Source organism: Bacillus rossius, assembly GCF_032445375.1.
Source record: "Bacillus rossius redtenbacheri isolate Brsri chromosome 9 unlocalized genomic scaffold, Brsri_v3 Brsri_v3_scf9_2, whole genome shotgun sequence".
Classification (NCBI taxonomy): domain Eukaryota; kingdom Metazoa; phylum Arthropoda; class Insecta; order Phasmatodea; family Bacillidae; genus Bacillus; species Bacillus rossius.
In genome coordinates, this window is record NW_026962013.1 from 157205 (window position 1) to 208857 (window position 51653).

The 51653-nt window shown below is 41.3% G+C and overlaps 3 protein-coding genes across 4 annotated transcripts; 1 reads left to right on the top strand and 2 right to left on the bottom strand.

Moving 5' to 3' along the window:
* Positions 1-387: 387 nt before the first annotated feature.
* On the bottom strand, positions 388-22304 carry LOC134543210 (uncharacterized). Its single transcript, XM_063388111.1, has 10 exons — positions 22166-22304; positions 19728-19867; positions 19277-19576; positions 14818-14939; positions 10194-10367; positions 8244-8309; positions 7907-8142; positions 5820-6031; positions 2199-2467; positions 388-704 (listed from the first exon to the last, which is right to left on the bottom strand). Exons 1-10 carry the CDS (start codon positions 22302-22304, stop codon positions 491-493), a joined length of 1872 nt encoding a protein of 623 aa, XP_063244181.1. The 3' UTR covers positions 388-490.
* A 9408-nt stretch (positions 22305-31712) lies between these two features.
* LOC134542831 (U-scoloptoxin(05)-Sm1a) lies at positions 31713-36973 on the top strand. Its single transcript, XM_063387394.1, has 3 exons — positions 31713-31916; positions 36050-36205; positions 36568-36973. The coding sequence occupies exons 1-3, from the start codon at positions 31859-31861 to the stop codon at positions 36768-36770; spliced, it is 417 nt and encodes a 138-aa protein (XP_063243464.1). The 5' UTR covers positions 31713-31858; the 3' UTR covers positions 36771-36973.
* Positions 36974-37304: 331 nt separating this feature from the next.
* LOC134542830 (DNA helicase MCM8) lies at positions 37305-48340 on the bottom strand. Of its 2 annotated transcripts, none has more exons than XM_063387393.1 (2): positions 48236-48340; positions 37305-43006 (listed from the first exon to the last, which is right to left on the bottom strand). In XM_063387393.1, the coding sequence occupies exon 2, from the start codon at positions 42993-42995 to the stop codon at positions 40581-40583; it is 2415 nt and encodes an 804-aa protein (XP_063243463.1). In that variant the 5' UTR covers positions 42996-43006; positions 48236-48340; the 3' UTR covers positions 37305-40580. The 2 variants fall into 2 exon arrangements, with proteins under 2 accessions (XP_063243463.1, XP_063243461.1); XM_063387391.1 differs by having other exon boundaries at positions 48116-48301.
* Between the last annotated feature and the right edge of the window lie 3313 nt (positions 48341-51653).

Here is a 51653-nt window from a genome sequence, read left to right on the forward strand (position 1 = left end):
TCATTACGACACCCCTGTATCCCACCCCCACCAAGGCAGTGGACATCAGTCAGGTACAGCCAGAAGAAATTAAAATGTAGAACACCTAAAGAAAATATCTGCAAGGGTAGACATAATATAAATTAAATCAATTTATTATGTTATAGCAGTTTTGTATAGTAATTCACACACAAAAAAGTAAAAAAAAAGTAAAAGATTTGCCATCATTATAGTTAACAGCTTGTTTTTGTTCGGGTTTTGTGACTTATGCCCTTTTTGCTGGTCGTTTTGTGACTTATGCCCTTTTTGCTGGTCGTTTTGGCAGTGTTCAGGATGGCGCCGATGTGTGAATACTGTTCGTTTGTGTCGGAAGTTTCTATTGTGCGTAGTTTTATCCACCCTGTAAATTCTTGTTTCCAAAATGATCTTCCATAATAAAATCATTGAAACAAAGAACAGTCTCTGTTGCAACACAGTGAAACCCTATGGGCAGCCGGGGCACGGCGGGCGACTAGCGGAGGGCCAGCGGGGGGCCGCGGGCGAGCTCCGCCAGCAACAGGAGCAGGCCGGCCGCGCACCCCGCCGCCACCAGGCCGAAGGCGGGAGCGAGGGAGGCCAGGTCCACGCTGGCCACCTGGGCGCCCTGGGACGGGCAGCCAGGGCGCGGCGGGCGACTCCGGGTGTTCTCGTGGTCCCACAGCCCCGCCTCCACCACGCGGCGCATCCTGCAGCACACTCGCCGTATCACTGTGGCGGCTCAGAGCCATCATGCACATGAGTCGGGGTGAATAGAAACAGTCCCTTCAGAGAATATTGGAAAACTAATCATTCCATACATAAGCACTCATAATAATAATAATTTTTTTAAATAACTAACATAATATAACACTTTGAAATTTTTGATTTTTTACATAAAATGTTTTTCAGCAGATTGTTTTATGGTACTATTTATTTTAAAGTCTTAAAGTATTGTTATATCAGATGTATATTTTATTATATTTTAAAAAAAAATTTCACTATACCACATTCATATGAGGGGGTTCGGAACATAATTGTGAAAATCAAAGATTTTGCAGTCTTGAGTTAGCTACATATATTTCACCTTTGAAGCATGCAAATTATTGATTGGTAGGGTAAAATTAAATCTGCTACATTTCATGCCTTACATCATGTTTAAACTTAATGTGGTTTGAAGCACATTCAAGTTGATGTCAAATATCATGGAAGTGTAGGGTTTAAATTGTTGTTCTCTTAAGACCACATCCAGTGGTGATCTTTCTCTAGCACTATCACATTACCTGATCAGCCTATACAAACAATATTGCATTTATTTGACTTCATCAAAAGTGCTCTCTTCATTCGCACAGGCAGTTATGTCACCTAATTGCCTCACTGGGGTGTGTGTGCGACTGCACGAGTATAATGCAGCGCAGGTGCTGTGCAGTGTAGCGCTACGAACGACAGCCGCCACCGATATATCAATTGTCGATCGATTGGCAATCGATCAGGGCATAACTGTCTATGTAATATTGTTAATTCACGTAATCAGTGTCAAGCAGACAGTGTGCAGTCAGATTTAATTGTTTAATAAATAATGACAACTTCCTAGAAATGCAAAAGGTGGAAAGCACGGCATGGGCTATTCTTTGCACACGCGGGAATCGAGCCAAGGCCCTTGAGGATTTCATAACCGTGTCCATTAGTAATTAGCAGTTACATGGACATACCATTACAACCAGAACTTCATTATTCTCAAAGTAAAATACCTACCAAAAGACATGCTGCATGTAACTCGTGTATTGCTGCTTGGAATAGACCTACCATGTTTATCGGGCACAAGAGAAATTCTAAATTCTGTCTCATTTTACCTCCATCGCCCAGTAAGAAAGCTTGTTTTCAAATTCTGCATGGCAGTAAAGTTCTACAGACCCGTGGTTTAACATACCTAATAAATACACTAATTTTGTGCAACTAAAAAAAATTGTTTCTGGGAGGGACCTGTGCCCTAGTTACACCATTGGATATTAAATTATGTATTTATTAGTCATTAAATAATCTTATTAACTATGAAATTAAGATGTGCTGAAAACTAGCCTTATAATCATAGTGGAATTGAATGTTGAATGATAGGAAATATAAACCAGGGGAGCATTCAGGGAAAAGAGAGTGGTGGTGTTATGAAGTTGCGGCGCAGAGTAAGTGCGATCGGACTGACGCACCCGTAGGTGAAGGCCTCCTTGAAGGCGGAGCCGAAAGGGTAGACGTAGTAGCCCATCTCGCCCGGAAACAGCTCCACCTCGCGCAGGTCGCACTTGAGCTCGTCGGGGAAGGTGCTCTGTATGGCCCAGTAGGCACGCACGTCCTCCATGTGGAAGGCGAACCCCTGCGTCATGACTCGCCGCAGTCCCTCCTCCATGCTGACGTAGTGGTCTCCGTGCGGCGCCATCTTGCGCGTGTACAGCTCCCGGATCAGCGAGTTGTTGGTGATCTGCGATCCGTGCACAATGCTCTCGCTTTCACATGCCACCTTTCATTGCAGTTCTTTAAGGGTGTTTACCATCAATTTAACACATTAGCTCTCCTGCGCCGTCCAAAATTTTGCCAACATAGATTTACCAAGTTTATCTACTAGCAAAAAAATTATCATTTAGTTGAAGTTTTGGGCCAAACCTCAAAAAGGTTATTATATGTATGATGAGAAAAGTTGTGGCCAAATAACAAATGCTAAAGCGCTATCGAAATAATTCCATTATTAATAGCACTGACAAGAGGTAACTGAATAACCAATAATGTGTGCGACGAGCCTTGGTAGAGTCTACAAGATTGGTAACAGGTAGTTTGGAGGCCACAGTAATACTAGGTTCCTTCACCATGAGCCTCTGTGCATAACAGAGTGACATAAAACCAAATTAAATAATCATACCCTCGCCGTTGCGTGTTCTGATCGCAAACAATCTCAGGAAAGAGTGTGAAGTGGGAAGGAGAGGGGGTAGACTAATGTTGGAAACAGCTAAACCTTGCCTTATGCTCATGAGGTCATCTATGGTCGAATTCGAATTGCTTACAATTTTTTTTCCATTCCAACACATAATATTTTCTATGTAAAGTAATACAGTAGAGCACCCCTCAACCGTAATTCCCACAAACGGAACTCCCGATATCCGTTACTAATTTTCAAAAAAAAAAATTAAAACATTACAAAACATCTCCAAAACATTTCCGCACTGGAATGAGGCGTTTTTGCTTTTGCCTGACTGTACATGTATTGTAGGCGCGCGCGCGCACGTCTGTCAGAGAGCTAATTATAGCCAGTCTTTCTCGCGGAATGCGTAAATACACCGCTGGTTTTCGCGTCGGACGTGAATTACTATAAAGATGTTTATGCTATAAGTAGTTTTATTGTTTCACTATGTCAAGTAAATGGAAAATTCCGGCCGGCCCGAGAGTATTTACACGACTCCCACTATACACGCTGACACACGTGATAGAGAGTAACATTTACTTCCAACGTGTGATGCTTTCAGTTTATAGACAATAATTAATTTAGTGTACAAATATGTATTATGTACATATTTATACGTTAACCAGCTGACCCGGCAGACTTCGTACTGCCTAATTAAATTGCAATAAAGTCCTGTCAAAATGATTTGTAATGTGACATTGTTTTGTTCCTACATATTTTATAGTCGGGGCAAAAAATTCTCCTGAACATAACCGTCACCCTGGTAATAGGGTGTTGTGAATAAGAAATATAATTAAATAAAACATATAAATAAAAAGATAAATAAAAAATAAGTAATCTCTTTATTGTTAATCATGTGAAACATAATAATTTATATTTTCATTGTAGTGCATGATTAGATCGGTAATTAGCTTGGTTTGTAGCATTTCGGGTTCTTCTACCTAAATTGATTCGTCTAATAGGAGGCATATCTATATTATAGATTATTTTGTCACATGCAATAATTAGCGATCATAGGTAAATAAACACTGCACAAAACACTATATAGGTAAGAATTTGTTTCGTGTATAAGTTGACAAAAGCAAACTCATTAGGGTAGGTAACCTAAAATCCAAGAAAAAAACACACTGACATTGACAGTTTGTTGTTGTTTGAACTTTTTTTTTTTTTAATTTGATATGACTTGGAGTCAAATCCTTCAAGCCGTATTTAAAATAGGGAAATGAAATAATAAAAAATTAAACTTATGAAATACTTTTGGTAACGCTGGTTTTGTTTGACTGATGTAATGACTTGAAAACTGATGCATTTTAAAGTAAAACAAATGAAATAATATCGTGAAGCCGACCAAATTGAACTATTCGATTTCGGTTTATTTATTTATTTTTTTGTTTATCTGTGCTCCAACGCACACTGTGTTGATAGATATGATTGAACTTTGTACAGAGGTAATAAAGTGCAAATTGACTCTTAGACGTTAGGAACATACCTACATTGTTTAAACAACAATGAGTGCTCGTTTTAATTAGAAAACTTATGTATGGGAAAAAGAAAAGGGCTGGTTTTAGGGTTTTTCCGGCAATTATTCGATTTTTTCTCGCCGTAAAAACCATCTTTGAACTTCAACGAACAAAAAAAAAAAATTGGCCAAATTGGTCCAGGCGTTGTTGAGTTATGCGCTTACCAACACATTTTGCGATTCATTTTTATATTATAGATATATGGTTAAACTTTCTACATTCACCTGAATTTCTCTATCTCTGTGATTTTTAACGAGATGCTTGAAGTGTTATTCTTGTGTATGTGAAATGTAAACTGTGCGTGGCAGTGACTATACACTCTCCAGTAAGTGTGAATCACTAGCACGTCAACACAGCAGTAACACAACACTGCACTACCTCCCCCGAACCCTGTTCTTCATCTTCTTCGCTCACGCACGCACCCACCCACAGAGATAAGAAACACTCGCTTGCCAGCTTGCTAGAATGAAGGTAATTCAACCAGCCCGGAATTTTACAACCCGGCACTTTTTGAAAACGTTACGTATGTAGATCTACATATTTTTTTATTGTATGGTTTTATAACTCTGGAAAATATTTACAGTACAACTTTGGCTATACTTATAAGTTTATATGTGCAGCATTTAATGGCATTTTTTTTTTTTTACCTCCCTACTGCAACTCCCCTTACCGGGAATTTTCCCATAACCGGAATAAACCTCCCCCCCAATGATTCCGGTTGAGGGGTGCTCTACTGTAAAAAAAACCGAATAAATATTTGCATTTGTAATGTAGTTAATAAATATAAAATCCCAACCACTGATTGCATTACTCAGCTATTCTAAGTTTTACACGATCTTATAACCTACAGTACTAACCCAATTTGCGTAAGTTTCTGGAGCGAAACCCCAACGCGGTATCTCCCCCAATGGAAAGTTTGGGGGCTAAGCATCCCTAGGTCAAGTTCGGAGGCAAATTTGAAGGCAAAGACTCCAACTGAGGGGAAGCCTCCATTGCGGAAGACGTTTTACAGCAAATTCTCAATGCCTATAAGTTTGATGGAGTGGTACTTCCTAGGGGATTTTTGTGGGCAAAGCCCCCAAGGAATGAAGTGTGTGTGTGTATATATGTATATATATACCATCGACCCCTATATAAATAGCACAAACCTTTATGTTATATTGTAGTTCAATGCAAATTTCTTGCTGCTGTGGTTTTTAACATCAATGTTTAAAAATAGTCACTTCATGATGGCATTTTTAACATCTTCCCTAACAAGTTTCTTATACACACACACACACACAAACACTGGTACAGCATTGGCCTTTATGCATTTTGCTGGCCACCTGCTAACGAGAGTGACTCGCCACTGCGGCTACCTGGAAGTAAGAGCGGCTGTAGACGACGTCCTCGGCCGCGAACCGCAGCGCACTGTCCACGAGGTCATGGGCTGTACGGATGGTGTAGGGCGCCTGGTTGAGCAGTGTGGACACCACGTTGGCAGCGTAGTATGTGTTGAGCAACACGGTGAGCAGTAGCATGATGAGCAGCACGAGGCGCCACGCCAGCCAGCGCGAGTCCAGCCACGTCCCTGAGCATCAGGCAGGCAACTCACGACTGCACACATATCAAGGGGGGTAGCCCCTCCTATGGGACCACCACTGGATGTCGGGGAACACTCTGCCAGAACCCTCTCAACATCTGCCTGGAGACCACAAGAACCAACATCAAGGTGGCAGAGCCATCTGCAATACGAGTCTGATTTGCCCAATATTAAAAACATCTGAAAAAAATTCTGCCAAAAAATCTTTAAAAAAATTTTAAAATAAAGAACATTTTCCCTATTTCAAAGGAAAACTTCCCGTTTCGATGGAAAATTACCTGTTTTAGAACTCAAAAATGCCAACAGCTTTAAAATTCCTAAAAGTGGCTTAAGCGCCATATGGCAAGCCGCCATAAGCAGCCGAGGTCATGACCTCGACTATTAGGATGCCATAGCCACCATTTTGGATTATTCCATAACTGTTGCAATTTTCATTAAGGCCACTTCTTGAAAATCAGTATTTTTTATGGTAGGAAATCATAAAAAAATTTATAACAAAATAATTAACAAATTTAAATAAAAAACATTCCACCATCTTAAATTATGACTTTGTGGCCACCATATTGAAATTTCTAATATCAGATTTTAAAGGGAAAAGATTAAATATTATTAAAAAATGTAATTAATAATATTTTAATAAAATTTAAATAATAAAGCAATTAAATCATGGAGTTCTCAGTTCGAACCCGGCGAAGTCATTAAAAAAAATGACAGATACTTCTTTTCTTCCACGGAAGCCAACGAGCATACAAGCATCCTCCCACCACCAATGCCAAGGTGTAGTATGTATATATCGACAGCTTGTATGACATCATGTCCACCATCTTGTTTTCGTATGCTAGATTGTACTGCTGCCATGTTAGTTTAATTTTCAACCGATAGAATGCAGTGCTCAAATGTCAAGATACCAAGGTGTTACAGTAATGAATGATTACTGCACTCTAGCTGGTAAAAATTAAACTAACATGGTGGTAGCGCACTCTAGCAAACAAAATCAAGTGGCCTCCAGCAGATGAAAAAAAAAATGGCGGACATGGCATCATACATTAGCATTGGTGGTGGAAGGTCAGTCTGCTGTTGGTTTCCGTGGAGGAAGGATTCGTCACCATTTTAATCGAATAACCATGCCAGGTTCTAACTGAAGACACCCTAATGTAAGTGTGTTATTTAATTAAAATTTAAATAAATTTTTTATAAATTTTATAATTTTTCCGAATTTTTTGAATTACGGATCTTCAATATGGCGGCCATGGCATCATAATCCAAGATAAAGAAATGTTTTTATTTAAATTTTTATTAATTGATTTTTTTTTTACATTTGAATATTTTTCCCGATTTCCTAGCATAAATATACAGATTTATGAGATGGTGGCCATAGTGAAAAATGCAATGGTTGTGCAACAATTCAAAATGGCGGCTATGGCATCCTAATGGTCGAGGTCATGACCTCGGTGGCCTATGGTGATTTGCTTTTAGGACTCTTAAGCCGCTTTTAGTAATTTTGAAGCCGTTTGCAATTTTTGAGGTCTAAAACGGGTAATTTTTCACCAAAACGGGAATTTTTTCCTTCAAAATAGGAATTCTTTTTTTTATTAATTTTTTTTTTGAGATTTTTTGGCGCTTGGCATTCCATAATCCAATGTTTGCCACGTTCGTAGGAAAAGAATCTGCATCCATAGAAACTCTGCTGTTCTGACTTGTTTGAGTTTAAATTACTAAAATTGCCTGTCATATTTCGATGCATGCTGTAGTTACAGAATGAACCTGTGACATAAAAGTAGCGCGGGAACGAGCCGCTCAATGCTCTGCAATGCGCAGCACGAGCATCCTGTCTACCTGATCGCCAGAGCATGGTCGCAGTACCTTGCTCGCCCACAATGCCGACGACAAGCAGGAAGAGGTCGCTGCTGGAGGGGATGTCATCCTGGGTCTCTCCCGTCACGTGGACGTAGCGTGGTTGGAGCCAGGCCACGAACCGCAGCACTCCTGCGATCAGCAGCCACAGCGCAAACATGGCAAGCCACAGCGTGCCCGAGAAGGGTCTCACCAGCGCATCGGTGCCGCCAGACACGGGTGGGTGCCGGAACACGGCGCACATCCTGCACATGACCATCGCCACCTGACACCACCTGGTCCTCCCAGCTTAACCTGGCTCAACCCGTCTCCACCTTCCTGGCTCCATCTAGCTCCATCTGGTCACACATGGAACCACCTGCAACCACCTGTCTCTGCCTTCACCGCTCCTCGCAGTTCCACCTGGCACCACCTGACGACACCCGGAGACACCTTGAGTTACCTGGCTGCACCTAGTTCCATCTAGCTCCAGATGTCTCCACCTGGCTAAACCTGTCTCCACCTGCCTTCATATTGCTACACCTGGCTCCAACTGACTCTACAGGAAGCTGACAAGAAATAATGATGTGAATATTTTATGAAAGACAGCTGGAATGCTTCTCATAAGGAGAGAGACATACCTACACTATATTTACTGATATCAGGAGAATAATTAAGTATAAATGACTAACATTTTATCACTACAGCTCCCAAAACCTATACAGCCATTGAAATTTCAAGAATAAACTGTATCTATAAGGGCAAGTTGAATCATTTCTTTGTTATGTATACAATGAAGATGATAATGCAATGCATGTGTTGAATATTTTACTAACATGGAGGATATTCTGTGTATATTTATATAACAGCTTACTTAATTTGAATATAATATATGACAATATGCACAAAGTTGTTCAAGACAAAATATAGAAGAATATAGGTAACTCATGAACATGGAAGTAGGTTGGAGGAATTTGACTCCTGGGACAATGCCCGCAACAATGAAGCCGAAGAAGAATATGGGTCAGAAGATTGAAGAATTATAAGTAAAGCCCGATGCCAACCACCGGTCCTCCCTCTAGTCACACAGGCCGTTTACTACACTGTCACCTCAACAGAGCGTTTGTAGTCAGAGCAGGGCCGCGCACCTCACCGAACAATAGCCAGGGCAGATCAGTGCAACGCGACGAGTGCAGCTGTCACCGCCGGAACTATTTTCTGTATTCATTATGTATCATAGGAAACATTTAAAGGGGGCAACAAGCCCTCCGACTATGTAATCAATTTACGAAGTAATGTAAAGGGTTTATTTGTTTACGCAAACGTGACTTAGGCCCGGTCTCAGATTTATGTGCATCTCCTGTTCGGGAAAAGTAGTTCCGACTTAGCCACCACAGGGCGTGGACAGGCCTGGGGCATCGCTGGGCCACCAACTTCTGCAATCAACATCCACTAGCATTCATAGTAAGTTTCTCTCTTGTTCATCGTTTATCAGCCCCACGGCCCACCCACATATGTGGGTCGCATTACTTATTAATAATGTGCAGGATCACAAACTATGTGATTGTGCGCGGGGCACGATGTTGTCCGCGACTTCATTGAAATGGACTTGATCACTCTGGGCTATTCTCAGCTTCACTCGTACAGGGCCGCATTGTTTTGTGAGGAATACACTTAGGTATTATCGACGCCTGCATTCTAGTAGCCTTGTTTGAAATTTTTGCACAGACGGCACATTGCTTAAGTCAGCTTCAGTTCATATGGCTTAATGTGCACCCACACCTAAGGGTGTTTAACATAATTTGTTTCGGTAATATGTTAGTGTAATTTACCTCAATATGCTTTGTGTTATGTGCATCACTGTACTCTCCAAGTCAAGTAAGGATTTTTTCCTGTTTGCTTCCATTTGTTAGACTGTATGATTAGAACTTAAGTCTTTTTTTGCATCTAATACTGCCTTTCAAAGACAAAGGATGCATCAGAGACTAAAAGAAAATAAAAGATTTAATCTAAAACATGTGACAAAAAGGCTATAGGGGTTAACAGGTAAAAAGTTTGGTAAAACTTAAGAGAACTATAAAAAAAATTAACAATTTTTTTTTACTCCTAGAGCTTTTTTGCTCAATATGTTCCTTGCAGCATCTGTCCGAAAAGTCTGAAATCTTGAATAGAGTGGTGTACCACCATTAAAGTCTTAAAACCACAATATTTACCTATGAAATAGGTTGTCTTTAATTATATTACCTCACTGAAACTATGTACATTTTTGTAATGTTACAATAGGGTGTTTGAAATGGGTATTGATGCCAGCACTCGCCTGAAGCGCCAGCTGTAGGCGCTGCTGTAGTCGATGTACTTCATGCGGTCACGCACAAACACAAAAGTGGAGATGGCCGTGTCAATGGTGCCCTCATGTAGCATCTGCACAACTCCCTCATAGGGCCCACCCTCTACCACGATGCCGAACTTATCTGCCACCAGCATGTCCAGCCTGCAACAGGAAAAGACAGGGGTGTCCCGGTGGTCAGCACAGACACAAACTTGTGGTCCCAACATTGGGACCACGCTTCACAGGGCTTACCCTCTACCACGATGTAGAACGTATCTGCCACCAACATGTCCAGCCTGCAACAGAAGCAGACACTGGTGCCTACTGTGGTCAGCATAGACACTAACTTATGATACTTTGAAGCCATTACAAATAGTACTTTTCAAGTACTAGGTTATGGTTTCAACCATATTTTCACATGCCTCGGCAAGTAGCTGGAATGCCACCTGATGCTTCTGCAAGCTTGCAACTCTCGCGCGCGGGTTCAATGTTCATGTGCAGGGGGCAGTAGATGTGCCTCATCCGGGCATCCTCTGTCTCTAGACTTGAGAATTTTTTAAAAATCTTTGTGGTTAACGAGCTTGAATTTAGATACTGTGACTAGTCGTAATTGAATACTTCCATCTTCACATGTGTTGGAAGTATTTTTTCTATGCAATACAAGAAAAAATTTACAGTTGGAGGGTGGGTATCGATCACATGGTCCTTACCACATGGGTGACTGGCACTTGGTGTGTGCTAACTCCTCTGACCTGCTGTTTCATGTGGTTTTGATGTTTTTTTAGTTATTTTATCCCAGACCATAGACTGATTATTATATAATTAATGCATTTAATTAACTCTGCACTGCCTGGAATGAAACCACGGACAGGAATGAATCATTATTTTAACACGTGATTTTTGAAGATTTTTGGAATTTTTTCCCTAATTTCTAGCTTAATAATTACAGAATTTCAAGATGGCAGCCAAGACTGTCAACAATATGGTAGGCATCCTGGCACTGAATAATTACTGCACTTTAGTGAGTACAAATTAAACTAATATGGTGACAGTGCCATCTAGCAAATAAAAACAAGATGGTGAACCAAAGATTGGAGCCCTAACAGAAGGAAACAAGATAGCCACCATGGCATCATAGTGACTGACATAAAATCTGTCTTGGCATTAGTGTTGGGGAGGTCAGTCTGTCAGTGGCTTTTGTGGAGAAAGGATCCATCGCCATTTTTGATCTATTGCCCTCGCCGCATTCGAACCCAGTACCTTTTTTTATAAATTCTAGTATCAAAATGTAATTAAATGAATTTTTATACATTTTAAAAATGTTCCTGTTAAAATCGGATAATAATTACAAATTAACAATATGGCGATAAATTTCAAAATGGCAAAGGTTTGTATATTAAAATTTTATTACTTAATTTTTTATAATTGTATAATGATTCCCATTAAAATCTGATAATAGTTATAGATTTTCAATATGATGGACAATTTTCAAAATGGTGGAGGTTTTTATATTAACATTTTATTACTTAATTTTTTTAATAAATTAATTTTTTCCCCGTTAAAAATTGGATAATGATTACAGATTTTCAATATGGCAGCTGTGACAAAAAGTGCAAAGTGACATCATAATTTTTGTTGATGGCGGCCATAACTAAAAGTGGATCTTTTCTAGAATACAATATGATGACCATAACAAAAATTGCAATGTCTCTAGACTCTAAAATGGTACTGTAACAAAAAGTGCAGCTTTTATAGAATCCAAGATGGTGACCATAACGAAAATTGTAATGATGACATAATTAAAAATTGTGGAAAAATTTAGAATCCAAGAAGCGGCCTGGGTCAAGGGCAAGGTCATCCAAGATGGCCGCCGTGACATACCAATACAATATGGCGACCATAACGAAAAGTGCAACGGTGACATAAACCAATATAGTAGTCGGCTCCAGCTGCACAATTTGCACCATGTGCCAGTACCTACTATAATATACTATGGAGCTCATCAAACACACACACAGTCAATGCCGGTACTAACATCGTCACAGCTTACGCACAGGTTTGAATCCAAAGCTCAAGACCAGTCGCTCGCTGGACGAGTGCCCGTCTGCAAGCGAGTACTAGGAGGCGCCATGATCGGCGAGGAGCAACATGACAACCCGAGGAATAGATTTTGAGTCAATCAGTCACGAGTGGCTTCTCATAGCATAAGTATTGTGTCTCCGGACCAGAGACACCGGGAGGACTATCCGGACGGTTGGAGCAGCCAGCGAGGTCATTGGCTGTATGACTGGGTAAATGAACGTTATAGTACAACGAGCGTTTCATAGTGACGACACCTTAACAATAAATGATTTTCAATCCATCCACGCGTCGACCCTATAACAGGTGGAAAAAAAGAACCATGCACGCCTTGTAGGATGTGCCGACTAAATATAATAAAATGATTCTCGCTAAGAAATCAACCAATGGAAAAGCAAACTGTGGTAGAGCAAACACAAGGCTTGGAATTTTAGCCTGATGCCAAATATATTCGCGAAATTTCCGGGTCTCTAGTGGTATTGCCAGTGATTGGTCATTTATTTGGTTGGATTCTCTCACTGGCCCATAGTTCTCCACGTCCACAATAACTGTGATCCTTTGCCGAATCTTGCCTAAAGTAGATGTGTCCGAATTTCAGTTTATTCCGAAATGAAATATCAATTTTTCGATCTCAGTTGTTTGGAAGCTCGCACCACGGAGTCGGGGCTGTACTTGACTCGAGCAAGCGGTGAGCTATGGGCCTCTGGCGGGGTGGATGGGGGGGGGGGGATATGTCCCCTCCAAAAATTCCTTGTGGAGGGGACACAGGGACGGGATACAGGGACAAATTTATATGCTGTTTCGATTCATTACAAGTTTTTATTCTGTTTGAGGTAAACTTTGAACACTGCATCACAATAAATAAGTACCTACCTAACAGAAGCGACAAGGCATGGTTTTTATCTAACTGGTTTTTCTTTGGAATTTCATGGTTTCGTGGATGTTTACCGTACTCTCTAGCGAAGGGATCAGTACTATAAATATATACCCATTGTTATGTCAACACAAACTAGGTGCCGCTGCCGCAAATTCTGTAGCATCGTGTTTCTTGTTGACTAAACTCGCTAAAGCAATGCACAGAATTAGATTTCTTCTAACAAATGATATGTGGAAACTGGAAACTTTTATTTCTTTTTAAAGACTATTAAAACAATACAATGCAGTTACTGTGTTAAAACTTCAAGAAAGGAAAAAAAAAAATAAGTAAATAAATGGTAAGTGATCCATAAGGCAAAGTAAAACGGAATAGTTCATATGAGACCATAGAGTAAGTAAGGTTATCAAGAGCAGTTTATCCCTATACCGTGACCGCCTGGATCTACAGAGCTTAGGCCAGTATTCCAAAACACAAAAATAAGGGTTAAGGTGTTGAATTGCTACACCTTTACCCTAACCATATTCCTAGTTGAAGATAGGACACGGCCAATCCATTGTTTATAGGCAACCGATTTTGGTGTCCTATCTGTTGCAGTTTCGTTGCCAAAATCACGTGCATGCGCAGAGCTCACTTTTTCGTTGATTTCTCCCAGATGGCTGAATCGCATCTGGCGCCATTAACTCATATATAGTCATTTTAATTATAATCGGGGGATGTATAATGCGTTATAGTGTGTAAAATAAAACTTTATAATAGCAAAAACTATTCTGGAATATATTTGAATATTTTGAATACTACTTTTATGGTCATAAAAAGTTCAAGTGAAGATATTGTTGTATATTATTTATATAGGCCCTACGCCCTATTGTTAACTTTAAAACTAATACACGTGAAGGATAATTATTTTAGTGCTCAACCTGTTTGAAAGATAAATTTATTTATTAAAGATTAAACATTTGTAATAGGATTACAGATATACTTTGCCAAGTAAGTATATTTATTTCTGTTTGAAAATGTAATTTAAAATTAATATTGTAATGATATGTGACTTTATTTTCAGCTATTGTGCGATATTATTGAAACCTAAATTAATACTGATATGTTTTGACCTAATTGTATGCCCCCATACTGAAATTTGAATATTTATGATAGTTTATTATAATATAATTTTTGCATTATCTATGTTTACTGTTGTAAACATAAGAAGTGAGAGTGATATTCAGCAGAATAGCACTCAATGGTTTTTTTTTTTTTTTTTTAATTTTTCTTATTTTCAAGTTTCTATGGTTCTCAGAATAAATATATTTCATTAAAGAAATGTTTTGTTTCTGTCTCTTAGAATTAAGTGTATTTTGTGTGCTATTTTCCCAAGTGTGAATTCTCTCGTCCCAAAGCATTCTACACAATTCTTCATTCAACATTACATTATTATCATTACATTACATACAATACATTCTATTTGGATATTTTTACTTCTATTCGCCAAATATATTTACAGCCCACGTCCCCCCCCCCCCCCCCTAAAATTACTTACCAGAGAGGTCCATGGGTGAGGCAATAGTTTCTCAAGCGGCGTGTACTCGTTTGCTCGAGTGTAGTGAAGCCAGAACAGTAGTGCACTGCTCAGGACCGAGAGCGGGAAGTGGCGCAACTCACGTGAAGTTGAAGAGGCTCCTCAGCAGCAGGAAGATGTGGTAGTTGTATGCCGCCATGGCATCAACGAGCCGGGTCTCCGGCCTCAGGAGGTCGCGCTGCGGGTCGTGTAGCGCCGTGTTGGGCTGTCGACACACGCACACCTCCATTGCAGCTCGCGCCATACCTCCTGCTCCGTCATTCTACAAGTGCTGCTGCTCGTGTCATTACTTCAGGTATGTAACTCTTTCCTAGGTTGCTTGCTTTTTGGATAAAAACATATCAAAATCATCAGTTCACTTATCACTGCAGTACTGTAGGAATATAAATAAGAGAAATTTACATATTTCAGCACTGAACCTTTGAAGTTTAAAATTTTAAAGTCATTGCTGGGCTATTTCAAATAAATTATTTATTCATATGGCTATGCATTTTATTGCGAAAATATTTTTAGACCAGCTGTGAGTTAAAACATTGTAGCATTGTCTGTGTTGGTTGGCTGGTTTTATTTCAGGTACATATCTACTGTCAATCATAAGCATGGGTGGTCGGGAGGGTAGCAGTTGGTGTCGAATTTCACCATGAATGCAGGATCGGCTTTAAGTATGAATAGAAGTCAGCAGTGTGGATCTCATAATAAAACTGTCTGTATCCACATAGGCTAGCTAAATGTTTTCTTGGTATCAGGGTTTCGTAGTAGTTTAATGAAAGTTATACATGAGCATCTTTGAAAGATCAAGTATTGTGAGCCCTGCATAAATAGGCTTGTCAAAAACGATGTTATGGACAAGAGACAAATTTGGTTCGTACACTGTACGGTCCTTGAAGGATGGACGGCACACCAGTCTGAGCACACCAGTCGACCTGAGGGCACGTCATTACAAAAACCATCCAAGACTGTTTAAAACAGTGGAGCCAGCAGGAGATACATCTGGGGTTTAAGCCCAGTGTATCAGCGCAGAGGTAGCTGTTAGCTTCACCCGTTCGGGATTGCTCCCTACTAAGGTTACTGGTGGCAGGAACCACGCAGAGGTCGCTACTTGCTAACCACACCACTTGCTAACCACACCACTTGCTAACCACTTCAACCACTTCTCGGAGCACACTATAAATACATTTTGTGGCTACATCTCTTATTCTCCCAATTTTCCCGAAGGTGTAGTTAACTGCGAGCTTAAAGTACTCATTTTAAAATTCGTTTGATGCTACCGGTGCTTGGTGCTCCAATCACACTGGCTACTCACACTGGAGGACTCGGTGTATTTTAGTAACTCTTAACCCATGTTATATTGCTTGCTGGAGGTTTATGTAGTGCACAAGTGCAGGGGTGCCCACAAGGGAAGGGGGGGGGGGGTAACGACGCAGACTGCGTCATTAAAATTTCAGGGGGGGAGGGTTGGTTAAAAGACGAGAAAAATGTATATTTTATTTACATAATTATAGCTTCTAATGTTAAAATACGTTTCTGGTGCTTTGATAATTGAAAGGGATCTTGTAAATCAAATTGGCAACCCCGCACTTTCCCCAACAAAAGCAGTTTGGCATCTGTCGGTTCAGGATGGAAATATTACCTGATATGACCAAAATTATTATTATAAAATCAGTTTTAATTAATGCAAAATGTGATAAAATATAATACTAAAAAAGTATAATATTATAAAATAATTGGGTAAATCATTGAGAAAATGGCATAAAAAATTTCGGGGGTGGGTGGGGGGCGTATCATTAGGTTAGGGGGGGGGTGAGTCATAGTGTTTGGGGGGGGGGGGGGCACCTCTGCAAGTGATTGTCTTTATTGTTCAGTGTAGTCATTAATTTTGATTGATGGGAAGAAACTGAAGGTCTTTTGCGACTTTTGTGGATCTCTGGAGGGTAATCCACATTACATTCCAAAATTTAGTTTGTGGGGGAAATGTTTTGAACAGACATGGTGTTAATATTTTCATCGACACACTGAAAATTACGAATAGGGAGCGACAGCTTCATAGTCCACCCATACAGTGGCGTAGCCAGGATTTGTGTATGGGGGGTGTTAAGAAGCATGCCCCCCCCCCCGTATTAAAGCGGGGGGTCCGGGGGTCCTCCCCCGGGAAAATTTGGATTTTAAGGTGTAAAATAGTGCTATTTTAGCACTTTTCGGTTCTTAAATTTAAATATTGTAATGGTAAAATTATTATTTATTTTAATATGAAATTTGTTTGAGTGATGAATAAGAAATTAATTAAAGATTTGGTGCTAAGGGGGGGGGGGGTTGAACCCCTAAACCCCCCCCCCCCTGGCTACGCCCCTGCACCCATACAACATGTTTTCATCACTTACTCCAGAAATGTGGATAAATTAGATGCATTGTATGTCTCTGGGACATAAGTGACACAATTTTGCTTGATGCTTCGTGCTACTCCACCCTGAATACCTGTTTCCACAAACATATACATATCATAATCAGTCAGAATCTCAGTTTTACAGAAGTGGTACGAAGCATAGTATCTAAAGAGAACTCAGGATAAGAACTGTTGTGCGAGGGGGCTAGACTGTATGTGTCCAAGCACAGTAGACTGCGAACATTTTCAAACACATCTGCCAGAACATCTGTTTTCAGGTACAAGTCAACAATCTCCTAAAGAAGTACACCGAACCATGCCCTAGACCTTTTGGGCATTAGCATATTCTGCCTTGGAATCCTAGAATCTGTCTAAATGTTGTAGAACTTATCAACGGATATAATACTAGTTTCACCTAATCCAGAAAAAGAATCAAATAAATCTAAGGGGAAGACTCATATGAGTGTAACCCACTCTAACTCATCAGGTGCGAAAAATTCAGCAACACTTATAAACTTGTCTGCAGGTAAAAACTCGGCGAGTAAACTGAGACCATGACTCATGAAGCAGAACATATCAACAAACTGGATACTGAACTCATTACATAACTTCATGGAAGCTTCGTCAGCTTCTGCAGAGTTAGGAATTATGAATATATCTTTATTGTCATATGTCAGTTTCCTGCTCATAAAGTTCTGATCATATGCCTGGTTATGGAAAAATACAATCAACTTCGTACTGTGTCTGTAAAGATTGCAATCATTACATGCGGCCCCCATATATTCGCCGGCGAAGTGATTGTAATCACAAACTTTCTTTGCAATCCTCCAAACTTGCCACCACAGTAACAACACCTCACTGCTTGCAGAAAACAAGTGTTATGTGCATGTGACAGTCGAAACATTGTAACAGACATAGAAAATATACCTGTACATCGTGTCCAATTTAGATAATGCGTGAAATAAACCTGTCCTCTGTATCGTAACCTCTATACACTTCAGGCTGTGGTGGAAGTGATGAAGTAGGTTTGCAGGAATTATGGTGTTATTAGCTTTCACATATATGCTGTAGCTGTTAGCCTTGTGTTTTTGGTACTCTAACATGTATGGCGCATCTGGATTCGGTTGACATGTATGGATATTCTAAAACAATATCTTCAAAATCACAAAAAAAAAAAACACAATATGCAACTTAATAGCATAGTGGAAAACTTTGAACTGAATAACAGATGGCTGGCCATTTTTAATAAGCTGTGGCATTTCCATTCAAACAGCAGCATGTTGTTTGCAGTGCTTGTGGTTATTTTTAATCACTGAAGACCAGTGAGCCTGCCAACCCTTTCATGATCATCTGCTAGAAGCATCATTTTGTATTCACGAATACCGTCATAATGTATAGTGAGTTGAGAGCGCACCAAGGCGGAAAAATGATTGACAATGGTAAAATGGATCAAATTTACATAGGTCAAGATCAGAAGATCAAAATGATGTAATTTTCCTTTTGGAGCGATTCGTGCTGGTTCTCGTCTATGCTTTATATGTTAACAGAGACTCTGGGATTCTATTTCTCTAACTGAAGGAACTGACGAAGTGGAGTAGGAAACTCGATGTTGGTGAAGTAGAACTTCCTTTTCAAGCCATTGTAGCGTTTATTAAATCGCTCAAGATTTCATGGTCCATTAACATGTTTTATTATAATAGTTCATGTTTTTAAATTCTTTTTCTAATATTAAGTTAATTTTTTTGAAATTATTCAATCTAAAATTTATTTATCTATTTAATTATTTTTGCTTTTCTGTCGATCTTTTTTTGCTTTAAATTCATAGTTTAGATTCCTGTTTGTAAAATTTTCACTTAGAACAAGTAAATGTACTACTTTATTTGAACATAAAATTGATAATGACAGCATTTTCTTTAAATTCTGAGATAATAATCCTAAACTATCACTTTTATTTCAACGCCTTACTTGCCGCAGTTAATGTTGTAATCCTAAATGGCTGTCAGAAATGATGTAATCCAAGATGGCCGCAAGAAATGTCATTATCCAATATGGCCACTGTGGATCCCTGGATCTCATAACCTTACCCCCGGTCCCAGGAGGAATAAACTATACCAACTAACACAGTTTCTGCTAGGTGTCTCTATGCGACGAGGAAGACTGACCACAATGGCGGCTCGCACGCGCTGCCCCAGCATGTCCCGGCGGCGCAGGTACTTGTAGCCGGACAGCAGGTAGTGCAGGCCGTGTTCGGTGCTCCAGTTGCCAGCGGGCGACTCCAGCACGCGCCCGCCCTCGCCCGTCGAGTACAGCTCCAGAAGCAGTAGCAATCCAGGTGAGGCCCTCCAGGCCCACGTTACATCGCTGTCCAGCCGCAGCCTCCAGTGCACGTCGTGGCGTGAGTCGGCGTCCTCGGCCCAAACCAGCCAGAAGTGGCTGCCGTTCAGCAGGCCGCGATTCGCATTCTGTGGCACACGCCCGGTACCTGCTCCAGAACTCTATCACACACCCGGTACCTGCACCAGCATCAGCACACACACAGTAACAGCACAAGCATTAACACTCACACACAGGCCCGGCTGACGGTCTGCGGGGCAGGGGGCGAGTCTCGCTCACCTGCTGAAGCAGGAGTCTGTTGCGGGGACAGCTGTGGTCCAGCAGCACAGCCTGGCTGAGGGGCTGCTGGGGTTGGCGCGGGTCCATGTCGTGAGGGGCCAGCACCCAGCCGGGGGCGGAGCGCATCAGGTGATGTGTGTCTGCCCCAGCCAATCACCGCTCCTTCGTATCTACTACTGATTGCAACACTCTCACCCATGAATCCTGCTCATATGTTGGCGATGTGCAAATCAAATACACAAACATTATGAAAACTATTGAACTGCCCTTCGGGGCTATATCGGCGCTACACGATGAGAACCACGGTCTCAGGGGCGACTCCCCCAGAACACAGCCAACCATCGCCCGGGCCATGTCTGTCTCAGCCACACGTATCTCTGTTCCACTCTCGCCACACTTCAAGTGCTTTAATAGTCTTTACCACCGACATGCACTAACTAAAAACTATAATATATTCCAGATATATATTTAATATACTACCAACTTACTATTAATTTATTTTCCCTTGAAGTATAAATACAAGTCTAGACAATTCTAGTATGTTCTACAGTCTTTCGGTGTTGCCAACATACGACATTCTTCGGCTAACCTCAAAAAATACCAACACTTAAAAGGGTAAAAAATAAAAAAAAAAATATTAAATACAACTGAATAAAATTTAACTCAAACTCAGGATACCGAAATAAATACAATACAAACATCTCTCGTCTGTCACCAGGGGTAACTCTATTTCCTGATTGTCCTTTGCAATGCTCTCTGCGACTTTTAACCGTAACTGCTCCTGAGGTATTTCATAATTTGCATGTTTGGAAAGTTATTTTTAATTTAGCTACTCATTCCTGTGATATGGCCTCAAGGGAGGTTTACCCCAGTTGAGGTAGGTGTGAAACCAGCATGCAGTGAACTGCCAGTTTTGTGGTTTACCTGAGTACATTTTCCCTCATTCTTACTTCGCTCTCTCTCGCTCTATGGCTATCTATGTGTCTCTGTCTCTCCTTCTGCCTTTATCTGTTTCCCTGTGTGTTTCTGTGTGTCTGTATCTTTGTCTGGCTGTGTGTCTCTGTCTGCCTCTCTCTGGTCCTGACAGACATACATGTGCAGTTTTGTGTGCGTGCCCGAGTGACTCGAGGACCGCTCCAAGCCGTGGCCTGCATTACACACTCCAGGTTTACACGCGTGCTTTGACGCCGTCTCAGTGGCACATTTTAATGCACCGAAGGAACGTTCGTGTGTACAGGCAGGCTATTCGCCAGTCGTCAACGGCAGTCACCCTTAACCGCGGTTCGCGGTCACTTGTGATGGAACAGCCGGACACAAGTGCCGGAGAACATGTTTATTGGATGCATTTTTAACTGATGTAAAACATCACACCAAAGTGTAAAAATAGAAATAGAGAAAAAAAATTTAATTCGTTACTCTTGAAAAAAGATTATGTCCTCCTAAACATGAATTATGGTGTCAAAGTTAAAATTTGATACATTATTTTACGATACTGTGGTGTTATATAACTGTGTATCACAACTTGTTTCCAAAAATTGGTTTATAAACTTTAATAAGAAGGTATTAGCTGGCAGATATTTAGTACAGTCATTGTAATGGTGATGTCAAGTGAGGCCCGCACCACTAAAGCTGAGATAAAATTGACATTTGATTTTTAAAAAAGGTTTAATACCTTGGTCTAAAGACTGAGGTGGTAAATACACATTAAATAAATATAATTTTTAAAAAGGTTCCACAGTTTTAAACAGGTACAACAATGCTATAATGGGTACAGTCTATTCATAGTGTGGAAGGTAAGCGAGCCATGAAGCCGCGCGCCACTACTGGTACAAGGGGAGCAGCTCATCTCTGTTTCTAGTTGTGTCAAACAAACACCGCCGAAGCCAACACATGTGGACGCCGTCGCCGTTCTCATTGCCACCGAGGGCATGCGATCTCAACGCAACTCATCGGCAATAGCTTCAACTATTTGCTCCGATCAGGTGTCTTGCTTACACAAAGGTTCATTAGATGCCAGGAGTTTCCAACCCAAGGCTCCTTACTTACCGGACTCTGTCCCTTAAACATTCAATTCCCCCACGAATGAGTTTCATTTCAATGTCACAATACAAAAAGACGAAATTAATTAAAAACCAGTAAATATATTTTTTCTAAAAAAAAAATCTTCATTCTGTAGAAGTGCGTAACTTGTATACCTTTGAGATTAGTGGTCACTTCTCCTGGCTACGATCCAAAGGTTCCCGGTTTCTGCCCGGCTGGATCAGGGATTTTCTCTAATGAAAAACTTCCTCTGGATTCAGAGCTGAGTGTTGTCTTGCATATTCAACTTAATACTACCTGTGCGAGGCAATGTAGAACCTCGCCTGAACCGCCGAGGTTACGTGCTTCAGGACAGTGTTCACAGGACCCGAGGACCATCCCAGACTGGCGAGACTCACCCTGCACGCGGCAGGCGAACACGGAGATAAGCCGTGCGCCCTTCAGGGCGAAGTACTGCAGCGCCATCGACGACACGTCTGCCTGCAGCGCCGCCGTGGCGGGACCAGGTACTAGCAGCGCCAGTAGCAATGGCAGCATGGCCTCTGGCACGGACAGTGAGGTCTACATCATGCTGGTGACATGTTGGTCAGCAAGTACAGATCAAGTGTTCATTTGCTACTGCTACAGTTCACCATCTCTCAGGGCTGCAAGGTGTTGTTAGTGTGTTTGACACAACCCTTAATAGCGTCTCAAATGAACCGTGGTCCTTTCAGAAGGGTCACTCAAGTGCAAGTGCGTGGAACATTCCAGAACTTGTCTGGAATTGTTGCGTGAAACAACTGAAAGCAGACGTCAGGACAATCGGACCGGGAATGCAACTACGCCGCATCAATACATTAACAAGTTATTTTTCTTTTTTTCCCCCAAAGATAATCTAAGATTAAAAAAAAAATGTGTCGATGCCTGATAACACCTCTTATTGAAAACACTCACATTTTTTTCTCTCAGTAAACTTACAACAGAGTCTTGCATGTTACATTTTTATCAAGAATTTTGTTAGTTTCCCTCCCAACCAGAGAGTTTTTCTCTATGTCTACAGTTTAAGAGGAATGTGAGTGCATAAATTAGATACATACAAAAATTTTATTTTCTCAGTGATGCAAATTTCATTGTGACTAAAGCATAAACGGAAGGAAACTGCACTCACCTGAAACAGTGAGGTATCGTGGCGGTGTGGACTCGCTGAGGCCAGAAGGATGCTACTGCACACGGTGACCAGTCCTTATAACCCTCCCGCTGTCTATGCTCTCCCCTCCAAGCTGTCGTCAATAATGCACGGGAGTTCTGACCACAGCGCGGCCAGTCCTCAAGCTGCTAACCCACACAAAAGAGAACTATTTCCGACATTGGTGTCTGCTACTGACCACATCACGGACTGTCATTAAAGCCTTTGTTGCTTTATGTTGCAGTGGATTTCCGTCGTTACATAATTTTGTCACATTAATTTCTTTTCGACAAAAATGAGTATATTATGTTATCCGCATTAGACGTCTTAGACACAAAATATTTTTCTTCCACATATCTCCTGTACAACACTAATATATATGTGTACATTCTCATACATACGGTTACGAATGGGGAAGGAAACGGGTTCGTAAGGATAACCCAACTAATTTTTATGAAGTTTTATTATTTACTAATAACTACACTTTAAATTTAATCAAGAACTCTCTCAGTCCAATTTCTGTCTGTAAAATCAGATCACACATCAGCCTGCAAACTGGAGCTCGGACGACAGTGGCTCGCTCCTCTGCCCGTCTCTATCCACACACCTCAGTCCTCGACGACTCACCCACGCCGCGTCGCACCACCAGTACAGACTGTCGCTACTACCGAAGAGGCTGTCGAGATTCCCCGGTAGCCAGGCCTTCAGCCGTCCAACAGCCGCTCCGATGCCGCCGCGTGGGTGTCGCTGGTAGGTGAAGGCTCTCTCCACTCGTGCTCAGAGGCGGGGCTCTTTTATACCTGCAGAGGCCGGTAGGTGGAGGCTCTCTCCACTTCACTACCCTCCTCTCGTGCTCAGAGGCGGGGCCCTTTTATACCTGCGGAGGTCGGTAGGTGGAGGCTCTCTCCACTTCACTACCCTCCTCTCGTGCTCAGAGGCGGGGCCCTTTTATACCTGCGGAGGTCGGTAGGTGGAGGCTCTCTCCACTTCACTACCCTCCTCTCGTGCTCAGAGGCGGGGCCCTTTTATACCTGCAGAGGTCGGTAGGTGGAGGCTCTCTCCACTTCACTACCCTCCTCTCGTGCTCAGAGGCGGGGCCCTTTTATACCTGCGGAGGTCGGTAGGTGGAGGCTCTCTCCACTTCACTACCCTCCTCTCGTGCTCAGAGGCGGGGCCCTTTTATACCTGCAGAGGTCGGTAGGTGGAGGCTCTCTCCACTTCACTACCCTCCTCTCGTGCTCAGAGGCGGGGCCCTTTTATACCTGCAGAGGTCGGTAGGTGGAGGCTCTCTCCACTTCACTACCCTCCTCTCGTGCTCAGAGGCGGGGCCCTTTTATACCTGCAGAGGTCGGTAGGTGGAGGCTCTCTCCACTTCACTACCCTCCTCTCGTGCTCAGAGGCGGGGCCCTTTTATACCTGCGGAGGTCGGTAGGTGGAGGCTCTCTCCACTTCACTACCCTCCTCTCGTGCTCAGAGGCGGGGCCCTTTTATACCTGCGGAGGTCGGTAGGTGGAGGCTCTCTCCACTTCACTACCCTCCTCTCGTGCTCAGAGGCGGGGCCCTTTTATACCTGCAGAGGTCGGTAGGTGGAGGCTCTCTCCACTTCACTACCCTCCTCTCGTGCTCAGAGGCGGGGCCCTTTTATACCTGCGGAGGTCGGTAGGTGGAGGCTCTCTCCACTTCACTACCCTCCTCTCGTGCTCAGAGGCGGGGCCCTTTTATACCTGCAGAGGTCGGTAGGTGGAGGCTCTCTCCACTTCACTACCCTCCTCTCGTGCTCAGAGGCGGGGCCCTTTTATACCTGCAGAGGTCGGTAGGTGGAGGCTCTCTCCACTTCACTACCCTCCTCTCGTGCTCAGAGGCGGGGCCCTTTTATACCTGCGGAGGTCGGTAGGTGGAGGCTCTCTCCACTTCACTACCCTCCTCTCGTGCTCAGAGGCGGGGCCCTTTTATACCTGCAGAGGTCGGTAGGTGGAGGCTCTCTCCACTTCACTACCCTCCTCTCGTGCTCAGAGGCGGGGCCCTTTTATACCTGCAGAGGTCGGTAGGTGGAGGCTCTCTCCACTTCACTACCCTCCTCTCGTGCTCAGTGGCGGGGCTCTTTTATACCTGCAGAGGCCGGTAGGTGGAGGCTCTCTCCACTTCACTACCCTCCTCTCGTGCTCAGAGGCGGGGCCCTTTTATACCTGCAGAGGTCGGTAGGTGGAGGCTCTCTCCACTTCACTACCCTCCTCTCGTGCTCAGAGGCGGGGCCCTTTTATACCTGCAGAGGTCGGTAGGTGGAGGCTCTCTCCACTTCACTACCCTCCTCTCGTGCTCAGAGGCGGGGCCCTTTTATACCTGCAGAGGTCGGTAGGTGGAGGCTCTCTCCACTTCACTACCCTCCTCTCGTGCTCAGAGGCGGGGCCCTTTTATACCTGCAGAGGTCGGTAGGTGGAGGCTCTCTCCACTTCACTACCCTCCTCTCGTGCTCAGAGGCGGGGCTCTTTTATACCTGCAGAGGCCGGTAGGTGGAGGCTCTCTCCACTTCACTACCCTCCTCTCGTGCTCAGAGGCGGGGCCCTTTTATACCTGCGGAGGTCGGTAGGTGGAGGCTCTCTCCACTTCACTACCCTCCTCTCGTGCTCAGAGGCGGGGCCCTTTTATACCTGCAGAGGTCGGTAGGTGGAGGCTCTCTCCACTTCACTACCCTCCTCTCGTGCTCAGAGGCGGGGCCCTTTTATACCTGCAGAGGTCGGTAGGTGGAGGCTCTCTCCACTTCACTACCCTCCTCTCGTGCTCAGAGGCGGGGCCCTTTTATACCTGCAGAGGTCGGTAGGTGGAGGCTCTCTCCACTTCACTACCCTCCTCTCGTGCTCAGAGGCGGGGCCCTTTTATACCTGCAGAGGTCGGTAGGTGGAGGCTCTCTCCACTTCACTACCCTCCTCTCGTGCTCAGAGGCGGGGCCCTTTTATACCTGCGGAGGTCGGTAGGTGGAGGCTCTCTCCACTTCACTACCCTCCTCTCGTGCTCAGAGGCGGGGCCCTTTTATACCTGCAGAGGTCGGTAGGTGGAGGCTCTCTCCACTTCACTACCCTCCTCTCGTGCTCAGAGGCGGGGCCCTTTTATACCTGCGGAGGTCGGTAGGTGGAGGCTCTCTCCACTTCACTACCCTCCTCTCGTGCTCAGAGGCGGGGCCCTTTTATACCTGCAGAGGTCGGTAGGTGGAGGCTCTCTCCACTTCACTACCCTCCTCTCGTGCTCAGAGGCGGGGCCCTTTTATACCTGCAGAGGTCGGTAGGTGGAGGCTCTCTCCACTTCACTACCCTCCTCTCGTGCTCAGAGGCGGGGCCCTTTTATACCTGCAGAGGTCGGTAGGTGGAGGCTCTCTCCACTTCACTACCCTCCTCTCGTGCTCAGAGGCGGGGCCCTTTTATACCTGCGGAGGCCGGGCGTGGAAGCGCCCAGAAGCCGCGTTTGACATCCCAAGTGTCCCTGACCCGATGGCACACGCCTCGCTCATTCCCCGAGGCGACGACCCCAGAATTCTCCAGACCTCTCGGCGTCCAGGCGGGGAAGGCTGTGACTGAAAGGCCGCTATTGGCCAGCGACACACCCCTCCCTCAGTTGGGTGAGGGGGGGGGGGGGGGCGAAGTGTCCATGGCCTCCCGAACTCCGTGGCAGCCGGCGGCCAGTGTAAGAATGTGTATATATTTTCGTAGTAGAACTAAATCAACAGAAGTAATTATTAATATTAGTTTGCATATTGACCAATAACCGACGTTGCATGAAGTAGGTAACAACAAGGGATAAATGCTGAAAGGAAAGTGCACATTGTCAGATTCCAGGTATCTGTTATAATATTCAGCTCAGTTTATTTCATTGATCGGCCTATTATTATTTATTAAAGCAAAAAAAAATCCTATGTATGATGGCTAGCAAGAAAAATACTAGGTACTTATAATAATTATTTATTGTGGGAAAGGGGGATGGGGTGGTGTTTGAGGGCGGTGGCATAGGCGGAGCGATGACTTGATGAGGTGTACGGGGGAAACATACGGCGTCTTCCTCTCGCGAACACCCAGATATCCTGGTCAATGTCAGGTTCACGCTGTACTCTGGCACATAGTCATGTCGCCATGTGTTGCCTTGATAATTATTAGAATCATTCAAGGTACGATAACTTTCAGTCTAGGCTGTGTATCACTTGTGTTTGCTGTTTACGTAATTCTAATTAAATAATAAATTTAATTCTCAGTAAATAATCAAAATTCTCTTTGAATGGTACATTATATTCTCATCAAATCCGTCCTTAGATAGGCTTTTACTTTTTGATGTGTAAACATTTTAGCTATCTGAATACAGCATTTGGTAGAAGTAATTTCGAGAATGGAATGGAAGTCTTTTGGAACGGAAGTATGTAAACACGATGCTGCATCTGTGGAAGTCTCAGAAATCTCGAAACTATCGTGGACCCGCGTGATTCATCCGAATAAATTAACTTTCGCGAACATCGGGGAATGTGCTGTTGGTGTACCAAAATAAAACTTATAGAACAATTATCCTTTAATACATTATGTTTAATTTATACTCATAGAATTAAATAATTACAACTTAAAAAACACACATTACATTTTGACAATCGTTAGTTAACATTGAAATTTAAAGATAGCGCAGCGTTCGTCATACTGTAGAGGCACAAGTAACATTTAGCCTACATAGATATTCTACGCCATGAAAAACAAAAGACTTCCGGGATGAAATCTGTAATGGTTAATCTTAAATGTAGAGTCAGCTCAATAAGTTTAAAGTTGGTTTGTAAGAAGTATTTACAGATTTATCTATGTCATTTAGAAGAAAAAAAAACAATTATACTTGGTGTTTTAAAATGTTTTAGGTTAATTTTGTTTTAATTTACCTATCTATTGGACTGCAATTTTAGTTTGAAAAAAATATTTAAAATATAGTACCGCATTCGTAATGTTTTAGAGAACCGACAAAATGTTAAATATCTTTGATGCCATGTTTGTTTCTGGCCAATAAAGTATATGTATTTTTAAGTTACAATTCTAACTTATGACTATTCAGTTTACAAATTGTATTCTAGGATTTTTACTACCATAAAGTTTACTTTGGCACACCAATACACTTAATACATTCCCTGATGTTCGCGAAAGTTAATATACACAGATGCATGTTGCCACACGTGGGTCCGCCATCTTTATGACTTCGGCTTGTGACTTTAGCAGTTTCTGCATGCATGCACATTGGACTTTCAACCTGTTACATTTCAATTGTGTAATGCGCGCTTGATAATTTTCTTTTCTGGTGCATACTAAAATTTCACCCTAAACGCACCTAAAAAAAAAGTATAACCTCAAAAACGCAGGCGATGATAATTCTGGTCTTGGGGGATATGTCACAGGTTCAGTGTTGAGGCATTTACATTCGACGCGTTTGGTACTCCTTTTTTCGGCTCTCTCTGAGGAATCAGTAGTTAGTATAATATTGTTAAACAGAATTACAATTTGGTTTTAAAAAAGAGAGAAATATTTAAAAATTTTCTTAAAAGGAATGATATTCTTATATTTTTCACACTCGGCATTATTCTAAAGAATTCTACGTTAAATTTCATGTCAATGTTTCTTATTATAAGTTTATTTGCAACGTGACAACACATGCATTTGCTCGTTACCGAGGTCCTTGGCGAGTCTGCAAGACTCGCTCAATTTTTTTTTTTAATATTCTGTATTTTATTAAAAACAAGAAAACTGGTTAAGTTTTTTGTAAGATTGTGAAACTTTCGAGCATTTCACAAGGTTTTCAGCTCTTTGTGTAAATGTTGTTTGCATATTTTTGTAACTTCTATTTTAAGAACATTTTCTTCCATTGAGAAGTGCATTGTGCTACTGACTATTCAGAATTACACCATGGGTGTAATTTCCCTGAAATTATACTTAAAACGTATACGTGCGCTGTGAGAACGCTTTTTTCCCCCCTCAATTTATCAGACTAACTTTGTGAATGGACTGTATCATGTCTCCTCATGTAAACGAATCGAAATGTGACGTGTTTTTTACAGCCTATTTTCACGAAGATATTATCCCATTTGGCACTTTCACTAATTATTGTTTTCGCCCGTTTTAGCGCAAATGCGATGCCTCCTAGGGCGACATGACCTCTAGTGTCGGCTGGCCTACCGCCGCAGTCTGTTTGGAGATCCTGCGGTCTGCTGTGGGAACAGAGACACGACACACCGCAGCGTGTTTCTTGTTCCCACCGCATTCTCTGCGGTTTTCATAAGCAACGCATGAGTGTATTTCTGTACTCGCCTTTGAACATGGAGTTAGGAATTATCAGGAGACGTAGTTGAAGTCACTTTCTTTTAACTTCACCACCGCCATATCGCAACATCGAAATAGATAATTTTTTTTTTTTATTTTTTTTGGCTGATTTATTTTAAAAAAATAGAATTGACGAATTTTTGTAGCAATAGGTAGTTTTTCTTAGAAATCTACAAAAAATAACAAAATCTCCATTGCCTCCCTCCCTCCTCTTACTACTCTCTAGACGGCCCTGCCCAAAGGCGAGCAGTCTTCTCGCGAGAAGCACACAGGAATATGAAAGGTGTTTGAAAGTAGCCTACTCCACTACTACTGACAAGAACATCCTAGGAAGGTCATTCTCCAATTACAACCTGAAGTGGTGTCAGATAATCCAAGAACAGTACAAAGTGTCAGCCTGTGTGGCCAGAAACAAGAGTATCACTTATCGAAACCATTCGTTTCGTTTTGTACTCTCTTGAACAGCGCCTGTCTTGAAATGGGCCTTGTATGTGTTGGCTAGAAGTAGTTGTAGCTGCTTCGGTGTGGACAAACTGTCAGCCTTGGTAGGAAAACAACAGATATTTTACTGTAAGATAAAATATGCATACTTAACATTCTCGTTATAAAAAACCCTAAAATTCAAAGTTTTACACTATCTTAACCAGGAATCATATCAGAAATGTTTTAAATTTATTAGGTTCATTGAATAACTATCCCATCGCTTTTAGTTATGACGTGACATAAATATAATAATAGTTGTACTATTATCAAGTTCTATTTTTATACCTATTCGAATTTATGGACGTAATTTACCATTAAACGTAATCAATTTAATAAAAAAAGTATATACTTAGGCCTTCCTAGTATGAAATAATCAAGCCAATCGACTGAGCTATGTAATAATATATTTGCTTAAAGAATAATTTGTATTGTTCAGTAATTTTTTATTTAGAAAAGTAAAAAAAAAAAGTATTTTTCCAGTAACGATTTGAAACACGTACAAAATTCCCCGTTGGGCTTTTCAACCGCGTTTTCTACCACTGAGCTATCGAGACCATCGAGTCTATCGAGAATATCTGAATTTGGGAAGGAAACTATGCATTATCAACTGTGTACTGCCAGTTTTCTTAAGTATTTATAACTTGAGACTACTTTTTACTATGATATTATATATTTTTTATGATATTTTTAATTCACCAAATATATTCCAAAGTAGTTTCACTATCATAAAGTTTGATTTGGAACACTAATACGTTTGGTATGGACCCTAATGTTTACGAAAGTGACTATATACGGGTTTACGTTGCTACACATGGGTCCGCCATCTTTGTGTCATATTTCTGTTCCGACTTTCGTGAAATTTTCATGAAATTACTCCAACCAAATACCGTGTACCGATAGCTAAGATATTTACACATTAAAAATATACATTTTTGTTTTATGTACATTAAATTTAAAAATAAGCTTAAATATAAGTTACATTTGAAATTTTATTTTGAAGTTCAGATGTTATGCAAATATTACTTATTCGTCAAAAATGTCCCTTTGCTGAACGTAAATATTTTGTAAACAAATGAGTCATATATCATGATCTAGATAACAAAATGACTATTTTGAAAGTTCTAAATGTTATAAATGGACTCACTAACTCCAACAATGTACTGAAACTTTCGTAGTCCATTCGCAGAAAATTCCGGTAATCATCAGAATCAAGTTCATTTAGTAACAAAATATGACTAAATTTGTTTCGATTCACTAACCATTTCTTTGCCCACGTTTTCCTTTTCTTCCTCGGAATAGTCAATGTCACTGCAAGACTGCAAGCACAATCCCAACCTTTTGGTGCTTCGATAAAACAGGTGCCATGGTACGTGTGTTCTCATTCAGAGACCAGTCAACTGACCACATCAGGCGCACGTTAGATCATCTGGATGCAATACCTGATCTGGTCACGTCGACTGTCGGGTCGACACCGTCCGATCCTCTGTAGGGCCCTTTAGTATTTACATTTGGATGTAAGTTGAGTGTACAGCCTCGCCGAGAAAAGCGAAACTGGCGCGTGAGATCACGTGGCATGGGCAGGAGGCTCGTGGTTGGTCGAGCACCTGCCGACGCGACGCCGCCCATTGGCCGACTGCGTGTTGTGGATCGGCCGCTGGTCAGTACAGTGTCCACAATTAGTACTTTCGTACTAGATCTAGTACTTTTATAACTTTTTTAGTGGTTTAGTACAGATCTAGTACATTTTTATTTAATATAATAATATTATTGTAACTCCAAATTGTTTTATTATTAAGAGTAGTTATTTTTAAAAAAAACTATGGAATGTATGTGTGTGTGGTGTGATATTTAAGTTCGAGCATTGCAATGTCATAATAACTTCTTAGATTGTTAAAAACCATAACAAATTATAATTTAGTACTTTTTTCTCGCCTAAGTTGGTAGGAAACATTTTTTCCTTGTGGACACCCTGGTCGTCAGTGCCGCAGTCAGCCATAGCTCGCGAGGGAGGTCGCTCAGGTCGTGTGGCTTCGCTGTGCCGTGTGCACGTAATGGAGCCGCGTTGTTTGTAGCGTGTGTTGTCTCTTCGTGTGTGAACAGGCCCGTGTGTAGCGAGAGACATGAAGAGCCGACCCGCATTGCTGGTCGCGTGCTGCGCGGTGGTGATGTTTGATCCAGGTGTGTCCGCTCCCGTCCATACCTTTGTTTACATACCTGCGTACCACACCTACGTGCCAACGTTGCGCCCTCGAAATGCTATTAAATAACGGCATCGTTTTTAAGTTTCAAATTAGTTTTAACAGTCGGCAAGCTAGTAACAGACAAAGTAACACAAATGATTTCGTTAATATTCCGTAATTGGTGTCACGTTTTTTGAGGTACTTTTATGACAACACTGCAGTGGCGGATCCAGGATTTTGGTTTGGGAGGGGCTTGACCCAGCTGAGGCTAGGCTTTATCAAGGCAAACACTAAAACAATAGAGGACCCAGATGCTTTTGGAGGGGGCTTGAGCCCCTTAGCCCCCCCCCCCCCCCCCCCCCTCTGGATCCGCTACTGCAACACTGCCGTTTGTTCTTTTTTAAAATAGAAAAATTGACGGGATTAAAATTTTTGACATGAACCGAGGAGAAATATATTTACTGAAGTGCAGGGCTGAAACAGATGATAATATAGTCTCATTTCCTTCTGAGGTCACTCGTACAATTAGGGTGAGCCTCAGTGTTGCCAAATTCTCAGCGTAAAAAGTCACTAAAATGCCCCAATATACCTCATACAGATATATTAGAATTTAACTACTCATATTGCTCAGTAGAAGATGTGCCGGTTTTTTTTTTTATGTTACAATACATTTTCTTTGCATGCTGATTCTTGTAAAAAAAAGCCACATAAAGTAGACATCCCGGGGTTGAAATTCATTTCAAATGACCCCAAATGTGCGTCAATCGGGCCAGATTACAATTAAATGTGAAAATAAAGGTTATTCTTTTCTCCCTCCCTAACTTACAAACCTATACTATCTTCCTGAAAGCCATGCAGGTAACAGATGTGGATAATATAATTGAAATGAAATTGGCACATCAGTAAAACCCACACCAGTGAAATGAAAATCCACATGTAGTTTCCTGTGGCAGGACCTAAATGATTGGATTTTAAAAAAGAACATTAAGACAGAAAATATTAGTTTTTCTGTCTCAGAAACCACTTTCTCTAACTCTATAATTTTTATGTAGAGGCTTATTTCCATTTGCTTTTCTTAAATTAACCTAACATACTTAAACTATCATAACCTAACAGAGATTGTGCTTTCAAATACAATATTATCATTGAAAGACATGGTTGTGCGTCTTAAATTGTAATCTTCTTATGTCAAAGTAATTTTTGTTTCATTTTATGTAATTCTGTAACCAGGTAAAGTTGACTTTTTTTTTTATGTAGTTGTCATAATTACGATTACGACTACGATTCCCAACATCACACTCAAAATTCAAATCAACATCTATCAGACAACTGGGAAGAGATGTCTTGCAACACTTAAAAAAACAAATATAACCAAATTCTAGTTAATTTTAGTACCAACAAATCCAACATTACACAACACGTTTTGTCAGGACTCGGTTAGCCAACCTGTAACTAAATATGAGTCCTAAAACACCACTCGTTCTTTAATGGAGGTTAGCTTAACTGGAAGTTTGGTAATCTCACAGATTTAACAGAAGGTGATAAAAACTGGACCTCAGAGGAATCCCCGTTATCAGAGTATTACAAGGCGCTTATCCAGTCTAGATAACATCTCTGGGACCTCAGAAACCCCAGATAGCCTTTGGGGCCAGATCACAGGCGCTCTGGTTTAAATTGAACCAGTAGAAGCAACTTCAAAATATTGGTTTCTTAGTTGTGTGCAATTGGACCGTAGGCAATTCGACACGCCCCTCATGACATTGAGCTGATAGAAAACATTTAGCACCGGAGCTGCCGCATTCGTAACCGACTTTGACAGTGCGTGAAATGTGTGACACGTGCTTGTCAGACACTTAACCCAATCACTGCACTAACTAGGGACACTCGCCGCTCCAAGCTCGCTGTGGGTAGTTCTCCTTGAGGAAGACATGAAGAGAGAGTACTGTCAGTCTGGCGATGTGAACACGTCGGGTCTGGCTAGAGTGGGTGCCATTGACTTTGTGCGGAAGGAGGGGGGGGGGGGGGGGGGTATTTGTCCCGTCTCCACCCATTACCACAATTTCCCCCCCCCCCCCCCCCCCCCCACCCCAATTCTCCTCTGGGTTTCACTGCACAGCGATGTCGACGACCAACATTTTCAAACTTCAGAAAACTAACTTCCTTGGAGTTCTTTTGTATAGGTCTTCCCAGGAATTTCAGGCAACAGATTTGCAATATTTTATTTATCTGTCTATCTTTTGATTAAATATTAATAATTGCAGCATATGATAATTTTGATAATTCTGCCACGGATGAACTACGAGCTACCATGTGTAATCGGGGGGTGGGGGGTAAGAGCAGAAGCAGCTAGCTTCCTCACATTTTCGAAGTGGAAAATTTGTTCGCTTTCTTCTGTTATTGTGTTTCTAAACATCGCTAATAAGCTTTATGTGTAAATACAGTTTTTTTTGGAAATAAATGATGTTCTTCCTTTGTTATAGTTAATTATTGTTGGGCATGGTAGTAACGTGAGACATGTTTACGCCCGCCAAGAGGCATGATGACACAGCCAGCAGCATGGCAAACACTATCTCGCGAGGCCTTGCGGTCAGCTAGTGTACAGTTATCACATACCTACTTTCTAAGAACATTTTGTAAGCAGTATTCTGTCCGCTCTAGTCGAGAGGCCGAGTGCTAAGCGAGCAGTGTCCTCATATTCCCAAATTTTTTATTTCGTGAACACAACAAACATTATGTAAATTCCAAGTAAACATGTGGTGAAACACATATAAATAAGTCAAAATTAGCTAAGTTTGAAAGCAACAAAATAAACATTGGAAACCACCTTAACTTATATTAAAATTAACGAGACAAATACAACATTGCTGACAAGAGGCAAACAGCTCTGGACGATACGACGAAGACAGCAGGGTTCTTACGTCGAAACATTTGCAGAATAATGAATCCAAAAAACTATTAAATTAAGAATATGTTACCTTGTAATTTTGCTGCTGTCAAGATATACGAAGAAAAAAAAGTTAAATGATAGTAGCAAAATGATGAGTGTTAAATGTCTTTATTTACTTGGATGGTGGTATGGCATAAATTATTTTTCGTGCTGAAACAAATAAATATGATGATTTATTTCCCCCATACCAAACTAAAACTAAGTGTATTTGTACGAGGGGCCCGGTTAGGGAGGGACAGAGGTGCTTCCAGTGTCGCGGCCTTGTCAGTCCTCCACACAGCCAAGCGTCACCGAGAACATGGTCGCGCCACTTCCTTGTAGCTGCTCTTCCATGGTCGCTTCACTGTTCACCATCTTTCTGAATATAAAGGATTTTGAGTGCAAATTTATTCAGATTAAAACATATTAACAGTAAGAACTTTCTTTTAAAGACAGCCTATAACATTACCTAATTTTCAGAGGCTCTGACCTAACTAGATGCCAACTTTCAATCGAAAGTAGCGCTAAGGCAATTTGTTCCGTGGGGATCTAGGTTGGGGATTTAGAATGAACTTAAACTCTTACCCTTGCCAAATCATAACAATGAAATGGGAATGATAAAGCCACCCCCTCCCTTCCCTGGGGAATCCTACAGATTTTCGTCCCTGGCTATACTTTATTTGTATTCACACATCAGTCTTTAGAATCTTTAGTTTTTTTATGTGTAAACATCTTAGCTCTCGGTATATGGCATTTGGTAGCAGCAATTTAGTGAAAATGGAAACTCTATCATAATGTAGAACCATCACAACTTAGAACTGTCGTAATTTAGAAACACGTCGCTAAAACACACAACTTACAAACATAACTTAGAAATGTTATAACTTAGAAAATTCTGCCACATGTTTCTAATTTATGACAGCAACCAATCAGGAAAAAAGATGTGCAAAATACCTATTTTACGATGGGTTGAGAAAAAATTAAGACAAACATTAATTGCTACATTGTAACTATCAAAAAGTGGGAAGAGGAAATAAAAAAAATAATTCAATAGAACAGTCTATTTAAGTTATTGTATGAAGTGTTGTGAAGTGCAATGCCGAAACAACAGAATGTCATACTTGTATGTTTCAGTGCTGTCACTGGGTTTATGAGCTCTGGGGACATAGCAAGTGTTGACGATTGTAGTGTTGCCTGTCCTGTAGTCGGCGCCATCGACTGCTACCAGTGCTCGAGCACGGACCAGGACAACCCGTTCCAGTGCAACGAGTTCCTCACAAGCGACATCAGCATCCAGGCAGAGCCATGCAGCGCCGTGTACGGCGCCCGCTATTGCGTCAAGCATACCGGCCGTTTCGAAGGTTGGCGCCCCCTGCTCGCTTGCTTTTTGGTGGAGGGTTGCTGCGGGCTGTTGTCAAACTCACTGCACTCAGTTGTGGATTATTTTCATTACATTTGTCTGTCGACAGGGTGTTCAGGATGGATAAAAATTTTCACCTTAAATTTACGAAGAACGCTGGTTACAAAATACTGTGTTACTCATGTTTATAATCAGAACCCGGATAACTCCCTTCGTCTTGGCTGCTATTGGCGGTAACCTTAAAATTGCAGGCTGTAAAGTGTATTTTTTTCAGATTTAGTGACTAACATGAACAATTCAGTGTGTGTCTCCAGAAGTGTTCCAGTCGAGAGGCAAGCGTGACCGGAGCGGGCGTGTGCGCAGGTGGGCTGGGCACCAAGCGCTACTGCTCCTCGCGGGACCTGGGCAACTACTGCAACTACCACAACCAGCCGGGCGACCAGCTCGAGTACCGCTCCTGCGTCTTCACCTGCTCCTCGGACGGCTGCAACCCCGCGGGCGTGCGGGCCGTCAGCGGCGCGCTGCTGCTGGCTGCCGTGCTGGCCGCGCTGACCGTGCTGCTGTGAACCACTGGCCCCCCTCCCCCCTTCACAGCAAACATCACGGCAGACTCTCGCCAAGTTTATATTTTTATATTGATTGTAACATGCGTGAATCCTGTGCTGAACGTGACCAGATTGTTTGATGAAATGTAAAATTTAAATGTGTTTGTAATACAACAACAACAACCTCATTTTTAGTATGGTCAATAAAATAAAATGACAAACTATTTAACAGGAAAATTGAATGAAGAGCTAAATTAGCTACAGCAAGTGCTATCACTGTCGTGCTTGGGTTTCCAGTTTCCACAGACCTGTACACATCAAAGTTGACATCCAAACGTGCTGTTGCACCATGTCAATCAGCTAATAAGTTTTTAAAGTATTTTTTAATGTGTTATTCTATAGTTTGGCTTTGTATTTTTAAATGTCAAAACTACAAGACTGTCTTTTTTTTTTAAATATAACTAGTACAACTGCTAGTCATGTTCCTTGCAAACAGGCAAGCACATGACTGCCTACTTTAATACTTCACATGAAGCAAGTTCTAGCTAGGTATTCACGTAACTGTAACATAACACTACCTGTAGTCTCTTAGTCTTACATGTAGTTAATGCAAGGTTTTTATTTTAATGTTTTAAGATGAATTTGTGTTTATTATGTTACAATTCTGCAGTATGATTAAGGGTTGCTGTCTAGGGCAGTCCATCAAATAAAATAAAGTAGATTTTGTATCCACACATTTTACTACACAGAACTTTAATTTAGCCAACGTAAGTTCTGCGATGTAAATATTTCCAAGAAATTAACCAACCAAACATAAACAATTTTTAATAATATAAATATTTATGGCTCCATATAGGTAACAGCTGTACTATAGGCTAAATCCTATGTGTTACCATAATTAACATATTGGCATTTTACATAGTAAATTGCGAATAACATATATGACACTATTCAGGTCCCACACTATTAACAAATTTCCCTGATTTTCCAGATTTTTCCTGTATGTGGGAATTCTGTATATTGACATAAATCTACCGTAACCTCAGGGATATTGCAGTATGTTATGCATGTTACATACATAAGCTCAGGGAAAGCTAAAAATACTTCAGAGCAATGTGCTGTGAAATTTTAACTTTATTTAGGGAACTGATTATGTATCATGCAATAGTGGTATTTAAACACATTTTTAGGAACATGCACAAAAATCAAAAATTTTTAAGGCTATAATAATGATCTGGCTTTAACAGATGTGTAAAATAAAGTCTTAAATAATTTTATAGAGAGAAAAAACATTATAAATTGCTATAGAAATTAAATTTGTTGTATTTTTGTCATGGAAAAAATAATCTGGGTGAACACTTGTGTGAATAGGACTTACAATCTGTGGGTTCCATTCTATTCTTAATAGGTGGCCTTCAATATTTAATAGGAAGAATTCTTTAAGTTTTTTAAAAATAGAATTTTCTTGTTGTACAGGACTTGAATATAAAATGTTGTGTTATCAAAGTGGTTCTTATTATTAAGCTGGTTAGTAGAAAATTAACAGGAACAGTCTGAACTAACAACTTAGACCATTACATTAATACTTATCTAAAATAGAACATAGATATATATGTTATATTAAACAAGCTCTGTACAAAACTGATATCCTTACGGAAACAAATTCAAACACTCCATTGACATTTATAAAATACTAAAACATCCTACAAAATGTCAAACCATTTTTATTTAAGGGTCAAAACAATGCATAGTGAGTGGAAGCTTTAACTTTATAATTTATACAGTTTGCAAATTGCCAGAAAAATTTGATGTATAGATGCAGACTCAGGCACAATCACACCACCACATTCAGACAGAAAACAGCAATCTGAGGAACGTAGCTACAAAACTTAAATGCTTGATTAAAAAACATTGGAGTAAAAATAGTCTCTCTAATGCCTTATTGGCAGAAATCTCACTTTGTATATTCAGCTTTAAATGTTATAGAAATTAGTTCTGCACATGAACTAATGTTGAGTCAATGTATTACATAGATGCCACAGCAATCATAAATCCAGAAACAAATGGTTTGGGAATTGTCATAATTATGATTAGAACCAAAGCTTTTGAATGTTTCATTATCAATAAATGTTAAACTGGGGTTGCACTGCATTAGTCTTACGGTAAAAACCAACTATAATCATGGTTGCTACAGGACTAGAAAACCGGGAAATGTCAGGGAAATCAGAATGGTCAGGGAATTCCGGGAAATTTCTACGAATTCTGGAAATTTTAAAGTTGCTTATAATTCAAACAAAGCTTTGTTTTGATGCACTCGTACCGCTACCGAACGACTCCGCTAAAAGGCTGCTGCTTAAGGCACACGGCAACTGCAACTGTTTTTTTACTTGGTCTACGATTGTCCGTTGCAATAGGCTGTTACAACCACCCACCATAACTTCTGGCCAATCCAGGCACTCGTTTGTTCACTAGCGAACCCGGCCTTCATTTGTTCGTGCTTTGATCCTTTTTAATTTGCCCTTGAGACTTTGTGTTTTGTTCCGTTCCATGCAGTGAACTACAGAACGGGCATGGTGTCGTTTATCTTTTGAAGGCTATTTTCACGTGGAATAAGATGAGTACAAAGCTTATTACGTGAATTTAAAGTCGTTGTTTCAGGTGAAGTTAGTTTTTGATGCGATCATAAGAAAATAAAGTGCATTTTGATAAATAAGCAATACCAATTCTCATTTTGAAAACTACCAAGCTGATACGAAAACACGTGGCTTTTGTGTGCTGTTATGTTTTTGCATTTTTTCTAACTATTTTTTTTAATTACTTTTTTTTTCAACCGTTATAATCCGCGAGTTCTGTTGTGTGACACTTACATTGTGTATAAAAAAATATGCATAACTGAAAATGTTTTTCCCCAGGATCGTTAGTTAACATTGTAAGAATGTAAGAGTACGCCCTATTGCATGTTGTAATGCTGCTATTGTAATTCTCTAAGTAGGCCCGTTATATTGCTATGTGTGAATTTGTAATAGTTTTTGTATTTGTGTAATAATATTTTTTTAAGAATTCATAAACAATAATTTTTTAACCTAACCTGAACATATTAATATGTACTTTTTTTTAGCTTAGAGATGTCAAAGAAAACTACTTTTAAGGAGAATTGGCTCAAGGAGTCACAGTTTCAGCATATCAAACCCTCTGCAAAAAACATAAATTCTGCGTACTGCACTTTTTGCTACAAAAGTATTCACAGCAATATGTACCGAAGAGCTCTCACCAGACATGTCGAAGAAAAAAAAAAAAAACAATCCTTCGCAATTCTGCCATCAAAATAACACAATAAAAAAACCTTATTTTACCTCATGTTGTAATTTTTATATTACATTTAATCATATGCACGTTAATATTTATGGTATGTACTTCATTAGAAAGTCAGGGAATTTTTCTCATAAATTTCTGGAAAACAGGGAAAAGTCAGGGAATTCTAAGATTCTATTTCTGTAGCAACCATGAAATATTATAATTACATAAGCTATACATATTAATTCTTGTTTTTGCATTACCATACTCACAAACATTTAAAAAAAACCTAACAGTGCAAGGAATGGAAATTCACGAAATAATCCACAATTTGAGGATCAAAAACAAAAATTATAAACTAATTTTTTTAAGAAAATACATTTGTTATAAAGTTTAATTCTTAATTACTAAATAGGTACTTCATAAAACTTTTCTTGGGACACTAAACTGGAACGGATTCACAATTGTAAATGTTGTCTCCGAACTTGTATCAGCAGTGCCTTCAGTCATGACGAGCGGCTTGCTTCGTGAGAGGTGCTAGTAGTCGACACTCAGCAGCTGGTACAGCTTGGGGCCTTTCTTCAGCAGGAAGCCCTGCAAGTTGAGTGCTGACAAGAAGCCAAAGAAGTCAGGCACCTGGATGTTGGCGACCTGTGCCACTTCCTTCAGCTCTTCCACGGAGAAGACAGAACGACTGAGCGTGTCGGCGCGCCGATGTAGGAACGTCACGAAGCGCTTGGCCTGGCCGTGCGAGCTGCTTCCAGAGCCGTGCTGAGACCGCCGGAAGTCGAGGCGGCCGAACTCGTCGCTAAGCGTGTCGACCAGGCTGTGCCGCATCACCTCCACCACGTCCAGCGCGTCCCTCTCCGTGACCTCCTCGCGTAGCTCCAGCTTGGCACGCGCCTCGGCCAGACGCACCAGGCTCTCCAGCTGACGCGTGGTCACGGGCGTGCCGTCCCCGCCCTGGCGCTGCCGACGCAGCTCCAGGTAGAAGCGCTGCAGGATGTCCGCGGCCTTCGGGGAGAGGTAGGGGCGTACGTACCTGCGGGCGTAGCCCACGTACTTCCGCAGCAGCCGGTGGGGCACGGGGTCTAGCTCATCCTCGGGGTGCAGCCTGAGCCGTTCCCTCAGCAGACCGTCCCTCGCCTCGGGCGAGCCGAGCTCCGAGCCGTTACTGCTCCCCGTGGCCTTCCTCGCGAGACCGGCATGCAGCGCCATCACGTGCTCCGACAGGAGGCCGTCGAGCCTCTCGTCGGGCCGGTCCAACAGGATGAACACCAGGTCGAAGCGCGAGAGCAGTGCGGACCCCAGCCGCAGGTTCTCCGACACCGTCTTGCCGCGCTGGTAGTGGCCGCCCGTGGGGTTGGCTGCGGCCAGCACGGACGTGCGTGCCGGCAGGGAGCACACCACTCCTGCCTTGGCAATGCTGATGCTCTGTTGTTCCATGGCCTCGAGCAGTGCCGAGTGCTGGCTGCTCATCTTGTCGAACTCGTCGATGCAACAGCAGCCCTGGTCGGCGAGAACCAATGCTCCTGCCTCCAGGGCGTAGTTCCCTCCCCCTTCTCTGCTCAGGGTCACCGTCAGCCCCGAAGCGGTGCTCGTGTTGCCACACACGTACACCCCGCGCGGGGCCACACCGGCACAGGCCTGCAGCATCTGCGACTTGCCTAGACCGGGATCCCCCACCACCAGCACGTGAATGTCCGCACGGCCGCCGTCCTCCCTTGCAGAGCCTCCGAACAGTGCCAGCAGCAGCCCGGCCTTCACCATCTCGTGACCGTATATGGTGGGGCAGAGGGAGTTGACGAGCAGCCAGAAGAGCCGGGTCTCTGCATGGATCTGCTGGATGGCATAGTAGTCTCTGATGTTGAACTCTATGCCTGCTCCAGACGAGTACCCTGCCACCGAGTGGTTCTTGCTGTTCACCACGGAGACTGCTTCAATGTACATCAGGAACATGCTGGGAGCTTTCTTATTGAAGGTGTCTTCGTTGTTGCGGACCTTCACGATGCCCGTGATCATGACGATGTCCCCTGGCACGCACGAGTCCAGGAGGTCCTCTAGGAGCTCGCACTCGATGGTGCGAGGGATGCGGCCGCCCTCGCGGTTGTCGTCTGCGACCAGCTCTTGGAGGCGAACTGACTGCCAGTTGACGGTCTGGGTGTACTCGGAGGAGTGGAGCGCCACGAACGTTCTGCTCTTGCAGTTTTCCCCGATGCAGACGGTGGGCTGGGTGTAGATGCCCTCTGGCTGTCGCACGCACTGCAGAGCAAGGCAGGATGTGCAGTGGAATGCCATCCATGTGCACAGAAGCTTTACGTTACCCACGCGTATGATCGTCCCTCGCACGGACACAAGCTTTCCGTAGTAGCTCGCCTTGAGATTCTTGAGCTGGGTAACCGGCTCGAAGTTCATGGGGCGTGCCCTCACCATGGGCAGATTGACCGGGGGGATGTTGATGACCTCATCATCCGTCCCCTGAAGCTGGGCTCTCACGTCTTCCTCCAAGGCCACGAGAACGTACTGGTGCATCGCCAGCCCCACACAGCCAAGCGAGCTCTCTGGGTTGTCCGTCAGATCTTCCATGAAGTTTGGCCACGACTCTGAGAAGTCAATGTCATTTGTGACCGTTTTGATGTTGATGGTGAACGCTTTGCGTACTTCTATGTCTGTGTGAGAGTACGACTTCCTGTTGGCCGCTATGAATTTTTCGACTGCATGAACTTTGTGAACTATGCTGGAGCCATCCCGGTAAGCTTCTTGTGGGAAGTACATCTTCCAGCCACGGTAGGGGCCAGGCTCCACTCTGAGCATGTCCAGAATGTGCAGCTGGGTGGCTGGAGCGGTACTGCCAACATTGCCGCTGCCACGACCCCTGCCCTGCCAGCCGCGCTTGCGGGGGTAGAAGCCTCTCCCCTGCTCACCTCTGCGTGGGAATTTGCCCCTGTTCATGGTCCCTGCCCCTGAAACCAAGTTCTTGCTGACAGCTGCCTTGTTCAACACTGTCCCTGTACTTCAAAAGTAAAGAAATATGATGTAAGATGTAAGAAATATGATTCCTCAAATAAATATTTCCTGCATGATAATTTTAAAAAAATCGCACAGTTTAACCCCAGACTAAAATTTTCCTTTCTTAAGTATACATTTCTAAGCACTTCGTGAAACTTATAAACAGGGATTTACTGTATGTTATGCTAATTCATAAACTGCTTTAGTTTTGGTAAAGTTATTATTGAATGGAACATAATTTTTATTTTGCTATCATGCTTGAATTCTCTTAGTAGTCTCTCCCTCCCCCCTTCCCTTTCGTTTCAATCATCCACCTCATTCCACTTCCTCCTTCTCAGCAACCAGCTTTTAAACTTACTCTCTTTATATCCTCAAAAGCAAACTACTTACTTCAGCTGAATTTTGTTTGGGTGGGAAGGGGGGATGACATATCCTCAAAATCTGACCCCCCCCCCCCCCCCTCCTCTATGACCACAGGCTACACTGTAAATTATTTATTGCTGAAAAACTGATCACTTATCATTTTCATATATAGTTTTTAAGCTTTATCAGCTGACCAACATTGATATTTTATATTTCAGTTTTTGTGTTCAGCAAAAGAGTTTTATTGCCTCCAGGATACACAAAACCCCATTACAAAAGGCTTTTTGCATCCAGTATATCTTTACAAATTTATACAATGATATCCTATGTTCATGTAACAAAAAAATACAAGGATACAAATAAATAAATTAGTACCGCTATCTCTTTAGCCGAACTGTATTTTTAAAAGCCAATACTACTTACCATTGAATTACACAAACGTTTAGTCTGAACAGTCTAGGTCTTTTATCTCCCCCCCCCCCCCCCCTCAAATGATCCATTTTTGCAGGAAATATTACTATATTATTAACTCTAGAATACCTACATCACTATAGATTTCCTGTGATCCACCTGGATAGGCTGTTAGGAATGGCCTGTGACTTATCTTTAAGGCTTAGTTACGCTATCACTGGTTCTAAATCTCGACAGTAGTGTGTTACAAATTGTGTGTTATTTGTAATAATTACATTCTGCAATAATCTTCCATGTAATTTGTTACACGTGAAAAATAGTAATTTTACAGGTAATCCGTTGCATATTTTCCGATAAGTATTTTAGTTACAGTAACGTGTTATAATATGTATTAATTTTAACATTAATGCTGTTTGCAAATAATTGTTTAGTTCTGGCAGTTTGTCTTTCCAACAGAATTGTAGCTGTGTGATAAAAATTTTGAGATACAGCTTTTGCTATGTCACAAAAAGTAGCTAGCTTTTCTAATAATGATGTAATACTGCTAATAAAAAAAACATTTATTGATTCCTCATAATATGGGCAAAATTGAATAAATCATAACTAACTGTAATTTATTATTTTCGAAGTGCAGTAATTTTACAGGAAGCTTGTTACTTTTTTACGAAAAGTAATTGTAATTGTTATAAGATAAATTCAAAGAAGTAATGGCCCAGACTTAACTGGTTTCATGAAATGTGTCGGAGACCCTAGACTGCTTTGTTAAAAAATAAAAAATAAAAATAAATAATGAAGTGGATTAAATAAGTAACTTATTTAATATTCATATTGCACAATGTAGCTATGAATTTAAAGAACATTGTAAAAACATAAATCTGCAAATGCTAGTTTATTTCTAATTGCAATTTTTTTTTCTGATTTGAAATCCACACCCTGCCTTCAGAACATGAGCTTGGGGGCCACACCTACACACCTATCCTGTTCCTTGTTCCACCATGTTGTTTCCAGGGAGTAGGGAGTACCAACGCTCCCGCAGGCTAGGAGGTGAAGTATTCGCCAAGCCGTGATACGACCACACTGAGGTGGTGCTGTGTGTTTTGATATTAGTGTTAAATATAGGTTGTATTTTTTTAGGGATGGAGGGGGGGGGGGGATATGACCAAACTTACCATTATTTGTGCTTTTTTTTATTTTGTTGTGTTTTTTTTTGTGATTAAACAATATCATTATTACTATTATTTCTTTAAGTTTTCGGTTAATTTTTATAACTGAACAGAACTAATGCTTTATTAATATGATAGCTCGTTGTTTTATAACATGCATGTATTTAACATTTATTGTATTCACTTTAATTTTACTTTCTTTGCTCCCCTACTTTTTTACTAACTTAATGTGTAATGTGACTGTTTACTAAATATTATCTACCACGATGCCACTAGCGCATCCTAGTACGCGCAAGGTAAACTAGCCCTGAAAGCTTCTGCCTTTTTTCTTCAGAGCTACTGCTGACATGCAGAATGGCGTAATATAAATGTTGGCTGAACACTCGGGGGTCATCGGAAATAAATACACAATGAAGGAAATGAATAGCAATTAAAAAAAGTGCAAAGTATTGTTTGTTGATTTGTCATATTATTAATTTGTTGCTTTTTATTTAATGCTACACAACGCCATTGTGCGTGCACGGAAATAAAAATTCGTGCAAAAGAAAAAAGCAATACTTCAAATCTGACCACGCTACTTCAAATGATGCCGTAATTGACTGGTGTCGTTGCTTCAAAACCACATAAATCGAACAGTGTTAATTAGAGGGGAGGGTGCACTTATTACTTAATTATATTTCATTTCTGGGGAGAGGGGCATGCCCCCCCCCCCCCCCCCCCCCCCAATATATATGTTCTTGCTTGATATGCAACATGGTTTTGAATTAATTTTAATTGGAATACTTTTATGTGTATATGCAGTAATATTTGGTAAAAATTAAATCAAACTTCAATAAAGATGCTTTAAATGTGATTGTGGTTTATTTATATCATTTTCCTGACACGTATTTTGGGGCACAATGTAAGGTGATGGTGTTTACCTTTTTACAACATGAAGTGTTTTTGAATTAGTGTTTTTTTTGCACTTTAATAATGCAATTTATGCAATAAACTGAAACATGAAAACTTAAAATGTGAGCTTTCCTTGAATTATTGTTGTTAACTCAGTGTCAGCATAATGAAGTTTCAAAATGACAATAATTCTACTATTGCATCATTCAGCAAGCTGAGCTGGGATGAAATATGTAAAGAAGTTGCTGAAAGAGTACCATATTGGTTAATGTGCCTCCAAAGAAACATTTGTTAGGTTACGGTTTGACACCCCGCTCTGTCTCAGCACTATGCTGTGTTCTGTGTGCTAAAACTACACCTATGTCTTGTATGTGAAAGAAGTTCATGAATGTTGAAAGCATTCCTCAGGTGGATTAGCTATTTATTATTGGGGTTTCACATACATAGTTAACATTTTAAACCCAGTATGTCACTCAATAATATTGTACTTAAATGTCAACTGATTTCATTTTCAGTAGGTATTCTTTCAAACAGTAGCTGTCCTTACTGTTATAATTCAAATGTGAACGCTATTCGCAGCACCTAACTTTATAATAACTACAACTTTAAACCAATTTGGGTATTGTATGGGAAACTGGAGATATATATGTAAAAAAGATAAAGTTTTGAAAACCAAACACCCACATGATTTTAAATTATTTTTAATGAAGCTGACCTAAACTATTGATTAGTTAAAACGTAAATAATATGCAAACTGCAGGAAATAATCACAATGCCATTTTTATGATAAGAAATAATGTTAAAAAGCAAAAAAAAAATTGTACTTTTTATTTGTTTTTATTTCCGTGGCACCTATCTCCCCCATATTTACCAAAGAGGAAATTTGCAACAGGATTTGATGCACTGCAATTAATTGCCTGAGTTTTTAACAAAATGATAATGAAAAAGAAAGCTGTAAATATTTTCTCAAATACTTACAGGTATAACTTGTGGTATCATCTTTCCCTAGTGACTTTCTGAGCAATATGCTCGCCAGTTTGAGCATAGGTCACACTGGGCTTAACTAATATTTTCCTGCAAATAAACTTATGGGCTGCAAGTGCCCTGTAAATGCAGAAAAAAACATAGGAACTGCAGTCTCCTTTAATTTGACATGCTTCATACTTGAACAAATGGTGTATAGACGAGTGATTGTGGGTTAAAAGATTCAGAGAGAGTGGAGAAGAACGGAAAGAGGAAGGCAAGTATTTCTAGGGAGGTATCGGAGGGAGTGGAATGGGATTGAGGGAAAGATACTGGATGTGAGAAGAGGAAAGGACTTGAGGAAGAGGCTTCAGAAATTGGGTGAGTTGGTGGGGGGGGGGGGGGGGGGGGGGGAAGACTCCTGCTATCGGGCCAAAGCCCAATCGCTAATGAATGAATCAATAAAAAAAAAGTCCATCACATCAGGTTCAAAATGAACAGAAACACAATCTCCTAGCGATTTTGATTTCCAGATTCCCTTCCAAACCACTCGTATCCATTCTCTATAGTTTCATCCAAAGAAAACCTGTAACATATTTTAGGTAAAATACATATTAATGAAATTACAAATACTTAAAATGTGCAGTTAGTTTCAGCATAAACCTTAGCAATTACATGGGTTTTAGTTATTTATAGACTATCTTTTAACATTAAAATTGGAAAAGCTAAACTAAACCACAAAACAATGCTGTTTTACATATTTCAAAAAGACCTGCATCCAAAATACCTTATTTACTACTCACTCAATGTTATCAATATCTTAGAGATCAAGCATGGCACATGCTTCACACTTTCACTATTAAAGGTGCATCATTCATACTCTTGTTTTTATTAGAAAAAAAAAGGTGATAAAACGTTGCAGGTGGACTGGTGTGCCCTTAGCACTTGTTCCACTTGCATACCAGAAAAAAATGCACAGATTTGAGTTTTAAAACTAAAAAAAAAAAATGTCCCAATAAATATTAAATTACAAGCATTAGTACCACCCATAAATACACTCTTCGGAATACACACACAAATATAATTATCAATGTGGAGTAAACTTTGTAAAATACGTCACATAACCTGTACCTACACCATAAAATGTAGTCACAAATAAATCCAGTAGTGAATTTACTATTCTTATACTTTAAATCATACTTTTAGTACATGCTAAATCAGTAAATAAACTAATTTGTAATCAAATATTTAACACAAAATAACTGCACTTACTGTCACAGTTTCTTAATACTTGCTTCTTTTTTTCTCTTCAGTTTTACCGTTAACTTCCGATTTTTTTTTATTTAGTTCAGATTTATATTTTAGCATTTAATTGGTTTTTACCACACTTACCACTTTCGAGTTTCCCGCTAAATAAATATAACTGTTGTATCAGGACAATACGTTTGTTTTACTCGCAGTCTCTTTTGCTCCTCAGGAGTTCAAAGCGTAAGGAATAAATGAACCCAGATCAAAAAAAGTTTATAACTCTCATAAACACGAACAGAACGTATTGAGTGGTTTTTTTTTTTTTTTGACGTGAAAACGTCTTTAAAATTGCTTCCCTAGTGGGAGGCAATTAAAAAAAATTATAACATAATCAAAGGATACAGTTTAGTGTTGTAGCTACATATCTATCATCTCCATCCAAAATTTAATTACACTCTTGATAGCTACAGGATAAATAATTCGTTATTATAAGTTAGGACAGTGAAGCATAGTGCGTGGTGGAGGGTGAAGTGCCGCCATTTTGAGGTCATTTTGCTGCGTTTCGAGATTCCAGTTTAGTGTATAACTTTTGACTCGGAGAAGCTACGACGTTCGTTTAGGTTTCAATCGTCAGCTCTCGTCAAAATGTATCGTGTGTATATATATAATGTATTTATATAAATAATGTGTATATGTTATATATAAAACATTAGTGTAAAATAGTTACAGTGAAAATATATGGTGTTAAAATAAAAAATATATATATATAATCATGTCGGCCTATACGCATCAAAAAGCTAAATCCAAATACAGAGATTGTATACAGTTGGAAAGGGCTTCCTAAATGCAATCGAATGATACAATAAAACACCATATAATCGAGTAAAGCAGTGCCGGGAACATAAAAGAATGAATGTGGCCGAGCGGATCAACGACGGTGCCAGTACATCTGCAGCTGGGGCGGTTGAAATTATGCAAGTGGATGATGAAATTGCTTTTATATCGACGTCGGACTGTGTAGGCATCGATTGTGTACGATCGTCGATTATGAAGACACATTGGGCAGCAGCTAGTGTCTCGAATCCCGGAGTGGGAAAGGTGCAGTGGCGAGGCGTGAGGTTTACATTAGGGGAAGCAACAACATCGTTCACCCCAAAACATGTTCCTGGGGGGGGGGGGGGGCGTCCGGGGGCCCTTCCCCGGGAAAATATGGATTTCAAGGTACAAAAGGGTACTATTTAAGTAGTTTTCTTAACTGAACATTGACTATTCCACAGGTAGAACAATTGACTTTTTTTTTTAATTATAAATTATTTTTGAAAAATAATAATGTTTAACTTACATTATTCTGATAATAAAATACCTACTCTAGGTTCTACATTATTTATATACCTACTAAGTGGGAGTGTAGTATCATCGATATCTGGTACAAAATATATAAACAGACAACCCATGGCAAAGTAAGTACTTAAAATAAAGAGAAGAAGCTCATAAAAATGTACTAGAATAGTAAAAATTAAATCTTGGTATCTTTTGTACCAACACAAAATAATTTATCTTCATACGTGATCAGAAACTCTGTTAACTGGTACGTGTACCAAGAAACTGGCACGTCAATAATTCCATTCGTGAAACGCCACCTCGCCACCTGCCCTGCCGAACTGTAGCGGACATAGCCGAAGCAGTCGGCGGAAGAATTCCACTGTCTGCTTCGGCCATGTTCGCTTCAGTTCAGCAAGAAAGTGTTACCTTCGTAGCTTCTATCACGTATTTTTACAGACAATCCTCTCCTCGAACTTTTGTACCATGCCACCTCCCTTCAGAAAAGAAATTACTGCGGCAGCCTTCCTGCTGAAAGCGGACCTACCAGCGATTCTAAAACAGCATGTTTTGTGTGTCAACGAGTTCTTTTCTTATAGTGCAAAGTGCACAGTATTGGGTCCCAAGAAGATAGTGTAAAAAATACATACACCTAACTGCACGAGCCAAAGTAAAATACTATTCTGAATAAAACATTTATTTAAAAAATACAATGTCTGGAAACTGCCTGGGCAAGCACTGCTTGCCTTGCTTGCCCTGACGAGACGCCACTGGAAAGGTGAACGCTGGCTCGTTATAGGTGTTAGAGAAGTTCCGCCGAAGGGGGAGGGGGTGGGTAGCTCTAAGGTGTCTAACACCTTAGTTGTTGCTGTGAGTCGTCAGCCCTGGTGTAATTCAATAGGTCCATGACTGAAGTTTACATGGGTCTAGCTGTCTCCCTGGTTAATCTAATACTGATTGTTGCCCAGAATGCCAACTAGCATAATTATTTTACCATGCACCGGTGCATGAGACTTCCCAGGAGTGGGTTTTGACCACGTGGCTAGAGACAACGAATCCTTATCAGCAGGAGTCCCTCAATCTGTAGGCTATTCAGAATGCCTTACATAGCTGAGAAAAATTGGTTTTGGTATGTTGTTAGTTTTATTACAGGTTAAAAGAACCCTTTACATGGTGCTGTCCTGATGCCTAGTCTGTATCGCACAGGAGCTGAAGGCTCGTTCCGGCGCACCGAATCCTGTCTACACGCAGACCACTGGACATGTTCCAGGCATGAGCGGAACTAGGGTCACAGGTTAAATTGAATGGTAAAGTTTACTGTGGTATGGTGCGTGGAAGGTGAATTACTAATCAATTAAACAAGAAGGTAGAGTACGGTAGTTTGACACACTTCACAGTTCCTGAAACAAGGCACCCAGACAAAGGGTTACACGGCCACATAAACATTGAATTAAACATTGCAGTTCCCATGTCCCTGGGTCATGGTGTAGGGTGAAGGGGGCTCGAAGACAGGTTACACTTACAATTACATAGTCTGCATGGCAAAGTGGATAACAGAATGTATTTTGTATGGTTACAGAAGTCTGGGCTGAACCATAGAAATGGCTGCAGTCCATCCCTTGTGATTTTTCCAGTGTGCTTCTCAACTCCGACCCAGGTGACATGCGCAGAAACATGTATTTTGTGAGCGATGAATTGCTCTACATGATCGATGTTCCATTATGACTTTCCTGTAAATCTGTGTGATACACTGGACCATGGACTGCCTGGTAGGTACTGAAATGGGGATTGAAGGTCGAAGCATTTCCAGAGGATCCATAAATGCCAGGCACTGCCCCGCAAATGCTCGCTTGTCTGTTCTGTCCATTCATCAGCCAGTAATCCATAACATGCCAGGTGGGTCGTGCACTACTGTAAATACACGTTCGGATCCTCGTGTGTCAGCCTGCTAAGCTCGAGTAATGTCAGCCCCCTGGAGCTCAACTCGGTGTGTGAATCACATGAGGTTGCAGGTTTGGTAAGCGAGGCCAGTTCTCTGATACATAGCTTATATTGTTTTAGCATGGGCGCGGATTGCCTCCCAGATCTCACATTGGACAATAGTCGCCAAGACATTTAGAAGCTTCACCCGCAAAGAGCTGCCACATTAAAGTGATACAACTGAAGGGCTTAATTTTTTTAAAAATTAAAATGGTCCGAGGACTTTCGGGGCCCGCCCTTTGTTCTGCCTACATGGCGTTTT

Coding starts and splice junctions, on each gene's coding strand:
- LOC134542831 (XM_063387394.1), top strand. CDS start 31,859: ATGAAGAGCCGACCCGCATTGCTGGTCGCGTGCTGCGCGGTGGTGATG. Junction 31,917..36,049: donor GGTGGTGATGTTTGATCCAG/GTGTGTCCGCTC, acceptor CCTGTCCTGTAG/TCGGCGCCATCGACTGCTAC. Junction 36,206..36,567: donor GCATACCGGCCGTTTCGAAG/GTTGGCGCCCCC, acceptor GCGTGTGCGCAG/GTGGGCTGGGCACCAAGCGC.
- LOC134542830 (XM_063387393.1), bottom strand. CDS start 42,995: ATGAACAGGGGCAAATTCCCACGCAGAGGTGAGCAGGGGAGAGGCTTC.
- LOC134543210 (XM_063388111.1), bottom strand. CDS start 22,304: ATGCTGCCATTGCTACTGGCGCTGCTAGTACCTGGTCCCGCCACGGCG. Junction 19,577..19,727: donor ACAGACTCCTGCTTCAGCAG/GTGAGCGAGACT, acceptor CGTGTGCCACAG/AATGCGAATCGCGGCCTGCT. Junction 10,368..14,817: donor AGGAGCCTCTTCAACTTCAC/GTGAGTTGCGCC, acceptor TTCCTGTTGCAG/GCTGGACATGCTGGTGGCAG.